At 45.4% G+C, this 72,089-nt stretch overlaps 2 protein-coding genes across 2 annotated transcripts; one reads left to right on the top strand and one right to left on the bottom strand.

Moving 5' to 3' along the window:
- Positions 1-39,377: 39,377 nt before the first annotated feature.
- On the bottom strand, positions 39,378-44,191 carry LOC119187904 (complement inhibitor CirpT1-like). The gene is made up of 3 exons (XM_075881383.1): positions 44,010-44,191; positions 40,996-41,107; positions 39,378-39,581 (listed from the first exon to the last, which is right to left on the bottom strand). The coding sequence occupies exons 1-3, from the start codon at positions 44,110-44,112 to the stop codon at positions 39,458-39,460; spliced, it is 339 nt and encodes a 112-aa protein (XP_075737498.1). The 5' UTR covers positions 44,113-44,191; the 3' UTR covers positions 39,378-39,457.
- Positions 44,192-51,875: 7,684 nt separating this feature from the next.
- Positions 51,876-71,625, top strand: LOC119187903 (gamma-aminobutyric acid receptor-associated protein-like 2). Its single transcript, XM_037436010.2, has 4 exons — positions 51,876-52,229; positions 60,431-60,486; positions 63,240-63,412; positions 70,523-71,625. The coding sequence occupies exons 1-4, from the start codon at positions 52,163-52,165 to the stop codon at positions 70,644-70,646; spliced, it is 420 nt and encodes a 139-aa protein (XP_037291907.1). The 5' UTR covers positions 51,876-52,162; the 3' UTR covers positions 70,647-71,625.
- The last annotated feature ends 464 nt before the right edge of the window (positions 71,626-72,089 follow it).

Below are 72,089 nucleotides of genomic sequence, written 5' to 3'. Positions count from 1 at the left end.
TCAGAGCTCCAAAATTCATTTCTGGGTAATATATGTACATTACTCCGTACATCGTTATGAGCATTTCTTTTATCTCTTAGTATAATCTCCTGTGCCAATGGGTGGTCCTTGTGTTGCGTCTGTAAGCTAAAAAAATGGCGGCATGTTTCAATTGTTCTCATGACTGGAAAGGGTGGTTGTCAAGTCTCTGCTATGACAAGGCTGCTGGAAGTCGCTCGTGGAACACCTATGCAGACGCGCAGTCCCCTAGCTAATAGTCTTTAAAGTCGCTGCTCTGAAGTTCGGGAAAGGCCGTGTAAGACTGCTGCAGAATATGCAACTTTTTGTCGTAATAAAGCATTGTGAACAGCGAGAATGGATGATACAGAACCGCCCCTTCATGTACCAGCAATTCTGCGGAGTATATTCACTAGCGTATTCACCTCGTTTTCGAGTTTCTTTATGTGAGGTGCCCATGATAGCTGCCTATCAAGTATTACTCCGAGAAACCGATGCTGTGTTAGAATCATTAGTGGTTTTCCTTCTAAATTGAAATTGAAGTTCTTTAACTTCTTACGGGTGAAGGGCAATACAGCTGTCTTTGCGTGCGATAGAATCATTGCTCTTTCTTTTAAAAAGTTGTTGATACTATTTATTCCGTCTTGCAATGCAATCTTAATTAACCGTATGTCCGTGCCAGATGCTCAAATGCACACACCATCTGCATATAAGGAGTATTTCAACCTGAAAGGCAGTCTTTTAGCTAAATCAGCCATAACGCAGTTGAAAAGAAAAGGACTGAGTACGCTTCCTTGCGGCCCTCCCTGACTGACGTCGTGTTCTGCACTTTTTCCTTCGCTCGTCTGAATGAATATTTGGCGACCTGATAAAAATTTAGATACCCACCACAAAGACCTGCCGGACAGTCCGAGTTCCAACATACTCAGCAGAACATGAGTGTGATTGACTGTGTCAAATGCCCTTTTGATGTCTAAGAACACTGCGACCATCAAACTACCACAGGCGCATTCATGCTCCACATACGTTACTAAGTCTAGTATATCATCTATTGTGCATCTCTGTTTCCTAAAACCTGTTAAGTAGTTGGAGAATACACCAGTTCTGTTGCACCACAATTGAAGTCGCGCATCAATCATTTTTTCTATTACCTTACATAGACAGCTTGTCAGACTGATTGGACGGAAGGATTCAAGGTTCAAGGGCGTCTTAGCCGGTTTTAAGATGGGAATGATGCGAGCAGACTTCCAAGGCTCGGGTACAATTTCTTTCATTCATAGATTATTGTAAATATCTAAGAGAATAGTTGTGCCTGTGGGCCCAAGGTTCTTTAGCATATTGTACGTAATGCCGTCCGATCCAGAGGCCGATTTTTGACGACATGATGCTATAGCACAATGCAGCTCCCTTAACGTAAAACAGGATCTAGTTGAAGATGCTGGGCCCAAAAGCAAGCATTGATTTTCTGGCTGGCTAACGCGGCAGAATTATCAAATAAGGCACATTGTGATGCGACGGGCCAACTGATAAGTTGACAAAATTCATCTGCTACCACAGCTTCAGGTTTGTCCAAGGCTACAACAAGAGCACGAAATGGGAAGCTCTGTGATACAGGGTTACTAAATGCTCGAATTACAAGCCAAATTTTTGGAACAGGTGTGTGGGGAGAGAGCGTGCCACAAAAATCACGCCAGCGTCGTTTAACTAATTTTTCTAGTCGTCTGCGCATTACACTGTGGATTTTCTGTGCATTTTTGTGTGCTTCCAAACTTCCGCTGCGTCGATATGCCCTTTCTGAACGTCGTCTGATGGCTCTTAGATGTTCATACTCTCAATCGACAGCAGCATAGTTTTTTTGGAATCGGGACTTTCTTAGTACATTTATTCGCATTATCTTGCAGAAATTTCGTAAAGCTTTCAACTGTCGTGAGTTCCCGATTTTGGTTTGTTAGGCGGTACCAAAAAGCTTTCCAGTTCGTCAGTTTGCTGTAGCATCTGATGTCATCATTTCGCAAGTAGGGGTGATTTATTAGAATGGGAAAATGGTCACTCCCACGTGTTTCTACATCCATTGTCCATACCACACCATTCACTAGATCTTGGGAACACATGGTTACATCGATGCAACTCGAGTAATTATGCCCTCGGAGAAAAGTTGGGGAGCCGTCATTTAAAATTGTCAAATGGCATTTGTCTGCGGCCCACTCAACAATGTTCCCACGTGCATCACATCAATCACTACCCCAGATTATGTTGTGCGCATTAAAGTCTCCCCATATAAACGTATATGAATTAGAAATATTGAAGATATTTGTTAGCTCTTCCACTGAAATGCGGCTTGAAGGTTGTAGGTTAAAATTGATCACTGTTACGCACTGCTCACCAAAGGATACTTTGCAAGCGACGAATTCCGGGAAGTCCGAATCACTTGAGTGAAGTTGGTGAGAAGGTAGGTCCTTTCTGACGCACAAATGCACTCTGCTAGGACCACTTCAACGAGATGACTTATATATCACGTAGTTGGAGAGGCGGAAATCATCATTCATTCCTGCCTCTTGGATGCAAATTATTGGAAAGTTTTACTGCAAAAGGAGTTTACGGAAGTCAGCACACTTCCTTCGAAGACTATTGGCATTCCACTGGTATATGGAGACATCTTTGTAGCGCTTATTCATATGTTACTTGTCGCAGGTTTGACCCGGATTGTTTTGGCCAGTAAGATATAGTTCATCTTTACGACGTAAACGTGCTTTAGAGATAAATATGTACTAAAAATTAGGTTGCGAACGCCCACGTGACCTCAGCCGGAAGTAGCAGGACACAACATCGAAACCTAATTGTTAGTACATATCTATCTCTAAGCGTGTTGACGTCGTAAAGACAAACTATGTCTTACTGGCCAAAACATTTGACTTATCGAGCGTCAATTAATTACCTGTAGTCCGCGGCAGTGGTGCAGCGGTCACGGTGCTCCATAGAGTTTCCTACAATACTTACTAGAGGGAACTCTGGCGCTATGGGAACTCTAGTGTCTATGGGAGTTGCAACACACGGCGCTTCAGCGAGCATGGGCATGATGGGTAGTACACACATTTGTCTAATTTTCGTACTTCTGGCCTGCTTCTGGCTTCATGTGTGGTCGTGTGGCTTGGAGCTGTTTTTTCACGAAAACATGAATTAGCAAATGTTCACCGTTTGCATTTCACCACCTTATTCTTTTAAGCTTACTATTTCGAATCAAGTCCCTAAGTTCAAAAGGTTCATTCTTTCTTCCAAAGCAAAACCGTGACCAGTAATAAACAAAACCGCAAGTACGATTCGCCGCCAGCAAGTACGAAGACTAGGCAAATGTGTGTACTACCCATCATTCCCATGGTCGCTGAACGATCGCAGCGCCAGAGTGCACTCTAGTTAATTTTGGGGAACTCTATGCGGTTCTCGGCTGCTGACCCGAAGGTTGTGGGTTCAATCCCAACCACAACGGTCGTATTTCAGTATAGGCGAAATTCTGTAAGCTTGCGTACAGTGGAGATGGCGCTGCGATCAGCGCGGAGTGCGGGCGTGTTCGCGTCTGCTCCGGTTTTCTCGAATGTTTTCGTGGTTTTGTTTGTGACTAGCTACTCAAACTTTTTACCAAATGATTTGCGAAGTTCTCCGGACACAGGGGACATCTCGTTTGCAGGTGGTACTTTTCATTTACCAGAAAACCACCCCGTACTGCACACCCACCACGCCCCTGCCGTGTTAAGCCTAGGCGTGCTCGCCGGTCGTCTTGCCTACGACTGCGCCGGCCGCGCCTCGGCGCGTGTCATCAGCATCTCTCACCAGCGTGAACCCGCACCTTCGTCTTCGCTATGGAGATCTAGGTGGCCGGCCAGGATATTTCACCGGGAGACGTGACCACCGAGTCTGGCTGGCTCACTGCTAGATCGCACCACTCACCATGCGGCACTGACAACTCGACCCCGACCGATGAATCATCTCAAGCCCCAAGTAACAAGCTCTGGTTTCAAGCGAGACAGCGTGTGAAAGCTCAAGTTTTAAAGGCGGGCCGCATGCCACCACTTCCAACGGAGGACATCAAGATTGTTATTCGCTCCAAGGGGGCCCTTCATATAGCCAAGGTAGGCAGTCCCGTGGTGACTGCAGCCATTGTCCAAGCAGACGAACTCACCGATAACGAAAGCATAAAAGATACCGTCTGCCCGAATATACAACAAAACATTGTTGTCGTCAGCACACCTGACCCGGGCCATGCAGACCGGTACGTCCGCATTCGTTCCCTCCATGTGAATGGCGTCACCCACAACGCGAATGCCTGCGAAATCGCAGCTGAACACACGACCAAGGGGGTCATCCGTGAGATCCCCCTCATGGAGACCCCCCAGAAGATCCACAACAATATCGTCACTGCTCAAAACCCGACGGCCCTGGCAGCCAAGCGTATCGCCTCAACTACAAGGGTGGTTATCGCCTTGGCGGTCAGGACGGGCCTTATCAGTTCCGCTATCGGCGCACGTTACTCCAATGTTAGCTCTATCGGAAGCAAATTGACGTTTTCTACCAGTGTGGCCGTCTGGCACACCACATGGGCGTTTGTTCCTACCCAAAGAACAAGATTTGCCGAGGCTGTGGGGCCCACAACCCTCCCGTCGAACTGTGATCCTAAGTGCTCTCTCTGTGGCGGCCCTCAATTTACTGCCGAAAAAAGCTGCCCTGCTCGTTATGAAACCCCATACGTTATTCGTAAGCGCATTGGGGAACGACGGGCCAACAGCCAAGGAATCGACCAAGACGCTGGTCTCTCCACCCTCGACACCAAAGCCACATCCCGTTCCCGCAACCAGAACAAAGAAAAACGATCCCGCTCCAGAACTCCACCTTCGGTCCAGGCAACAATGCTCAAGATCCCGGTCCGCATCAGGATTAGGCAAGAAATCTACCAACAATACCAAGATGAGCTTCGCAGAGACCCTCAAGGGCACCTCGCGAAAGGGTCGTAACGCAAACAACACAATTAAGCTACCACCCCTCCTCCTTTTGCCAGACAACCCGAAAATAGCTCAACGCAAGCGCAAGAACGCGAACCTACGCGATCTCTTAACCGAACTGACGCAGGAGGTTAAAGCCCTCAAACAAACTCAGACGCCAACTCCAACTCCTACCACTCAGGACACCCCTGCCCATAGTAAAGAGGCCTCCTTGGCCCCCAAAAGGCGAGCTCTGCAAGATGGATCCACGGGCCAAGTCCAACCTGAAGTTAAGGACATGCTCACCGTGCTCCAAACGACTATGAGTACTTTCTAACAGGCGCTCGACACCATCTAGCACGCTCTCACGGGCATTGTTAAAGGAGTGACGAACTTAGAAAATTATATTGTTACGCCTTCTAGCCAAGCTGCGTTCGTCTGTGACCCTTCTGGGACGCCGATGGCGACATCTTCTGTTTTCTACCATGGCCCACACTAACCAAGTCACCCTGTTTGGCAGTGAAACTGCCGAGGATTTTACCAGAAACGATCGGTCTTTAATCAATACCTACGTCAACATAGCTGCCACCTTGATGCTATTCTACTCCAAGAAACGAACAACGCCCCTACCACACTCCCCGGTTATCAAACATTCCAAACAGCTCACCCACGTCGCCGGGTTTCTACCCTAGTATGGCGTCGCATCCCCGTTATTGAGCATGATCTCTATAGCCCTCACATCGAACGCCTGTTCCTCAAATTAATTCCCAACCGTAAACGGAAATAATGTATCTTTCTTTTATACGTTTACAATAGCCCCAAACAAAGCAAAGTGTCGTTTCCTCACTTTTTTAAGAAGGCCCTCCATGCTGCTGGAACGCACCCTCTCCTTATCGGCGGCGACTTTAACCTTGCCCCTACTGGTTGGGGCCATGTTCGCACGGAAGCTGCAACTCGCAAGCTCTGGCAAGATTACCATGACTCAGGCACCACGCTTATCACAGATCCATCTTTTCCCACACACCTTGGTACCTTCACTACCCGGGACTCTACTCCAGACCTCACAATTACCTACCATATCAGCAATGCACACTGGACTAATACCCAACAGGACCTAGGGAGTGACCATTACCACATCACTATCTCTTACCTCATTTCGTGGCTGCGCCTGCCTCCACCAAAGAGTTCCCCCATACCGACTGGGATGCATTTTGTAAGCTACGCAGCGGCGCCACCTCAGCGGAGTGCATCACCAATATTGACATTTGGACGCAAGCGCTACGCACTGACGTCCAGACGGCCACTCGGGTGATAACCACAGGTGCCCCGTTTGAACGCATGGATAGCCGCCTAGCCCACCTTTTGGAGGCTAAGGCCTCTATCGTAGATTGGTGGAAGGGGCAGTGCCTAAACCGTCGCCTCAGATGCAAGATCTCTAAACTCAACACAGCCACAGAGAAGCACTGTCAAACCGTCAGCCGTCAACAATGGACTGAGCTGTGTAACACGATGGACGGGCAACTTCACCGTCCATTCTCGTGGAACCTCTTGAAACACCTTTCGACACTACCAACACCCGCACTTGCCAAGAATATCGGCTGCAGAAACTCCTTTATACGGAGACCCTTAAGCAAGGCCAGCAAAATATGCTTGACTATCTCTGCACCAGGTAAATTTCCAGAGGACAAGTCAGTCCACACAACAATTTAATCGGTAACCGCAACCCCACACTGGATGCAGAATTTAGCAAATCCGAAATACATGCTGCCCTCTGTAAGCTAAATGGTCGCTCTGCTCCAGGCCCGTACGGGATCACAAACAAAACCCTTCGTAATCTAGATGACCAATCCGTGTCCTATCTGACTGACTACATCAACGATTGCTGGCGCAATGGCTCCCTTCCGCCTGCCTGTAAAACTGTGACAGTCATCTTAATTCCAAAGCCCAGCAAACCATCTAGCCTCAACTACCTAAGACTCATTTCTCTCACTTCATGCATCGGCAAGGTCATGGAACATGCCTTCCTGGCACGTGTCAACACTTACCTCGAAGACAGCTTTATCTATCCCAACAACATCATTGGATTCAGACCTCACCTGTCAGCACAAGACGCAATGCTGCAACTTAAGCACCAAGTTCTAAACGATCGTTCCCGTAACACCAAAGCTATTCTCGGACTCGACCTTAGTCAAGCTTTTGACAACATTTCCCATACTGCTATTCTCGAACAAGTTTGTCTCCTCCACCTGGGAGAGCGAGCCTACAATTATTTATTTATTTATTTACTAATTTATTTATTTATTCATGATACCTTACAGGGCCCGATAGGGCATTGAGTAAGGGGGGGGGCAAGTATGAAACAAAAAATATCAGAGAAAAATGCATCAATAAATACAGGAAAACAATATTGAATATTTATTCATTACATTCGTGACTTTCTCTCCAACCGCACGTCCACCCTTTCGGCCGGATATCAAGAGGCCCATCTCCAAAGAACTGGACTGCTCTGTTCACTGACTAAATCGGAGCTACTTCTTTACAAGCCCGTTCAGCGAAGACGTCCCCCCAAACACCTACATGAGCAAAAACCCTGTGACACCATCACCCTTCACCTTCAAGATGGCAGCCCTATCCCGCACGTTCCTAGTATCCTGGTCCTCAGTCTCACTATATCAGCCAATGGCTCTAACGGCTTGGCTCTCAGCAAGATCTCCACTCAATCTCACAACACCTTACGTCTTCTCAAACGCATATCCAACGGAAGAAGTGGTCTCAAAGAAGAGAGCCTTCTCCGCTTCGTGCAGTCTTTTGTCCTGTGTCATATCACCAACGTTGCTGCTTATCTGAACTGGTATCGTGCAGAACAAAACAAGCTCGATGCCCTCATACGAAAGGTCTACAAGCAAGCACTTGGCCTCCCGCACTACACCAGCACTGAACTTTTCATTGAACTGGGAGTTAACAACACCCTCGCAGAACTCATCAAAGCTTAACAACGCAGTCAGCTAGAACGGCTCACACTCACTGAAACGGGACGTTCTATTCTCTCCACGCTTGGCTTCACGTATCATCAGCAACAGGGCCCCAAACAGTGAATTCCGTATAACAACCGCAGCTGGATCCACGTGGATCCCATCCCAAGAAACATGCATCCTGAGTACAACAGAGCCCGGCGCCAAGCTCGCGCTGCAGCCATCACAAAAGCCTTTGCCCTAGAACCTGGCGCCACATTTGTTGACGCAGCTCAGTATCCTCAAGGCACACGTTTTGTAGCTTTCACCACACGCAATGAAGTCCTACACCATGCAACCAGCGTCACTACTTCCTCTGCCGAGACGGCTGAAGAGGTGGCCATCGCCCTAGCCACTCTGGATCCCACCTGTGACACCATCGTATGCGACTCTCGCTATGTTGTCACTATCTACAGCAAAGGCCCCATTTCTCCGCAAGCGCTTCGCATCCTCTGCCAGACACTACAATCCAAAGAAAACATGATCACCCTGACATGGATCCCCGCTCACGCGGGCCCAGTCCACCCACGCCTCCCCAACCTCAACGAGGTCACCCACTCCCTTGCGCGAGGCCTTCTTAACCGCACTAGAGCTACTGGAGACGAGTAGGACACCAGGGACAACCTGACTACCTGCAATGATCTGGTTAAAAACATTTACCTCAGATGCCGAGCCTTTCCCCTACCTCACCCCAAGCTCAACCGGGCACAAGCCACTACTTCGCGTCTACTTCAAACAAACACGTATACCTCACCTGCCCGCTTTCACCTCATATTTCCGGACGTGTACACAACCTCCCACTGCTGGTGCTGCGGCACTCACCCGGTTGCACTTCCACGCATGCTGTGGGAGTGCTCGGAACAGTACAGACACACTAACGCCACGACCCTTTCGCCGAAGCTCCATGAGGCTCTGCGGAGCCCCGCTCTTTAAGACCAAATCTGGGCGACCCAGCACGCCCATGAGGCGGCGTTGAGGCAAGCCCTTGACGTCCCCTCATGGGAGGCTTAGGCCATCACTACCCCTTGTAACCCACAGAGTGGGGTCATCTGCATAGAGTGTGTGATGCATATTTGGTATTTCGGTCAGAATTTTGGGAAGTCCTAACAATGCAACATTGAAGAGGAGTGATATAGCTGGAACCTTGGGGTGTCCCATGGCTGCCGGGGGTGATGATGAAAAGCTCTCCTTCACCGATGTCAAATTAAAATTCTCAATTGGTTAGGAAATCCCCGACGTATGCATACGTCCTGTTCTCCACTCCCAAAGCCTGTAAATTCTGCGGGACGGTAGTGTGCTCCACATTATCAAAGTATTTGGAAACATCAAGACCAACAATAACTTGGTTGTCTATAGTGCGGTTGTAGAGCACCTGGTGTTTACTAATATCCGGTACCGCAGATGTGGGCGGAACCCGAACATGGTATCGGGAAGTAGATGATGATCACCTAAGTAGCGGATAAGACGGGTCTGGACAACATACTCCATCAATATCCCTACACAGGATGTGAGGAAGATAAGACGCAAGTTTGCTAGCGAGGGCTTTTTGCCGGTTTGGGATTCAGGATGAGGTTGGCAAGTTTCCGGCTCTGGGGTACGATGCTTTACTCCCAACATCACTGCATATAGCCCGTGAGAGCTTGGATAAAAAAATCGTCCAGGTTTCGAAGCATGCGATTGGTGACTCAATCTGGACCAGCTGCAGAATTCGTCTTGAGATGGTTCAGTTCCGCCCGCACTTCTGCTATAGTTATGGGGGCATCAAGGAGCGCGTTATCATCCCTTTCATATGTAGGGAGAGGAATTACGGGTTCAGGACAGATGTAGGTGTTAATGAGCTTTTGACGTAGTGAAGCGGATGAGCCAGAAAATTCACAGAATATACGTTCAAGTTAATATTTAGCTTGCCGTTTGCCACTATCAGGATCCAGCAAGTGACGCAGGAGTTGCCTTGTGTCCTTAGAGTTAGGAGCCTTATTCATTTGAGAACAGATTTCATTCCACTTCTGACGGGTGCGTTTCATCATCATCATCATCATCAGCCTGACTACGTCCACTGCAGGACAAAGGCCTCTCCCATGTTCCGCCAGTTAACCCGGTCCTGTGCTTGCTCCTGCCAATTTACACCCGCAAACTTCTTGATCTCATCTGCCCACCTAACCTTCTGTCTCCCCCTAACCCGCTTTCCTTTTCTGGGAATCCAGTTAGTTACCCTTAACGACCAGCGGTTATCCTGTCTACGCGCTACATGCCCGGCCCATGTCCATTTCTTCTTCTTGATTTCAGCTATGATATCCTTAACCCCAGTTTGTTCCCTAATCCACTCTGCCCTCTTCTTGTCTCTTAAGGTTACACCTACCATTTTTCTTTCCGTTGCTCGCTGCGTCCTCCTTAATTTAAGCTGAACCCTCTTTGTAAGTCTCCAGGTTTCTGCTCCGTAGCTAAGTACCGGCAAGATACAGCTGTTATATACCTTTCTCTTGAGGGCTAGTGGCAATCTACCTGTCATAATTTGAGAGTGCTTGCCAAATGTGCTCCACCCCAATCTTATTCTTCTAGTTACTTCAATCTCGTGGTTCGGCTCCGCGGTTATTACCTGCCCTAAGTATACATAGTCTTTTACAACTTGAAGTGTCTGGGTGTGTTTCATGGCATAGTTTTCAATGTTTGTGTGCACTCGATCCAACCGGCGGCGGATGTCTTTATCCTATTTTCGGGCCTGCAGAAGGGTCTCAAGTTTGCGTTTCCATGCCCAATGTGTGGCGTAGTATCTGTCACAGCTAGGCACCGACTCCTCGGCTTCGACATCAGTTGTGGCGTCCGTGACGTGCTCGAGGAGGGTAGTGGACCATGTGGAAATACCACTGTTTCGCTGTGAGGTTCCAGATTACTGGCGTTAGGTGCGATAGCGGTCCCAGTTAATAAGTCTGGCTGAACCAAAACGCTCACGTGTGGGCTCCTGGATGACTTTTTCCAGAACATATTGGTCACTGCCGAAAGTTTCTTGTATATTGCACCAGGTGGCATTTACTCCAGGCCCCACAAACGTGGGATCTGGTGTGGTGTCACGCGCCATTCGTCCCCCTCTACACGTGGAATGTGCTGGGTAAGTAAAAAGATTCAAGTGTAGCGAGTGCCACTCGTCTCATAGAGAACGGCCTTTTGGGGAAGTGTGGCAGCTTGGGCTATTTGGTATGGCATGACGATAGTTATAGCGCGAGAACAGAACGACGACACAGAGACAAGAAGGACACGAAGGACACGCTCGTGTCTCTGTGACGTCGTTCTGTTCTCGCGCTATAACTATCGTCTTTGGGGGAAGTCTTAGTGGTAACCCCATGATGAGTGGGGAGCGTTGAAGTCCCCCACTATAATATGCGGCTGGTGCTGGGCTCATTGTTGAACGTGGAGAAATAGGGGGGGGGGAGTGAATTCGACACGGTGGTCCCGGAGAGGGCTATAGTCATTAATCACAAAAAGACAGGCACCAGGTTTACGAGAAGGGTGGGGCAGAATTTCTAAAATTACGTGATCAGGAAAATTAGAGCCAATATCATGGGGGATGACATTCATGCTGCGTTTCACTAGAGTTTCCACTTGAGAGTTGGTGCACCCAAACGTGTATGTCTTGTATCTGGCTTATTGAGCGTGCTTGCCACCCTCCTGAAGCGCTATGATTTTTGGACGATCGCGGGTGGCAATAAACTGCTGGAGCACGGGACGCTTACGTGGGAAGCCCCGACCCTTCCACTTCCAGATGGTGGTGTTACGCGAGCGGCCCGCCATGGTTAGGATGAGAGTTTGTGCCGCCTGGGACCGAAGAAGCTGGGCCTAGGGCAGTGTCGGAAGATATGCAGCGAGCGTCTGATGCTTCCCTCGACGAGTCGAGTTGCCGGGTGTACGCGCTGTGATTCTTTGAAAATATTACTTCATAATGGTTTCCAGAGCAGCGAAACGTTGGTCTTTGGGTGTTTCACTCATTGTCAGAGCTGACGTAAGGCACCCAATTTGGGTCTGCGTGTCACCCGGTTGTGCCCCGCCCACCTCGTAGGCCCTTCGCTTTGTGGCTGTGCTCGCCGATGGGTCAGTGTCCATGGGGAGATGTGGGTGTTTCTGTCATGGAAGGTGGATGTGAAAAAGCACCAGATCCTATGCGTTGTTCTATTGTGGTAACTCTGTGCACAAGCTGTGTGACTACAGCAGTTAGGTCAGTAATGGCTTTTTCAAGTGTAGTGTTAGTAGTCCCTTCCTGCGTACTTACTGGCACCACCGCAGGAGTTCCGCAAACTGCAGATCCACGTAGCTTCCCTGCCAGTATACCTGGTAGAGTAGTAGCAGGGGTAGGCGCCCTCGAGCTGGACGATGGCCGTGGTGACTTGTGAGAAGAGTCTTCCCCGAGTGGTGGGAACGAGAAAGAGCGGTCCCTATGCTTGCGCTGGGTACCACCAGACTGGTGATGGTCCCAGCGACTGGAGCGTTTAAGGGTGACCCGCCGTTGAGTCACTTGATCTTGTTGCTTGGAGTCTTCCTCCCACTGGAGGGCTTCCCATTGGCGCTGCTTTCTGATATACGAGATTTTCTAGATTTTTTTACAACGGCTGTCTCTGGTAATATGCCTTTTTCCGCAAAGGTAGTAAGTCGGAACGCATTTGTGATCACTAGAGGCCGGATTTTTAGGCACTAAAAAAGTGTGTTTTAGGCGCCAAAGACAGGCAGGTAAAACACCATTTAGGCTCTCAAAATCATAATTATAAGCACAATAAATTTCTACAAAAATTGAAATATCCAAAAACGACGACGTCGGTTACTTGTATCTCCAGCAGGAAGAAAAATTGATATTTAACATAGTAGAAAGGCACCAACGGTTGAACATAGGCATGCATTTCTCGTTCGATTTGCAGTATGTGGTCTTTCGTTTTATTGTCTAGCATTATGCGTCAAGTGTCCGCCATTCAATTAACACTCTCACGAGTCCCTTCCGTTTCGTTGTGGCTTGGAAAGGCAGCGCAGGAGCAAATAATCAGACCGCTTATACCCCAGAAGAGGGCATGCTGGGTCTATTCGCATAGGACCAATTTCTCCACTATCGTTGAACACCTTAAAGGGCCCCTCACTAGGTTTGAGCTTTTTGAGCTGACAAGCGTATTAGTTCAATGGCACTCCGGATCAGTTCTATTAAGATTTGCAAAATTACATGTCGTGGAAAAACGCTCAATTTCTAATGAATGCCACTTGCCCTTCTCACGGGCGTGCGCCCCAAGATCTAGGGAGTGACGTACAGCAAGGAATGGTCCTGTTTTTACATCGCTTCTTTACGTTGACATCGTGGGCTGACGTCGCATACTGTACGCTCTTCATCAGAACTTTGTTAAATGCTAGTGGTTTCTATAAAAACAGACGAGAAATGTTCCGTCTCCTGTTTATATCCTGCATTTTAAACAGTACCCCATTAGGAGTGTTGCACGTGACATTCGTCTACTTGGCATGTGCAATTTGTGTGCTCTGTTGTGTAGCATGAATGAAGAGTGCTTTGATTTAGGCTAGCTGCTTCATATCATTTTGAAAGGGAAGCGCAAAGACAAAGGGAAAAGAACAACAGCACTCCTTGTCTCTATGTCTTTCTTTTCCCCGCGTCTTTGCACTGCCCTTTCAAAATCATTGTGATGAATGAACGCTGAGAAAAATAACAAAACACGCAAACGGAATCTCAGCTTGTTCTGTTTTTTTTTTATTTTTGTTTTGAATAGCCTGGAGATGCTATTCACTAATCGGCCCTTATTTAGTGTCCGCTTCGGTGGACAGTCGCTAGAGGGTGCTCCGCTGCTGACCCGAATGCCGCGGCTCGATTGTGGCCACGGCGGTCACACCTAGATGGATGCGAACAAGTAGATGCCCGTGTACTGTGCAATGTCAGTGCACGTTAAAGAAGACCAGTTGGTCAAAATTTGCGGAGACCTACACTACGGCATCTCTCATATTCAAGTCGTCTTTTTTATGTAAAACCACACATACTACCACTGCTACTACTACTATATACTACTACTACTACTACTACTACTCACTTCACTTTCGTTCGTCTTCTCGTCGTTCCTGCATCGTGCCTTCGCCAACCCTGCCAACGCTTAGCTTGTGTTTGGTGCGTCGTTTCTGACCGCAGTTTCAGTGCATGGAGCGACGTGGTGTCAAAATACATGATCCTTGCCAGCCTTTTCTAAAGTACACGCACTGACTGATACATCCTACAGAAACTGGTATAATACACCACAGAGAGCGCCAAATTGACACAACATCGATGGCGTACGCGCACGAGTAGCCTGGGGCGCGTCATGCGCGTGTCACCTTGCTTCCGCATGATGTTCTTGGTGCCTATGCATCATGTGATCTTCCAGCCCCGATACCGCAGAAAACATGGAAGTAATAAGGTTCACGATGACTACATGGAACGAAAATCAAGAGATTCAAGCTTGCATGTTCACATAATGATGTAGTGGCTCGTGGCGAACTAATTTGGAAAATTCCCGTGGTAGAACGCTTTTCATTTGGCACGCAAGAACTTCTAGTGTTTAACTACAACTTATTGTGTCACCTAGAGAGAGACGCTTGAAAAGTAAAATACAAACAATACAAAAGCTTCATGCTCATCACATTTTTTTACCTGAAGGTGCTGCAGCAGATGGGTGACAATGTCAAAGAAAACACGCCTTCATTGTTTGTTTGTTTGTTTGTTTCCCTGGACTGGACTCATGGTTCACACCCACTCAGGGGGATCGGCCAAGAAAGCGTGGTGCATTTTTTCTGTGAGCATTATACCTATGTGTAATTAATTCGTATTATAATATGACTAATGTAAGAAAAACCACATATAAAGAGAGAAAACGAAAAAAAGAAAAAATAGAAAAGTCAAGCTAAGGAATTTTGAGATTTAAAGAGTTATGATTACCACTCAGCTGCGTTTACTTTACCTCACCATTTGCAATTTTTTTGGATACTAAATAATAACTGTTTCATTGAAGATCACAAAGGGATACGTTTGAATGCCTGAATATAATCGCAAACGGCATTGAAAGCATCTCTGTGGCAATGTCCCAAAACTGAGGCACCAAAGCTTAGTGCAGTTTCCGCCGTCAATGTAACGCCTACTTTCAGAAATGGAATAACTAGAAGCCTTTTTTCTAAGTATAGCGTATCGGCGACAATACAAACAATAATGTTCAATTGATTCCATTTCTCCGCAAAATGCGCAGAGGGGAATCAATCAGACAAACCATGTGAAGGAAGCCATGTCTCTTGTAATGCAATAATATCAGGAGCTAATTTAGAAGTCAAGTATACTAAATTCATAGATGCAGAGTAAATTGATCGGCAATTCCAATGGAGAATCTTAAGCGACCCTATGGTTTCGAAAGAACTGCTTCTGCTACAGATTTATCTAGAATGTTTTCTTTCAAAAATCTCTTTTTGAAAGGCTCTCCTTTTCCTTCAGATACTTTTTGTCCTTTGTCTGTTTTGGTGAATTAGTTTTCCTTGACAGAGGGGATCTAGATCGCTTCAGTGACCTAGGGTCTAGATCCATGTCATCTGAATCTGTTGTATCTGCATCTTTATCCTCACTTTGGCTCTGGATATCTACTGCAGAGAGTGCTGCAGACGGAGAGTCCAAAAGTGCGGTTTCAAATTCCTCATTGTGGCTCTGGACGCCTACTGCAGAGGGTCCTGCAGACGGATAATACGATGGCGCATTTTCAGATGCAACGTCATTTATTGGTCGTGAATTCTCAACATGTTGGAATACTAGGCCCGACTCTCCTGGTGTACCAAATATGCGAGTCATCTGGTTAGCCAGAATTTGAGATAGAGAATCGCAAAGGTTAGAAGCCAGTCGTTCCATGGCCTTTTCTACGACCTCCGCGATCTTCAGGGAAATCGACCCATTTATTTCCGAGATATGTCGTGCTGCAACACTGGCATACCCCTGAGTTCTGGCCTGTATTTCCTTGATGGCTTCTCGTCGCGAACAGTGCCTACACCTTATAATTTCAAAAAATTGTATTTCTCGAGCCTTAGCTGAGCAATTAGAACTATCTGCACAGTGTTGTTTGTTGCAGAGACAACATTTCTCTTCTTTACCATTGCAGTCATTCGCTTTGTGGTTGTCATCACACACCCCCGGCATTTGAGTGCTGACCTGCATCCTTTAATAGTGTGACTACATCGCCAGCACTTCGTACACTGGAGTGGTCGTAGTGATAGCGGTTCCACTCTGTATATTAGTGGCCACGCCTTGATTTCGCTTAGGAGATTTGCTCCAGCAAAGGTTACAATTACGGACTCAGACGGGATCTTCGGCTTCTCTACCATTCGTGCACACCTATAAACGGAGATTGCACCAGTCACGGCAAACATCTCTAATACCTCAGATGGGGTCAAGTTAACATCGACGCCGCGAACAATGCCTTTCACACATGCCAGATGTGGGTAAAAAAAGACGCTCACCGGATTCGTCGTGAAAGTCGAGCACTTTAGTAGGCCTTGGACCCAGAGCTGATCCGACGAAAAACATAGAATATCGCATCTGCCGAACTGGTGGACCTCTGTGATGCTGTGGAAGTGAGACGTCGCAGCTCTAAGCTCCGCCTGGACAACTTTCCGATTCTTCATCTGAATGAAGCTGTCATTGCATGAGACGAGGGCCACAGGTACTGTGGGGATGCCGTTGCGCAGAAACTGATTCACTGGTATCTCCTGTGGCGGAAGAGAAACAGACCAGAGGAAAGCCCCTGGTCCAGGGGAAGAAAACTGCATCTGAGGGCTCTTTCTATAGCGCTAAAAGCGCTTACTTAACTGTAAAAGCACTATAAGAACACCTAACAAAGGCAAATAAACATCAGCAACTACACAAACTTAGGCCTAAACCCTAGAGCAAGCACGGCCAGCTACTTGCACCACGTAGCGTGCCTCAGACACAACACACTTTCTTCTTGAAATATTCCTTATATGCAGACGATCTGTGCACTTGGGCATCAGGCACGAGCATTCAGGCAATTCAGCAATAACTTCAAGATGGGCTGACAATAATCAATGACTTTTTTTTAAAAGTAGAGGCGTGATTCTTTCTCATGAGAAAACATCGGTACTTCCATTCACAAGGAAATGCCTTATGAAATTCGAACTTCAGATGGATTCTCAGCGCTTACAACTTGTGCGATAGCACAAATTTTGAGGGGTTATTTTAGACATACGTCTGTCTTGGGCACCACAGATAAAAGCATTAGAGGACAAAGTCAACTCCCTAATAAATATAATACGTCAACTGACAGGAGTGAGATGGGGTAGTTCATGTTCTTCTTTATGGCGTGTACATTCAGCAATAATTCGACAAAGAACAGCTTACACTGCCCCGGTTTTACATGGGATATCACGTAACTTATAGGAGAAGATTCAAAGATTGTTGACCAGAAGCCTTCGTATATGTCTTGGTGTACCGCGAGCGTCTGCCAGTGCTTTAGTAATTGTGGAGTCTCGTCAACCGACTTTCCATGCTATGAGATTTACGAAAACTTGCCGGCATTATCTTCGGTTAGCAACTCAACACGCTATTCATCCCCTATACCGCGCTATTCAGGAGAGATCAGCTGCAAGAATACATATAACTATATTAGAATTCAAGAGTTTACTGCCTACGCATGAATATTGGCCTCCATGTGCATCCCACCCACCATGGCGACTCTCTATCTCAGATATTACAACTTCAATTCCGGGAATAAATTGTAAGAATGTTATACCCATAATTGTAATAAAGCAATTAACTTTAACACACCTTTATGCCAATTATGAAGACTATATTCACGTCTACACCGACGGATCATGTCTGAATCAAAGCTCTACGTCGGCATTCTTTGTACCTGCATACCAAGCGAGAAAAGCTTTTAAACTCGGCCATTTCACAACATCCACAACAGCAGAACTCTATGCAATACTCTGTGTTTTACGCTTCATATGTTTACAGTCAGGTCCACTTAGATGGGTAGTTATCAGTGACTCACAGTCCTCATTAGTTTCTTCAAAAGGAATCTGCTTGGGCAACAAAGCTAGTGAGCTCGCATATGAAATACAGAGGACGTACGCTATAGCAAAAGATTTAAACCACACCATAATGTTCCAGTGGCTGCCAAGCCACTGTGCAATCACAGGAAACGACATAGCTGATCACATTGCACAGCACATCAAGAAAATAATTTATCACTGCTACCTCTATCGATGAGCGATGCACGGTGTCTAATAAATAAGCTGAGCTGTCAACTGTCTAAGGAAACCTGGTTCGAAGCTGGTGCGCAAAACTCTCTGTTGTATACTGTTGCATAACATTGATCCCGGTATAGAATTTAATATTCCGTTAAAGGTTAACCGATCGGTAGAAACAGTCATCCATAGGCTTCGACTTGGTACAGCCTACACGAAGGCTTTCCTGTATAGAATAAGGAAAACTGGCAGTCCTACCTGCTCATGTGGAGAAGCTCAAGAAGACGTGGAGCACATTCTTCTGCATTGTAAAAATCATGACGTACCTCGAAAGAACCTTTTTCAAAAACTCAATTCTTTGGATAAGCGACCTCCATCAATTGCAAAAATCTTGGATCCATGGCCAAAAGGAAAGCTAAAAGTCACTGCAGCGCGTGCAATCGTTCACATTCTGGAGGAATGAATCAGAAATAGCTCAAAAGTACTAAACAAAAAGACAAATGTACTTCACTGTTAACCGCGGTATGTTTCAAAACAGTATTTTCATGTTTCACTACGATATTTTTGGGAAAACCTTTCTGAAAACAGTTCAGTATTTAGGCGACAAAATTTCTTAGACATTTCAATGAACTTTCACGTGTTTGTGTGAACACTTAAATTGACGTGATTACTTGTGTTTTTTTTACAAACTCAGTGTAGTTTGGACACATTTCTATGCAGTGTGGACGCATTTCTGTGTGGTGTGGACACTCAGTGTTAAAAAACGTGAACTCATTGTGTAAGTGTTTTGCTATGTCTATATGTATAGCCTTGTGTTTCCTACAAAATGTGCGATGTTGACTTTTGTGCAAGAGAAGAGGAGTAGCCGGCGCCACGCATTGGCACCAACCTCTCCTTACATAAATTTAATTAAAAAAACACTTTCTTCTCTTTACAAGACATCTCATTCTGTCATGAAACTAACAAAAAACGAATTATTAGAAAAATTTTATTTGATACGACATTCTAAAATCTTAACTACCGATGCGCGAAGACGACTGTTTAGGTACAATCATTTTCGAATGTGAGCTTAGCATGAGGTGCTTGACATAGAAGCTTTAACTGCAGTTTAATTCGATGCGATTATATTAATTCCCATCATAGTTAATTTTTTATATTTTTACAGCTGTCATTTTTGAGCAATGGCTTAGGACAAGCCTTGAAGCGCTGTTCTGTATTTTTTTAATGTTTGTCACTTGAAGACATATGACAAGGGATCTCATACGGAACAAGCATATTCAAGCATACGGTGAATGTACAGTGCTCAACTCGGCTGTCTATAACGACGAAGCCTCGTACGCGAAACAGCACAGGCGACATCTGCAGTCGCAAATACGCCACATCTGAGCATGCGTGGTGCCAGTGATGTGCCTGCCTCGCAATACTGATCCTTGTTTATCGCCGCGAATGCAACAACCGCTTTGGCCGTCGAAAGTACTCTGAACGCTTTCGCGAAAAAACAAAAAAAGAAAAAAAGACAAAGTAAAACCTTGTCGCTTTGATATGATATCACGAAGCGAGAATATTTCTTTTTTGTTGTTGTTGCATTTCGATTTTGTAATGTTGACAGCGCTTCGACGGCCAAAGCAGGCATCGCGGCCGCGGGATAAAAAAGGGTGGAAACTGCAGGGCAGGCACATCATTGACGCCGCGTATACTCATATGCCGCGTATTTGCGACTGCATATGTGGATTATGCTGTTCCATGCGTGACGCTCCGTCGTTATAGACAGCCGAGTTGAGCATTGTACGCTAAATACACCGTTGATTATAAGCATGTCAGTGCCTGTCTCAGGCTTCGCTGTATAAAGTATAACAATTTGGCGACCTTCGCCACCACTGCATCAACAAGAGCATTCCATGAGTGGTCCTCCATGGTTTTTCACCTGCTCTTCCTTTCCCACCGCAACACGCAGGTTTTCAGGGGGTTCTTCAGATCTTTCAGGGCACTGCGTGGACAGCTACTTGTAGAAGATTGTCGCCACGTTCTCGGCCATAGACGTCACTTTTATTTTCTTACGCCATCGTTAAATCACTCTACTCCTTCTCCTGCAGACGCTGAGACATTCTTCCACTTAGGGCTGCAGATATGGCGTTTTTTGCACTCCTCATGCTCTTCCTCCAATCACACGCAGCATGTCAGCTTTGTCTTCGTTGAACTTTATAGTCTTTGGAAATATCAATGCTGCCTTTTTTACATTAATAACATTGATTGATCGATATGTGGGGTTTAACGTTCCAAAACCACCATATGATTATGAGAGACGCCGTAGTGGAGGGCTCCGGAAATTTCGACCACCTGGGTTTTTTTAACGTGCAGCCAAATCTGAGCACACGGGCCTACAACGTTTCCGTCTCCATCTACATGAATAACAGTTTCACACCACGCTCAAAAACAAAGTTTGGGCTTGAGTAGCGCTCATATACGTGCTTATTTGGAAAATAGGCATTTATAGACACTTATAGGCATTTAGGCACGAACTCTCAAAATAGGCACTTATAGGCACTATAAAAACACTATAAAAGCTTTTCTTAGCCTCTAACTTTTGCTCATATATCTAAATAACATGATAGAAACGGAAGGAACAAAATAGGCATTTTCCTATAATTCGGTCTTTAGTGATCACTGGTTGGGTTGGCGATGGGGCAGCCCCGACACTTGACCACTGTACTGGTACACACGTCAGCTCTGTGGCCTAGTTCACTGCACTGGTAACACTCTTCGAACTTCTTCTTGTACATGTTGCAATGGTGACGGGCATTACAGAGGTAGATCCACGTAAAGACATGAGGTTCCTGTAAGCTCAACAACACGATGGTGGTGTTACCCTGACGGCGAAAGTCGGCGATGGGAGGGTTACGAGTATCTTGTAATTCTTCTTGGATACTTTGGCGGTCTAGGCGGAGATCAGCGCCTCGGATCTCACCACGTCCTTGACTTTCATCGGGTGCACAGTACACAAAAATTTCGTGTTGGCAGGTGTCAATCACCAATTTCTTAAGTCGCAGTACCCGTTCGGCTCATTCGATGGTTGGGGTGCAATGGGCGAATGTGTTCTGTTTGGGGTTTGCTTGAATAAGGTCTTTACCGTGAATTGAGGCCTTGGGGAAGTTTGCTGCAGCGAAAACCACTTCAAACAGTTGAAAGTTGGCAATCTTGGAGAGTAGGAGTCTTCCCCCGGGGCGGGCGATGAGCTTGAGGGCATCGCTGGGCAGCCGAGGCTGCTTAGAAGCCACCGAATTGAGGGCTAGTCGCCGCCCATGTTGGCGTGGTGCGAGCGAACGATCGGTCGCTGCGGTATCATCATTCGTGGCATTTCAGGTTTTATGGGACGAAGATAGTACAGCCTGAGTGTCGGAAGCCGGGATGATGGTGGTCCCTGTTGATGTACGGGCTTCACGGCTTTTGTTCACTTGCGTAAGCTATTCGCTGGCTTCAAATTCATTCGGGGTAATTTCTGTGCCCACGACGATCACTTTCATGGTACACCGGCAGCGCGCGAGCGCGCTTGACGCCCAGCGAAGCGGGCGGCGAGAGATAACGAGCGCAACACGGCTTAACTGGCCGGGGGCGTGATTAATACCCGTGTGCCTATGTTTGGATTATTGGCGAAAAAATCACAGCATATCCCCGGAGTGAATGAAGATGAGTGAGCCAAAGCGCTGGAGGGTTTCATCGCTGAACAGTGAACCATCCGCGAATATCACCCACTATTTTATCGAAGACGCGACAATTAGCACTGTGTATATTTATACAAGAAATTTCATTATTCGTAAGTGGTAGCTTTACGTCGCTTCCATTCCCCCTTCATTATAACGGCTTTGTGGTTGGTGCAGTTGTGTATCAGTGATGGGGCATAGTGAAATGTTTGCAAGGACAAAGTAGTGGGCAGTTTGCAAAGTTGGAACTGTTGGTGGTCACGTACAAACAGAAGAATGGACACAGTCCATGGGACAATTTATGGCTCTTTAACGTGCACCTGAATACAAGTACACGACCATTTTGCATTTCATATTGGCTACATCTCAACGGTACTTCCTTTATGGTCGGGGAAGTGGTGGATCGGTAATGGGGTGTAGTGGGATGTCTGCAAAGACGAAGTAGTGAGCAGTTGGCAAAGATGGAACTATAGGCGGTCACGTACAAACAAGTAATGGACACAATCTATGGGACAATCTATGGCTCTTTAACGCGCACCTGGATACAAGTACACGACCGTCTTGCATTGCATATTGACTACATCTCAACAGTATTTCCTTTATGGTCGGTGAAGTGGTGGATCGGTAATGGGGCGTAGTAGGATGTCTGCAAGGACGAAGTAGTGGGCAGTTGGCAAAGGTGGAACAATAGGCGGTCACGTACATACATACAAGGGATGAACAGACGAACACCTTCAGGAGCTTCGCCCCTAAAAACTTCAGTGGGTCAAAATTCATCCGCCGACCCCCACGACGGCGTGCCTGATAATCGTATGGTGGTTGCGGCACGTATAACTCCAGCAATTGTGCATGATAGAGCTTTCACGCATGTACCGGGCAGTTGTATCACGTTTTCTAGAATGTTGAAAAATTAACTGTTATGTTTTTTATGCGCCTCGTTGAATTGATGAGTGCTATAGATGCCGTGCGAAACTAAAAATGTGTATGCTTATCAACTATGACGACACCGAAAAAAATCTATTGATCTAAAGTAATCAATAAAGCAAGACTGTTTGGGGAAGCAGAGCTCCTTGTATTAGTGACAAATTCGTAGTATAGCGGAAATGTTGTAGGCCCGTGTGTTCAGATTTGGGTCCACGTTAAAGAACCCCAGGTGGTCGAAATTTCCGAAGCCCTCCACTACGGCGTCTCTCATAATCATATGGTGGTTTTGGGTCGTTGAATCCCACATATCAGATTCGTAGTATAAAACAACATGAGACACACACGGAAGTTTGGGGAGCATCGTGTCACTGCATGGCGATAAAAAAAGAAGGCTTTTACTGTACACCAATAAAACAAAAGAATAAACGTCACTCCTGCATTGCTTCTATCAATCGTAGGTAAAAGTAATCGCACGTGACTGGCCGCGGCTGGCTAAGCTCGGCGTGCGCAAGCGCTTGTTCAAGACCCCCGTGGTTGAGGAGAAAGTTTAACACTGTAGCAGACACTTTGCTCCTTTGGTCCTCGCCGCGAGAGGGTTTGACGGGTAAGGTGCCCGAAAGGGAGAAAGTCACTGCGCCGAAAGAGAAACGGAGCCTGTTTCTCCATTCTCGCTCTTTTTTTAGAGTTCTGAAGGCTTGGAGAAACGCCATGGTTCCATTCAGTATCGGTGGAACTGTAACGGTAACGCGTTACGTCTACGATGGAACAGCAGACGGCACGGGAAACGGCGTTTCTTCGGGAAACGTACGTTCCTCGACACACAACAACAGACGCGCGCACGCACGTAGCACATCATGCAGCAGTGGCGTAGCCAAGGAGGGAAAGGGGGGGGTCGAACTTTTCTCCTGAACTTTTTCGTCAACACCCCCCCCCCCCCTCTCACCACTTACCCACCTTTTTTTTTGTTGCTTCGCGCTGACATGGTGTAGAAACTAAGCGCTGCTACCATCACAATATCATTCCTGGGCGCTTTTAAAAGAAAATGTCTGCATACGGAAAGACGCGTCGTGGTGTTTCTCAAGGCTTTGGCACTCTGTGAGATTTTGGGCAGGAATCTCGGCCGCGAGTGTTTTAAGTTGGCTCGGCAACGGAGTTAATCCTTCCGCGGTGGTCATACTTCTACCCGCCCAAACAGATCTCGCCGGAGTCGATCACTACGATAATTTTCAATAGGCCGTGGTTAGCTTTCGTGCAAAGAGCCATACATAGTTCTATGGTCAGACAGGCTAGTTAAAGATATTTACAGGGTGACTCTTCGTACGTGTTATAAGATATACACAGGCCAGAGAATAACATTTCTATTGAACCTTCGCACGTTCTGCTAGTATGTAAACGCGCTAACACACACACAATCATACACACACATACACACACACATACACACACATACACGAAGCACACACACACACACATGCACGCGACAGGATATTTGGTACATAACCTTACTTTGCTGGTGTGCGAGCGCACAATATATTTTTACGTATCTTTACTATGCCCTAACGGCTAAAGACACTCCGAAGTGTTGTCCAGTGACGAAGGCGCAACACAGGCAAATGTGCAGGCCCATCAAAGCCTTAGAAAGGCCTACTGAAATACTCATCATGTAAGTTAGGCTGATAAATAAGAAGATGGTGCTCATGAAGCTAAATCAGCGTAATGAGAAATGCAGTGTGGGCAGCTGTAGTGAGCACAAGCGGTATTGTTTGGCGGTGTGGCAAACAGTGCAAGAATAAGTAACACAAAGATGAAAAAATATACTACAAATTATATCTATCTAACTCCTCTTTCTCTCTCTCTCTCTCTCTCTCTCTCTCTCTATATATATATATATATATATATATATATATATATATATATATATATATATATATATATATATATATATATATATATATATATATGCAATAACAATGTAACCTAACAGACAATAATGCCAAGGAAAGTGTAGGGGAGGTTATTAAACCGAATTGTAAGGTAAATATGAAGAAAGAAAAGTGGGTGAAACGATAACTTGCCGTAGACAGGAACCAAACCTGCGACCTTCGAGTGACGCGTTCGATGCTGTAACACTGAGCTACCACGGCCGCTATCCCCCCAGCCACTTTATTGGGTATATGTGTGAATTTAAACGTGGAAGTGTCAGTCAGCGCCACATGTAGCCATGGCGCTCTTTTATGAGCCTGTGTGGCGTCGCGTAACACGTGAACTTATGACGAGCTGGCAGCTGACCACTGGTCCCTCGTATACAACCTAAGGCACCAAGTTTGCCAGTACGAGACCCTCGGTAATGAATAAGGGAAAGAAGTGTATACCTAAGGGCTCGTTTTTCCGTGTTTTACCACAATAATAATGAAATCAAACAGACAATAATGCCACGGTAAGTACAGGTGAGGTTATTATTACGAATTGTAAGGTAAATATGAAGAAAGAAAAGTGGGTGAAAGATAACTTGCCATGGGCAGGAATTGTCTGCATATTTACCTTACAATTCAGTTTAATAACCTCCAATATACTTTCATTGGCATTATTGTCTGTTCGATATCAATACTATTGTTACTATTGTGTTAAAACACGGAAAAACGAGCCCTTAAATATACACTTCTTTCCTATATATATATATATATATATATATATATATATATATATATATATATATGAGATATAACAGACAGTAATGCCAAGGAATGTACAGGGGAAGTTATTAAAACCAATGGAATGTAAATAAGAAGAAAGAAAAGTGGATGAAAAAATTACCAACTGTGAGCAGGAATCGAACCTACGACCTTCGAATTACGCGTTCGATCCACTTTTCTTTCTTCTTATTTATATTCCATTGGTTTTAATAACTTTCCCTGTACATTCCTTGGCATTACTGTCTGTTATATCTCATTAATATTGTGTTAAAACACGGAAAAACGAGCCCTTAGGTATACACTTCTTTCCCTTATATATATATATATATATATATATATATATATATATATATATATATATATATATATATATATATATATATATATATATATATATATATATATATATATATATATATATATATATATTGTAAGATGGCGTCGAGTACGCTCAAAACTCTCTTTTATTGACCCGAGTATGAGCCCCACAACCTAAACTTGACTGGTGATGATGAGTATGTACAGATGAAAAGATGGGACGCATAAATAATGCTCACACTTATTTTCCCCGCGCACTTGAGCGGCCGGCCCGGCCGAGACTTATGCGGGAAAGGTACGGCGCACAAAGGGTTTAAGACGTGAAACGTGGACTATCTCGGAGGCACGGTAAGGACGGTCCGAGGAACCCTCGACGGGAGTGACAAGGTAATTGACAGGAGATGTTCGTTCACAAACAACGTAAGGTCCTAGAAAGCGAGACTGAAACTTTTCACACAATCCGGGTGTGCGAACAGGCGTCCAAAGTAGTACTTCATCTCCAGGACGGAAGGTGACGTCTCGACGAAAGCTGTCATAGCGTTGCTTGCGGTCTTGTTGACTGGCCTCCGTGTTGAGTTGAGCGCGTGGCCGGGCCTCAGCAAGCCTGGAGACGAAATGTTCTGGCGTAGTCGTCGACGTTTTTGTCATTCCATTGAAGAAAGAGGCGTCAATGGTGAATGTTGGCGCACGACCATAGACGAGGAAGAAAGGTGAATACCCGGTGGTTCGTTGAACAGCGGTGTTGTGTGCAAATGTTCCGAACGGCAAGATATTGTCCCAATTATCGTGGTTCGGTCCGATGTACATGGATATCATGTCAATTAGAGTCCGGTGGAATCGCTCTGTCAGCCCATTTGTCTGCGGGTGGTAAGCAGATGTGGTCTTATGAACTGTGCCACAAGTTTTTAGAATTTCGTCCAGAATTGTCGACATGAAGGCCTTTCCTCGGTCACTCAACAACGTGCGAGGTGCACCATGACGCAACACAATGGCTTTTAAAAAGAAGGCGGCAACGTCTGAGGCGGAGCTAGTGCGTAGAGGAGCGGTCTCCGCGTATCGTGTGAGGTGGTCGACGGCTGTGACGATCCAGCGGTGGCCCGCTGGCGTTACGGGAAGTGGCCCGACGAGGTCTATTCCGACAACGGCAAAAGGTGTGTCGGGACATGAAAGGGGTTGTAATAAGCCAGCAGGAGCTGAAGTTGGTCGTTTCCGGCGTTGACAAAGTGCGCAAGAAGCGATATAATTAGCCACAAAGGTAGAAAGACCAGGCCAGAAGAAACGGCTCCTAACGCGGTTGTAGGTCTTTTGAAATCCCAAGTGTCCAGCTGATGGTTCGTCGTGCAATGCTTCGAGAACTTGTTTTCGCAGCGAACGGGGAAGTACTGGCACCCACCGATGCCCATCCGCATTGTAAGTATAGTGCTGCAGGACATTGTTCTCTAGCTTGAACAGCCATAGCTGACGACGTAGTCTGGCATTAGGTGGAGAAGGCGAGCCATTCAAGTATCCGATGATGCGGTTACAGTAGGGGTCGTCACGTTGGTACGCGGCAAACTGGGCGCTGTTGTTTAAAGGTAGCGACCCAGCAACTGCCAGGGGTGATAACGTGAGTGAAGAGGAAGCCGCTTGATCACCTGAGGGGCATTCAGGATGCGTGGTTGGAGGTGAAAGTGGCAGAGGGCAGCGAGAGAGAGCGTCAGCATCCTGATGCTGTTTGCCGGATCTGTACACAACGTCAAAAGTGTACTCTTGCAAACGCAGTATCCAGCGACCGAGGCGCCCAGACAAATTCTTCAGCGAGGACAACCAGCATAGGGCATGGTGGTCGGTAACCACAGTGAAGTGGCGTCCATACAGATAAGGTCGAAATTTCTGGATGGCCCAAACGACAGCGAGACATTCCTGCTCTGTTATTGAGTAGTTCTGCTCTGCAGGTGTTAGTGCGCGGCTGGCATACGCAACTACTCTCTCACGTGAAGTGTCGTCGCGCTGGAGGAGGACAGCACCGATTCCGTGGCCGCTGGCATCTGTGTGCAGGAAAGTGGGTGCACTCTCATCGAAGTGACGGAGGACGGGGTCTGATGTCAAAGCACGCTTAAGGGCTTGGAAAGCACACTCGCACTCGTCAGTCCACGTGAAATCCGTCCCTGACGTCAGAAGCTTGTGTAACGGCCCCGCAATGGCAGCAAAGTGACGGATGAAGCGGCGGAAGTAAGACGCCAGGCCCATGAAACTTCGCAATTGTTTTTGATTGCGCGGACATGGAAAACTAATTACGGCAGCAACCTTGTCGGGGTCGGGTCGAACGCCGTCTTTGCTCACAAGGTGACCCAATACTTTGATGCTTGTGCTGGCGAAGTGGCACTTTTTTGTATTGAGCTGTAGGCCAGCGTTCGAAATGCACGTTAGAACTTCGTCCAATCGCTTATGGTGCTGAGAAAAAGTAGATGAATAAATGACGATGTCGTCTAAATAACATAAACAGGTTTTCCATTTGAGACCACGTAAGACGGTATCTATCATGCGCTCGAATGTTGCTGGAGCGTTGCATAAGCCAAAGGGCATGACGTTAAATTCGTAAAGCCCGTCAGGCGTCGCAAACGCTGTTTTCTCTTTGTCTGCTTCGCGCATAGGTATTTGCCAATACCCGCATCGGAGGTCGAGGCTGGAGAAATATTCTGCGCCTTGTAGGGAGTCCAGGGCATCATCTATGCGTGGCAACGGATATACGTCTTTTTTCGTGATCTTATTGAGCGCTCTGTAATCAACACAAAAGCGGACAGAGCCACCCAGCACCTCCACCACTTGTAAGATGGCGTCGAGTACGCTCAAGACTCTCTTTTATTGACCCGAGTATGAGCCCCATAACCTAAACTTGACTGGTGATGATGAGTATGTACAGATGAAAAGATGGGACGCATAAATAATGCTCACTATATATATATATATATATATATATATATATATATATATATATATATATATATATATATATATATATATATATATATATATATATATACCGAGCATTTTCTTCAACTAGCGACATGACGCACGTCAACAAGTGCACAGAATTAAGAAACATGGGTGAGCATGTTATCATGTAAATTACGTGCAATATACATAGTAACCATAATTTCTTACAAGAAATCAAAAAGACTCTGTGTAAGCAATGTCTCACACAGCAGACAGACACATTACATAGCGTAGTCTGTTGATGATGCTTTTCAATTGACACTAAGATTATCCTGCGCATTACGTGTCATACTATATGCCCCATATGTTACCCGAGTTTGCGAAAATTGCCATATGCAAATTTGGGTTGTTGCATTGCCGTTCACACTTTTAGTATCCGTGAACTGCGTCGGCAAGTGAAAGGTGCCACTGAAAAGCAAGGAGTTGGCAACGAGACAGAACGTAATCACTCTGCCATGCTGTGAAAGTGATTTTCAGCAATATGGCTCATACAGCTGAGCCTGCTTCTGTGCAGCTGGACGAAAAGTTGCACATACTAATTTTACCAAAACCTTATTTTTTTACTACCCACCACAGTAGTCCAGTGGTTATGATGCTGTATTGTTGACCCGCGGGTAGCGGGATGGAATTCCTGTCGTATTTTTATGCAGGCGAAAATGCTTGAGGCCCATTCTCTTTGATTTAGGGGTATGTTGAAGAACCAAAGAGGTGAAATTTACGTAGCTTTCCACTACGGCATCTCTTGTAATCATATCGTGATTGTGAGATGTTCAACCCAATCAGTTGATCATTAACGACTATGTTTTTACTGTTGTTCAAAAAATCTCTATTGAAGAATTACTTCTGTTAAATCTCTTCCTTGAACTCTCTTCCCTGCTGACTCTCTTCCTAACAGGCGCCTGTGGTTGATACTGCACACAAGGTCAGCTGAAGCCATCTACGTTTCCGGTAAAGAACAGAAATAATGTCTTTCGGGTGGACTTGTATTTCACGGCGAACATTCAGAAAAGTGGTGCCAACTAATCTTTCATTTGTCGCTGTAGCTCTCAGGAACATCTTTAGGCGTCTCAGCGATGAAAATCGTTCCGCTTCACCTGTGCTCACGGGCAGAGTTGCCAGAATCTTAAGAAGACGGTGCACGTTTGGGACCGTTTGCATCACAGTAGACATGCCTAGCGTTTCTTGCTTCTCTTGCTTCCATTTTGCAGATTACACTGCTAACTCCCCTTGCAATGGCGAAGTTGAGATAATGGTTGAGTACACGTCAGCAAAGTTCTGGGCAGTGGGAAGAGTGGCAGATTCGGAAATATTCAGCGACAGAAGGGAAGAAAGCATATCCAAGGTGTGCCAATGTCTTTTAAAGCGCTCATTGAGCTGCCCGATTAAATAGTCGAGAAAAGTCCAGAAATACTGAAAGCCTAAACCGCCTTCAACGCTAGCCACTGGCACGTTACTTCGATGAAGCTGCCTACCTGTGACAAGTGGTATCCTCATTTTTGCTAGTTAATTGTCAAGTGTGCACTGGAAGCAGCGTCTCTTTCGGGTAATAATCATCAAACGTTATACAGTACGGCATTTCGGTGTGACCATCGAGTCTCATAGACGAGTGCTGATCGACCCAGGACACGAACAGTAATACGTGTAAGCAGCGTATTTCAAGGGAGTGACTTCGCATTGCTAGGAAGCAACGCGCCCAGCAAAGTTCGGCAAGTGACCCTGAATACATCAAAGTAAAGTTCCGCCCTAAACACTAGCGCTCGTTTCTCGCCTGGCGGAAAGATTCGTGGGTATACATTTCCTCCGCTTCCCTTCAGGCGCCAGTAAGGTCACGCTTGCCAGGTATTTTACTCTGCGTGCGAGACGTCTCGCATTTGTGATTGCGCCCATACGGAACGCTAGTAGTTTCTGTTGCGTTGTGATGAAATACGACAAGCGTGGAAGAACGCGAATGAGCTGATGGCAGCAGTGAAATTCCCGCGACTCGCATCAGAATGCCTGAAACAGAAACAGGCCGGCATGGACGGTGCACAGCATAGAGCGTAAGTAATCTCGTGTTGCACGCGCCGGCAGCTCTCGCTGGTGTTCAAGCGTTCTGAGAAATGTATTATGTTTCACTATGCTCTGAAAAACTCCGGAGTTCATTCCTTCATCACTGGTGAACCGATCACTGAAGATTTTATGTGGTCGAGACTGCTCCTGTTCACGCAGGCGTAAGTGCTGGAAACAAGAACGCACGTACTATGCTGCGCAGTGAAATATTCTGTACAGCTCTGAATCTGTTGAAGTAAAGGTAAATGTCGGCTGCACGCTTGCAAACAACAGAAGACACCTTGCGGCAACGCTACCATTTCAGGGAGGCGGCTGATGAAAGCTACAAAAAAAGCAATAACATTACGCGTTTTTTTGCACGTATTTAAGTTTTTTAGCTCACATATGCAGCGAAGAAGCTAGTTTTATGCGAGTAGGTATAGTCCGGTCACACGTGCACTTTCTATTGAGACCAAGTGAACATTTCTCCTCAATGATTACCTCGCCCTCTCGATTGCACAATAAAACCTCTACGATAGTAGTACTTCATTGCTACCAAAAGTCACAGTGCAACTAAATGTCTGCCCGAAAAATAACGTGTGCAAAATTGTGTTGCCAACGTGCAGCATACCTTACAGTAAAAAAAAAATACTTGTTGCCTATCGCAAGCATGTTTGAATGCATGTAGAAAAGTGAAAAAATGTTGAATAAGAGCTATACCACTGCGTCAGGGCTGGTTGACATATAAAGCTTAACATAAAAATTATTCCCATAGGCATGCAGTCACAGACATGGACAGTAAGAAATTCGCTAAGCAAAGTAGGCAAAATCGAAATGTAATTAATAATGTACAAAAACATGCTGAGTATACCTCTCATTCTTCGTTGTAAGCGGAACCATCCTTGACTTGTGAAACGAACATCGCCCCGACGAGCACTACGCGATCTACGCTTGACAGACATTAACGATGTCTTCTCCGATTGGGTGGGTTACCGCAATAATGCGTTTTCGAAGACTAGTCTCTTCAATTGTGCGATGAGAGGCAGTTGCTCGAAACGGGCACTCTGCCTGTCGTTTAGTGTAGTTTATATTACTTCTTACAGTACTACCCTGCCGTGGTGGTCTACGGTGGCTAAGGTATACTTTGCTGCTGACCCGCAGGTCGCGGGATTGAATCCCGTCTGCGGCGGCTGCATTTTTGATGGAGGTAAAAAGGCTGTAGGCTCGTGTGCTCAAATGTAGGTGCACGTCAAAGAACCCCAATTTCCTGAGCCCTCCAGGACGGCATCTCTCATAATCATATGCTGGTTTTGGGATGTCAAACCCCACATATCAATCAATCATTCTTACAGTACTTTTTCTATCTTCACAACCATATGCATGAGGAGAGGGGAAGTCTCATGACTTGATATACATGTACATCAACTGTTTAAACTACCACCGATTGTGACGGCACAGGAAAAAGCTGATGCCTATACCCCCCCCCCCTTCAGCTGGTCGGTGTGAACCCCCCCCCCCCTTCCCCCGAAAAACGTTTCTGGCTACGCCTCTTTCATGCAGGACAGGGCAAATGGCCGACCCCGTCAGGCACGTAACTACGCTGCATCCTGGTTTTCACTTCAATGCACCCACCAGAGGCGCGGGGAAGCGCGCCATGCTGAAACTGACCGCGCGCGGAAAGGGCAGTAGATTTTTTTAGCACAGCTGCCATCCTCGAGGTTTGCCGTCCGTCGTAGAACACAAAAAATTACGATCATCATGAACCAGCACATGCTCTCTTCGTAGTCTTCCTCTTCCGCCTCGCTGTGAAAACACGTACACAGATTGGTCCGGAGTGGGATGCAATAACTCTAATGGGTGAGAGAACGAGTAAAGAGAAAGCAAATGAACTGGATATGTAGAAAGAGAACGGAAAAGTTAATGGCTAAAAAAAATTTGGTGAGGCAAGATTTAAAGCCGTCTATCCACGATACGAAGGTGAGCAATGTAACCACTGGGCTATCCAATTTGTTTGTTTTCTTGCATGGTATTCATTTATCCAAGTAATGACACTTTGAAGGAATGTAATACAGATGGAAAACTGATACGTTCATTCTGCTCATCAAGTGGCCTAGGGACGAACACATAGCACTGGTAATCAGCATGCATCTCCAGAGCAAATATATTAAGTAACGGCATTTTCTAAACATACACTAGAACGGCGGTAAAAATGTATAAGCACCGGCGATGCACATACCATTCTGTTCGACTTTCCAATCGGCTGCACATATCTTTTAGCTGAGGGACCATCCTGTTGAAGTGGGATGTTGAGAAAATTATTGCCTATGCGTTTCTTTGCAATATGCGCGCACGCTAGCAGGACATAGCAGAGACAGTATAGCAAAAGATTGGGAAAGGGTAGTGAGGCTGAAGAGAAGGGAAAAGAGGGAAAGAACGAGTATAAAAAGAGACAGAGAGAGAGTGAGAAAGTAAGAGAGAAATAGAATGAGGGAAAGGAAGGGAAAGAAAGAAAGGAAGAAAGAAAGAAAGAGAAAAAGAAAAAAAGAAAGAACAAAGAAAGAAAGAAAGAACAAAGAAAGAAAGAAAGAAAAAAGAAAGAAAGAAAGAAAGAAAGAAAGAAAGAAAGAAAGAAAGAAAGAAAGAAAGAAAGAAAGAAAGAAAGAAAGAAAGAAAGAAAGAAAGAAAGAAAGGCAAGAATACAGAAAAACAAAGAGGCAAATACTCAGAGATATGTTGGCCGACTGTGAACTTAGTTACACGTGCATTTCCTGGACATTAATTTCTACTCACACTGATATATTACATCGGCAGTCATTTAACATCGAAGTACTGTCCTTTTCAATGTGGTTTCCCGTGCAAGAAATTTACTTACTTTTGTGTATGAGTGGAGATTCCTATTTTAAGACCTAAACGCAGTAATCTAATTGTTCCCTTAAAGACGACTTTGAAAGTGCCACATGTGTGGGACTTGAAACTGACGATCACGCAGACTGCAGTTTGATATGCTTGTAGTATGGCTGGTAGTCTCTAAAATATTTGAGTCGGAGCATTTATTTGGACTCTCTTTACCTATACGTATCACCTGCTGTCGGCGATGTCAAATTCGTATAATACATTACGTTTGATGTGAGCTTTAGGTAGCTACTTTATTTCGCTTCAAGATTAACCAACACTATATTCCTGTATAAAAGAAAAGTCAAATGTAACGTTAATGTAACAACACGTTCCAATTTTCTAAACGTCACTATAAAGCGTTCCTTTCGCATTACAGGAACGTGTAACAGGATAATTCGTTATCGTTAAAAAATTGGAAAGGAACAAGGAACAAGCTTTCGTTCCTGTTGTAGAGGAACGTGTACAATACTGCCGGGATGGTTAGGCACCACCATGACACAGGAGCAATAAGGAAACTTAACATGCAGCCACATGTGCATACTTAGTAATATATCGGTACACCTGGCAATACCATGATCTACAAGAACCTTACGTCATCTTCGTCATGGCGACGCCACCGCGCAGACATTTAAACGTAGCTAGATTTAGAGATGTAAGTTTCGCTTAGCTTGTGGGCAGGGTAGAGCGTTAACATAATAATTAGGCGGGATGGAAGTTGTGACGTTTGTGGTAGATAAACATAAAGACTGCTTGAAATTACACTGTGAAAGTAAGCACAGCTGTAAGAAATGTGACCAGTCGCACATTACTCATAAATTACTTGTTTCAGTTTGTTTTTGTTTTGTCTGTTTCTTTCGTCATTTGTTGGTCCAGTTGGTCGGTCATTAGGATGAGATCGTTAGTTCAGAATCATTTCTGGATGTTACATGCTAAAACCACGGTATGATTATGAGGTACGCCGTAGGCTCCATAAATGTCAATTACCTGGAGTTATTTGACCTACGCTACCGTAGCATGTAATATTTCGCTTCTAGGGAAATGCGACTGCCGCATCAAACCCGTGTTTTTGTGCCAACAGCCAAGCATACATCGTTCGCTACCTGCATAACTACTTAGACGCTCATCATCATCATCATCATCATCATCATCATCATCATCATCAGCCTGGCTACGTCCACTGCAGCACATAGGCCTCTCCCATGTTCTGCCAGTTAACCCGGTCCTGTGCTTGCTGCTGCCAATTTATTCCCGCAAACTTCTTAATTTCATCTGCCCACCTAACCTTCTCTCCCCCCTAACCCGCTTTCCTTCTCTGGGAATCCAGTTAATTACTCTTAATGACCAGCGGTTATCCTGTCTAGGCGCTACATGCCCGGCCCATGTCCATTTCCTCTTCTTTATTTCAACTATGATATCCTTAACCCCCGATTGTCCCCTAATCCACTCCGCTCTCTTCTTGTCTCTCAAGGTTCCACCTACCATTTTTCTTTCCATTGCTCGCTGCGTCGTCCTCAATTTAAGCTGAACCCTCTTTGTGAGTCTCCAGGTTTCTGCTCCGTAGCTAAGTACCGGCAAGATACAGCTGTTATATACCTTCCTCTTAAGGGATAATGGCAATCTACCTGTCATAATTTGAGAGTGCTTGCCGAATGCGCTCCACCCCATTCTTATTCTTCTAGTTACTTCAATCTCGTGGTTAGGCTCTGCGGTTATTACCTGCCCTAAGTAGACATAGTCTTTTACAACTTCAAGTGCACTATGACCTATCTCGAATCGCTGCTCTTTTCCGAGGTTGTTGTATGTACATTACTTTCGTTTTCTGCAGATCAATTTTAAGAGCCACCTTTCTGCTCCCCTTCTCTAACTTCATAATGATGAGTTGCAATTCGTCCCCTGAGTTACTCAGCAATGCAATGTCATCGGCGAAGCGCAGGTTACTAAGGTATTCTTCATTAACTCTTATCCCTAACTGTTCCCATTCTAGGCTTCGGAAAACCTCCTGTAAGCACGCGGTAAATAGCATTGGGGAGATTGTGTCCCCCTGCCTCACACCCTTCTTGATTGGTATTCTGTTGCTTTCTTTATGAAGCACTATAGAAGCAGTTGATCCCCTGTAGATTTCTTCCAGAATGTTTATATATACTTCATCTACGCCCTGATTCCGAAGTGTCTGCATGACGGCTGATATTTCTACTGAATCAAACGCCTTCTCGTAATCTATGAAGGCTATGTATAGTGGTTGGTTATACTCCGAGCATTTCTCTATTACCTGATTGATAGTATGAATGTGGTCAATTGTTGAGTAGCCTGTTCGAAATCCTGCTTGTTTCTTTGGTTGATTGAATTCTAATGTTTTCTTTACTCTGTTAGCAATTACCTTTGTAAATAGCTTGTACACTACACAGAGCAAGCTGATCGGCCTGTAATTCTTCAAGTCCTTGTCATCTCCTTTCTTATGTATTAAGATGATGTTAGCGTTCTCCCAAGACTCTGGTACCCTTCCCGTCAGGAGACATCTCGTAAACAGGGTGGCTAGTTTTTCTAACACAATCTGTCCTCCATCTTTCAGCAAATCTGATGTTACCTGATCCTCACCAGCAGCTTTGCCTCTTTGCATGCTCTCCAAAGCTTTTCTGACTTCTTCTATCATTACTGGTGTGGTGTCGTCTGGGTTACTGCTAGTTCTTATAGTATTAAAGTTGTGGTTGTCTCGGCTACTGTACAGATCTCTGTAAAACTCCTCCGCTATTTTAACTATCCTATCCATATTGGTAGTTATCTTGCCTTCTTTATCCCTTAGTGCATACATCCTACTTTTGCGTATCCCAAGTTTCCTCTTCACTGCTTTGAAGCTTCCTCCGTTTTTCAGAGCGTGTTCAATTCTCTCCATGTTATACCTTCTTACATCGCATACTTTACGTCTATTAATCAACTTCAAAAGCTCTGCCAGTTCTATTTCGTCTGTGGTACTTGACACTTTCATGGTTTGACGCTTCTTAATTAGGTTCTTCGTTTTCTGGGAAAGCTTGCCAGTGTCCTGTCTAACTACCTTGCCTCCAACTTCCACTGCACATTCCGTAATGGTACTCGTCAGATTATCATTCATTGTATCTATGCTAAGGTTGGTTTCCTCACTAAGAGCCGAGTACATGTTCTGCAGCGATACTCTGAATTCCTGTACTTTCCCTCTCAGTGCTAGCTCATGGATTGGCTTCTTGCGTATCAGTTTCTGTCGTTCTTTTTTCAAGTCTAGGCGAATTCGAGATCGTACCATTCTATGGTCACTGCATCGTACCTTGCCAACCACTTCCACATCCTGCACGATTCCTGGGTGTGCGGTCATTATAAAGCCTATTTCGTTCTTATTTTCGCCATTAGGGCTCCTCCATGTCCACTTGCGGTTTTCTCGTTTTCGGTAGAAGGTATTCAAAATCCGCAAATTATTGCGTTCTGCGAATTCTACTAGTAGCTCTCCTCTGGCGTTTCTAGTGCCGATGCCATAATCTCCTACTGCCTGGTCTCCAGCCTGCTTCTTCCCTACCTTTGCATTAAAGTCGCCCATCATTATAGTATACTGTGTTTTTACCTTACTCATTGCCGATTCCACGTCTTCATAGAAGCTTTCAACTGAAGCGTCATCATGGCTGGATGTAGGCGCGTAAGCCTGTACTACCTTCATCTTGTATCTTTTATTCAGTTTAAATACAATACCTACCACCCTTTCATTAATGCTATAATATTCCTCTATGTTGCCAGCTATGTTTCTGTGAATTAGGAACCCCACTCCCAGTTCTCTTCTGTCTGCCAAGCCCCGATAGCAAAGGACGTGCCCATTCTGTAACACCGTATAGGCCTCATCTGTCCTCCTAACCTCACTGAGCCCTACTATATCCCATTTAACACCCTCTAGCTCCTCGAATAGTACAGCTAGACTTCCCTCACTAGATAAGGTTCTAGCGTTAAACGTTGCCAAGTTCAGGTTCCAATGGCGGCCTGTCCAGATCCAGAGATTCTTAGCACCCTCTGCTGCATTGCCACCGCGGTCAGTTGCTTCGCAGCTGCTGGGGACTGAGGGCCGTGAGTTATTTGGCGTATCCATGTGGGAGGTAGTGGCCAGATACTGCACCAGGGTGGCCAATCCTTCTCTGGTGAGGGAGTGCGTTCCCGGCGGTGGTTACCGGTGAGGCCGCACCTCAGGCCTCTTATTGTAGTTCCATCAACACGTGATTTTTTTTTCGGTTGGGAACTGCGCAGCACCGGGCAGACGCTGGTGTACCCTAAATAATAAAAATAACCATATCACCACCCAAGCACTACGCACAAGTGAATACCCTCCGAAAGCTAAAACCTGTGTTCCCAGTGTTTGGCAGCGGGTTCAACCCGACGCTGTACAGAAGAATTTTACAATTATAGGTTACAGGTTTATGCTTCTTAATGATGTTAGGCACACGTTTGGCTTGGGTTAACCACAGTGTTTATTTCCCATGCCGCACGTTGTGCGTCGCATGATCACGGCCATAGAAGAGTGTAATGAGCAGTTAGGTGTGCTTCGCAATGCCTTAATCACAGTTGTTCTCGAAGCGCAGGTGGCCATGGACGTCGCAACCGAAGACAATGCACCGCTAGAGAAAGTGCCGCCAAATGCAGGCGTTCCCCCCAGCGAACGCGCTCCCGCCATCATCCCGTTGAAGCAGTAGTTTCTGCAACAGCGTGGCGTTGTTGCAAGCGTTTGACATCGCGAGCTAACTCGGCGGCGTGGCTTGCAGGACCCGCCCGTCACCGGCGCTTGTGTTCCCGTTCGCGATTTAGCGCAGCTTGGAAGGCTGCCGGATCATCGGTAAGACTTTGATGGTGGAACGCACCCTCCCGGGCTTGTTTTTGTGCTCGGACTGCACGATCGGCCCAGTGAATGAGAGCACTCTCACGTTTTCACTGTCGGCGTTCTTCTAGAGTTGTCAATGGCTTACGTACCCACATGGAAGTTCACTGATGCGCGCGCGCTCGGCGCCACTGCGGCGACGAGATGTACGACGTCAATCACAACGCAGCCAATGGTAAGCGTGCTTCGGTACGACGCTGAGAACGACGCAATACTGATAGCACAGCCAATGGAGACCACTCGTGACACCCATGCCGAACGGTTTTTTTTTGTTTCTCCTAGTCATATACAGCGTTTGTGCTAAAAAAGGAATTGATTGATTTGATTGATTGATTTGTGGGGTTTAACGTCCCAAAACCACCATATGATTATGAGAGACGCCGTACTGGAGGGCTCCAGAAATTTCGACCACCTGGGGTTCTTTAACGTGCACCCAAATCTGAGCACACGGGCCTACAACATTTCCACCTCCACCGGAAATGCGCTAAAAAAAGGGAAAGTCATGACAACCTTGTTGTGCGGTGTTTTTTTTTCAAATTTTGCTGCAATCGCCACGCCCAGTACACAAAATCTCATCATTAAAGTGACATTACACCACCATATCTCCAGTTTTAAGTCATTTTGATATATTTATGTAAATGCAAGGAAAAAATGCACAGACAGCTCTTTACATTATTGTTAGCTTTATTGTAAAGAACAATATACACTGTGAATGTTTCACTACCTACGACATCAGTGCTGTGCTTATAAAGAAAAGACCGAGGGTTTCCTTTCTCCGCATTAGCGCAAAAAGGGTAGAAGGGCCTCGAGTCCCTCCTCGAGGCGGCAGTCACGTTAGCTTGAAGGCGCGGTGCGTATCGCAGACGACCTGCTCGCAGCAGTTCGGATAAGAGCCCTTCAGTTTCACGACGTGACAGAGGCTGTCGCAGTGAGGACAGATCACCTTGGGGCACCTGCGCACCAAAGGTTTATTCGCTGTTGCACTAGGATGATGACGCAGGCGTGCATAGCACTAAGGCAGCATTATTGCGTACCGCCTACTTTGATAGCCCTGGTAGCGGAAAGGATAGCAAGGATCATTCGGCAAAATAAGCATGTCATCCGAGGCTTTTTCGCGACCTTGACGAAGGTGTCACGCGGAGCGTCGTAGTTGTATTCACGTCGTTATTGACGTATCCCTGACCATGTTAAGGATATATTTTCCTACTTTTCTGACGTATTTACATAACTAACGTTCAACGCTACAGATAAATTGCCTCGAGTGTAATCTGGTTCAAATCTCATTTTGAAGACCAAGTTTTCCTGAGCTATTTCCAGCCATCTATACGTTCTGCCACGGGTTATGATGACGTCAACGATAATTTCCACGAAAGTTCAACTACCTTTCCTTCTCGCATATTGCTATAGTACTAAGTAATGTTGGCTGAGTTACGGCTCATGTCAGCTAATATTGGCTATCCGCTGTTATAACTGCAGCATTGTCTTCATGCAACTTCCCGCCAATAATTGAGTTGTCTACCAATTTATTTTCTACTCCAGATACCACATAACATTCCATATATGAAGGATATACACTAACATAGGAAGTAGTAACGACAAAAGCGTGCGACAGCCAACTCATTCATGTCTACATTGTCACTACTGTGCAAATCGGAGCACATATTTGTCATATATTTCCTTTCTGAATGCCCCGCCAAGAGCCTGCATAATTTCAACTATAAACATTAAAACAATACAGCTGCAATATATGCAAAATATGGGATTTCTCCACATTTATTTTTGAATCTATAAGTAGTAAGTTCACCTCTATACGAAGCCCCGCCGCGGTGGTCTAGTGGCTAAGGTACTCGGCTGCTGACCCGCAGGGCGCGGGTTCGAATCCCGGCTGCGGCGGCTGCATTTCCGATGGAGGCGGAAATGTTGTAGGCCCGTGTGCTCAGATTTTGGTGCACGTTAAAGAACCCCAGGTGGTCAAAATTTCCGGAGCCCTCCACTACGGCGTCTCTCATAATCATATCGTGGTTTTGGGACGTTAAACCCCACAAATCAATCAATCACCTCTATACGAAACCGAAGGCTCAACCTTGCGATCATCAGTTGCTAACACAGTTGTGTTAATAAACGTACTAAGTTGAAGCTATTTCGCACGTCTGGATTAATTCAAATAAGCTTTCTCAGCATGGCTAGTCAGGATTGAAAATTGCACACGTGGAATATGTGAGCTTTTCTCCTTTTGTTTACTGTATATATATTCTCAGAAACTCGGCAAAAAATGGAATACGCCAGTTTTTAATTATGCTCGATCGTTCGTTCGATCGATGCCCAGCCGACCAAAAAAATTTTTGGACGTATGGCAATTCAACTGACCGCTTGAAGTAGACCATACGTTTGCGTGCGTTGCAAATGACCATCTCGCAGGGGTTGAGGAACGTGAAGTTGGATCCATTGGGAAACAACAGGTGGCGGTAGACGCAGGCTCCTGCATGACACACAGTTCAAGTGAATACATGGTGAGCAGCGGTGGTAACAAAGACCGACACCACGGGATATACTTGGCTGCCCTTAAAACATGACGCACCCATGAATGCTAACTACACCTCGAGACGGCCAGAGCACACGCTGGCAGTGATTGTGTATTCCTTAGTTTATCTTTTGCTGAAACCGCGGTGTCATGTATTGCCCGAGTCGGCAAATAATTAATGCGTGTAGCGTCGTCGTGCGTTTGGGCTCTCTGCCGTTCTCCACCTTTCCACACCCAGGAACGGCATAAAGCAATGCAACAAAACTATATCGCTGAACTACCTCAGATAACGCGAGCACGAACAGACTGCTAACATCCACGAAGCTTTGATAACTCTGCTTTCTGGTAAAAACTTCAGCGAGTTCTAAAAAGGAAAATGACTCGCCATCTCGACTCGGAGGAAGTGAATATCCATTGAACCTGTCGAAAACTACCTCTATAACTGCTTAGGTGGAGTGGGCAGTGTTGTGCGTCCAGACCCGTAGCCAGGAATTTTTTTCGGGGTAAGGGGAGGGGGGGTAGGTGGGCACTTGTTGAAGGCCTTGAAAGACACGTCTATGCATTATTTTTCTTGATAAAGCTACCCCCCCCTCCATCCGAATTTGGGCCTGGCTACGGGCGTGAATGCGTCATTGCTTTCAAGTAATTTATTTTACAAATATTTATTTACAAATACTGCATCTTGCACAGCAAGATATAGCAGGAGTGAGTACAACACAAGACAAAATACAATACATTAGGTCACACTAAATCACATTTAGTCGCATTAACTACAACACAAATAAAGTATACACATTGAGTATACACACTGAAGTATACACACTGAATGGGCAGAACATCAGGAAAGTATACTAGTGCAGAACATCAGGAAAGTAATAATAGTGATGATCACTTTATGGTCGCTGTGGCACAACGTCATGAGCTCAGCGAGCACTTTCGCTACATTCGTGTAGCCCAGAAAAATCTAAACGCCATCTGTACCTAGTGGCTGGTTGGTTAGGTTCGTTGTAGCACGTGAACTCTGAAGTTGTCCGTGACCAACGGTAGGAACCAATTCTTCTCATCGAGATTCAACATTTATCCCTGAAGGTAACCACCAGTGTTTTAATATTTAGGTTGGTTCATTGGCATGCGAAAGGCTCAGGCCCGTAACCGGGATGTTTGTTTTTTTTTTTTGGGGGGGGGGGGGGAGAAGGGGGCCCACTTGTTGAAAAACTTGAAAAGTATCCTATTTTTTATCACTTTTTTTTCAGTAAAACACCACCTTCTCTGAATTTCGAATGGGAGGGGCAAGGCCGGGCCCCTAGCTACCCCCCTCCCTCCACCGCCTTGGATGTGGACCTGGAAAGGCTAGTGACGTCATTCCCCAGGTCTCAAGCTGACGTCTATGTGCTAGTTTGTGCCACAGAAATCCTCGCCAGTAAACGGGGGCGGGGAGCACTAAGACTTCGGGCGCTTCTTTGTGCCTGTTCTTTACTGAGACGCATGCTCGGCTCTATGGTCGTATGAGTGATATCGACGAAAGTGCGCACTTCTCGTTTCAGTAACTGCTGACTCCGTTTAGTTCTTTTCTTTTTTTTTTGTATGTGTGAGGTCGGTATTGGGAGAAATACACTGCCACTAAGGCCTTCGCTGTAACAGCGCTGTTATTAGTGTCTCGTGAGCATCAGCTTTGCGGCAAAGGCGCATGCACACCACGGGGCATAGCAAGCATCTCCTATCATTTTGCGGGCAAGATAGTGTTGTCGCTAACTGTACAAGCAGGCACTACAGCGCCGCCTATCGCTGCTTTACGCACAAGGAGATAAATGTAGAATACGACGCCACTACATCGCCTCCAAGTCCCTGCTGCTTTTTCTGACTCGACTGCTCGAAATGAAACAGACTTGCGCAGTGCAAGGCGAAACAACGTAGAAATAAATGTCCTTGAAGCCTGTAGAAAATGGGATACTTGGGATTCCTATAGAAAATAGACAAGCAGGAACACTGGCCTGCTTCAATGTCATATACCCACAAAAAACTAAGTTACAATCAGATGGTTCATTATCCATTTACACATTTTGGCTTGCCGTGCAAGCCATGCGAAAGGCTTAATATAATTCAGCTCTTGAGAAAAATTGCGCTGTCTTCCGCTGGTTATTTAAAAATATTGGCTGGCTTGGTTGTTTTTTTTCTTCCTGTCCCGAAAATAGGCAGGCTGTTTCAAAGTACAATTATATGGTGTTGACCCATAGTCACCTGTTTTAACTGAAGCAAGCATACCATAAACCCAGCTGGAAAATACGTCGCAGGTCCTCGGTATATTAAAAGCACTGCCCATTTAAGGCACGTGTCGTTTTGAGATCTGCCAAGCGGAACTGATTGATGATTGATATGTGGGGTTTAACGTCCCTAAACCACCATATGATTATGAAGACGCCGTAGTGGAGGGCTCCGGAAATTTCGACCACCTGGGGTTCTTTAACATGCACCTAAGTGTGGTCACATGGGCATGCAGCATTTTCGCCTCCATCAAAAATACAACCACCGCAACCGGGATTCGATCCCGCGACCTGCAGGTCAGAAGCCGAGTACCTTAGCCACTAAACCACCGTGGTGGGTCCTTCCAAGCGGAACTACCTGCACATGCCAAGTAATAAGTAGATTGTATGTTGTTGTAGTAACCTAATTCAAAGCAAATAATTTTTTTACGTTAAAGTAAAAAACTCGAAGTGAAAACAGCCTGTGTGCATCTGCACGAGTGTGGCCGCTTCAGTAAAGTGTACATGGTCAAGCTAAGAGAGCAGTAAAGGCGGCACACTGAAGCCCTCCCACTGGAGACCCGCGACAGCCCACATGAGCGGAGTCAATGCAGGGGCACCTTTGACGAAGGTCCACTCGGACTGCTCACTGGCCGCGGCCGACTGCGCTCCTCCGCCCACGACCACCAACAGGGAGACGCAGGCAGTGAACCACGCAGACATCTTCCGCTTCGTCGTCTTCTTGCTGCCTCCACCAGTGTCGCGATGTGAAGACAGAGGTCGTATTTGAAGGCGCTGAGAAAGTAGCAGCGGGTCAGTCTTTTTATTAACCACGCGCCAGAAAGTTCCTCGTCTTTCTCGTTGTTGCGTTATGCATAAAAGCCTGCAGATGCGCGTATGCGCTGTCGCCTTCGTCTTTTTCGCGGGACGTACGTGACAATGTAAGCAACTAGGTGTCTTTTCAGTAGCATCCTGAAAAATGGCTTCACAATTTCGTCAAAATAGACAGACACTATGAGCGTGCAATGTACTCTTCGAATGATAGGGATGCGTAACAATTTGAAGTGCCGTTACAAATTATTTTATGTCAAAAATGGTTCAGCTAAGCCATAAATAAACGTCAATATCTTCGGAGAATGTGCGCCAGACGCCACTCTCATGCTTAAAAAAAGGTATAAAGAACTTTTAAGATTTAAAGAAAAATGCGACATATTCACGAAGTGAGTGATGACGAGAAGACGAAGCAATGGGACCGTTCTGTGTTACCATTATTCACCCGTAACGTTGACCACCCACGCATGTAAATCAGCGACAAAGCGGTGGGCAGTTAGATACATTCTTTATTGGTTATAGCTGGTTTGTTGTGTCGAGTTGTGAATTTAGTTTTACCTTGATTGATATGTGGGATTTAACGTCCCAAAACCACTATATGATTATGAGAGACGCCGTAGTGGAGGGCTCCGGAAATTTAGACCACCTGGGGTTCTTTAACGTGCACCCAAATCTGAGCACACGGGCCTACAACAAATTTAGTTTTACCTTAATTTTTTCTCCTTTGTGGAGTCGAATCTAGCCTGAAGTTGGCAAAGGCGAGGTCCAGGTGCGTTCCCCTGGTGGTCGTTTCCAGTCATACGAAATGCATCGTAGAGCACATAGACACGTCACTTACTGCACAAGCTAGTCGTTATCCGTGATCGTCATCGTCTTCATCGTCACCAGCGTCATCATTGCTACGGCTCACGCCAACGCCGCCAACGGACGAGCCTAAATGACACAGCCTCGACCTTAAGGAGCTTGGCCCCTAAATGAGACGGAGATACAGGCACATTCGGCGAAAGCGCCAAATGACGTGAAACAAAATTTGTGAGTGCCACGTTTGTCGCCTTTTTCGGTAGCAGGTGTTGAAGTACGCGAAGTTTGCATGGCTATGCGATAATGCGAGTAAAGCTTTGCCACGCGATGGAGGTAAACATACAGTGGGCCCATGTGATCACATTTGGGTGCGCCTTAAAGAACCCCACGTGGTCAAAATTTCTGGAGCCCTCCGCTACGGCGTCTCTCATAATGATATGGTGGTTTTAGGACGTTTAACCCCACTATCAATCAATCAGCTTGGCCGCACGAGAAACCGTTCTGACGAGGGCGCCTTTATCTCTGTTCGTATCACTGCATAAGGCGAGGTTGAGACAGATCTTTGCGAAAGTCGGCGAAGATGAGAAGAAAGTGGTCATTTGCGATTAGTGTTGATGGTGAGAAAGGGCGGCACCAGTGAGGGAACCTAATAAACAATAAAAAATTAATAACAGTAAGCGCTTGTATCTTTTCTCTCGTATTCTCGTGTCAAAGTTGTGTGCTTCCTATACCAAGATACTGAAATAAGAGGCGATTCTATTATGCCATCGTCGCAGTGGCGTAGCCATAAATTCGTTTCAGGAGGGAGGGGGGCACGTTTTTTTTTTATTTGAAAGGGTGGGGGGGGGGGGCACTGTCGTTTAGAGCTGCGTATTCCACGGCAGAAAGAAATATTGGGAAGGGCATGCGCCCGGAGTTTCATTTCCTGGCTATGCCCCTGCATTGTCTCTTATCTCCGAGATAAATATCTTAGAGGAGGTGTTTATGACGTCAAAAAAATATTTTTAAAAAGATCATCTGTTTTTTTTTCATATGCCGTTTTGCAGTTACCACCTTGCTCTCAACCCAGTGCTTTCTCGTGTCCGTGTGACATGAAATTTTCCACGTGTAGTGCTAAAGCATCCTAAAGACACAGGTGTAGACAAAGAATCAAACCGGTGCTGCTAGTACTGAAATCTACCCTAAAAGCACGAAAGAAGTTCGCCAGGCAACGTTATACTAAGTCAGTAGTAATAGCCTTTTAGAGTTAAATAATGGAATGCAAAATGGAGGGACATGCTCACATGCGGGTGATAAGGAATAGCTCGTAGTTATGAAAGTAGAAAAGTTAATACAGGATGAAGAGATCTCAAGCGAAAAAAGGATAATTATGAGATCGAGGAAAGATTATTTAGACCCCCAATTTCTCACTCTCTATTTCCCCCGCCTTTAGCGTAAAACAAATTTCAGGAAGGCTTGCAGTGCATTTGTATACAGCATGTGGTTTCATAAGAGCATATATGTTTCGATAAATGGCACTAGCGGACAAGAACGGAAGATTGCATGTAATCGGCGGAAGTGATAGCGAGACATGCGTGTTTGCACAGCTTCAGATGCGATACACGGTAGCGCGTCAGCTTTGACTTGCTCTTATGCAAGTGTGATATTGGAGCCTTGATTTCTTGCTTTGTCGTGCACGAAAGAACGCCAAGAGAGGGTGGAACAAAGCTTTTTCATTCGTAAATGTTGTATGCCATTGGTCGAGTCGACTCGCTTTTTTTTTTTATAGTACAGATGCCTCATTGTTACTTGTGTAGATATATATTACTTTTGTCCATGTGCTTTAGTATGATGAATTCGCCCTTGCGCTGCCAATAGCAAGCTTCCTGGTTATGTCAATTGGTAGAGTGACCACCCCGGAAAGGCGTTTGGTCCTGGACCAGGGAAATTTTTCGGCAACTAAGAAGCTTGTCTTTCTAAGAAACCAGTACGGGTTTCCTGTGACTTCGTGCCACAAACGGGTAGTTGTCTATTTTTTCTTTCCTAACCCTTTCCGTGACCTTGCGGGTCTCCGCACAATTCATTTGCAATATTCATTGTTCTGCGATAGGCTGTAACTTACATGCTCCTACGAACAGTTCTAGCACCCCGCCATGGTGGTCTAGTGGTTAAGGTACTCTGCTGTTGACCCGCAGGTCACGGGATCAAATCCCGGCTACGGCGGCTGCATTTCCGATGGAGGTAACAATGCTGTAGCCCCATGTGCTCAGATCTGGGTGCACGTTAAATAACCCCAGGTGGTCGAAATTCCCGGAGCCCTCCACTACGGCGTCTCTCATAATAATATATTGGTTTTTTGGGGGACATTGAGCCCTACATATCAATCAACGAACAGTTCTAGCGTAAAGCGTTTGTACTGTTCTAGGTTTTTTTATATATTTTTTGCGAGTAGAGTTTTTATGGTTTGATGTCATTCCAGCCAAAGCGTGTGGTTATTTTGAAATAGGAAAAATCAGGCTTTTTTTAATGACAAGTTGTTTTGTCCTAAATTCTAAGAACCAGAACAAGCGACACAGGAAATGAGGTAAAGAATATTAGGTACCGTATTGTTCTCACGCAAAATAGCTCATGTCTATACGCCAGCTAAATATATAACATAAGTAGGTAAGATGGATTTGTCAGCCATAATCGCTGACAAATCAATGTTCCTACTCAGTAGAGCTAATAAGACACCAACTAGAATAAGTAAGTGGGCCACTCGAAGTTACCTGAAATTTTACATTGATAGGACCAAAGCTATTATGTTTCCTGCAAACCATACCACGGGGGTGTCATTTAAATGTAGGTAACACGCTGGAAGCCCTTTTATATACTTTGCGACGCCAGTGGACGTGGTCGAGGTTATGCGGTGCCCTCCACTGCAGCGCATCTCATAAACTTTACATGCCACGCTCATAATGCACTCGCGGACGCTTCGCTAGCTTCACATACACCAAATATCGTATAACGTGGCGTGAACAGTTGGTGAAAGTAAATGACTGGTGCAAGCGTGATAACCATTACATGCGTATTTTGTAAGAACATGACTACATACCATGCTCATAATGTGCTCGCGGACGTTTCACTGGCTTCACATATACCAAATTGGTATCACATGACGTGAACGGACAATGAAGGTAAATGACACGTTCAAAAATGAGAATCATGATATGCGTGTCATGTAAAACATGACGACATGCTACGCTCACAACGCGCTCGCGGCCATTTCGCTAGCTACACATATAGCAAGTTTGGTATTATGTGGCGTGAATGGACGATGAACACAAATGCCAGAATAAAACAAAAGGAAATGTTCCGCAGTGAGGCGCGTCGTACCAGAGACCACGCGCTCCTCAGCGTGTCACGCTGACCACTATGCCACAAAACTACCCTTGTCCGTCGTGTTAACGTAGAGCCATTTATGTACAGTGACAATTTTTAATGAAAGGGAACATGCGAACGCGTGGCCCGCGCGCTCCAGTGGCTGCTTGCAGCGCATTCCAGAGGGAGTGATAGCAACCACCGACTCTATTCCCGCCATCTGGTGGCGAGCAGAACAACCGGTCATTGGTGATATGAAACGTGTGACAAGATAGCAACCCCCTTCCCCCTTAAGGCAATTTTGCCCGGCCTCTCGCGTAATCGCCTTGAAGAGGGAGGTGGTTGCTACTTTGTCACAGATTTCATATCACTAATGAACGGTTGTTTTTCTCGCCACCGAATGACTGGAACATAAGATGTGGTTGCTATCGCCCCCGCTTGAATGCACTGCAAGCACCGCCGGAGCGCGCGGGCCACGCGTTCGCGTGTTCCCTTTCTCAAAAATTGACACCGTACACCATGTACTGCTGCCGGTCCTCAGAGCTCGGCCACTTCAGCATGCTTTTATTATTAGTAGCGAGATGGCACGACGCGCATGCTCTGAAGGTCGTCGTGATGCGCCCCCTCGCACGTCACCGTGCACACGCGCCTCCACATGGCGTGGTCAAATTAGGTATAGATGTTCTCTATATTTATAGCGTGGTGGCTCACTCGCGCGTGAGCTTATCTCGAGGTTCGGGTGCTTTGTGCTTCTTGTGCTTCCACCACAAGTTTGCTTGAATGTTGCAGTAGTTAAAGAGAGCACGAACGTCATTTCGCTCACTGCTTCCACCTCGTTTACGAAAGGAGCGCGCTGCTCACACACGAAAAAGAGTTGCGGCTATTGTTCGTATTTCTTTCTGCTTCAGCAGCGTGCTTTGTGCGTCGAGCTGTGATAGTTGTTTGTCCGCGCTCGTCCTGTGAGTGCTCGTTTTGTGCGTGCTTTGTGCTTGAGGTGTGCGCTGCAAGTTTAGAGCTGCTTGCCGTTCCTTGCGTGGCATTGCAATTTGTTCTGCAGCATTCATTCCTTCGCCCTTATGGTGAAACAATACACAATGAATGCTCAGCTACCTCTGCGAGGACACGTTCAACTTTCATGTTATACCGATTCCTAAAAACTTAAATCAACCACCTATTTTTTTCAAAACAAAACAGACTCTTTAATAAAATACTATGACAGCCAGGCTCCCGACGTTTTCACACACTAACTCTGCGACGAGGCAGAAATATTTTGCCGCAGCTAAACCATCATTGAGTGTCTAATTAATTAAAAGCCATTAACTTTTCAAATAGATGACTCTAGAGCAGTTGTTTGTATTAGCAAGTTGTAGTCATTGACAATTGACGGCACACCCATTTTTTTTTAGAAATCACCAGAAACTCATCATAGAATTTTCAAGGCGATATCGAAAGATATGGTCACGACGCTTTTCACGAAAAGATACGGCCACGACGCGCCTTCAATCAAACTTCGTTACTTCCTCTTCATAGGAAGTTCTGGTGTGACGTAACAGAGCGGCCGCGTTTCCGGCGCGCTGGGTATGGCGACACCCCCGCAAAACTCAGTTTCAATATCACCTTAAAATTCGGTGGGGAATACTTCAACTTACGGGCAGCTTTTGTGATTTTTTAACTCTTTTTGTAGCCACTGTCGCATAAAGTATATTCCATCCAATCAACGAATAGAACCATGTAAATGGCTTACACTGACGTGCCTGAAACAGCCACACTGGCTCCCCACCATGATAGGACCCGAACGTTGCGATGTAACGTGAATGTTACCAGTACATCGCGTGCTGGTTCTTTAACTAATTTTGCGCAAAGGTCTAATAACGTTCCGGCGACATCGTTATCACGCTAAAGCTGGTTAATCACAGCGTGATTGTGCTGCCTCGACGTCATCTAAGCCGCCATGTTGCCCGTTCATGACGTCATGCGCTGCGGGAAAACATCAAACAAAATTACAATAAGCTAACAGCATAAACTCTTTAACCTTTTTTTAAACTCCAAGAATCAAACTCTGTCATCAGCATAGAGTATGTTTACCAAACTTTGCGATCAATGACAATTAATCGTTTTATCACGCTGAATGCTTAGTCTTGAAACTGTCACGAAGTGACCATTCACGCCCCATCGCATTAGAGGAAGACCGAATCGCAAGATGTTTTTCTCCAGCCATAAAAACAGGCCTGAATTCACGCTTGATAAATCTACAAGTTATTGTTTCTGAGTGCGTACAAAAATCTACTGCATGTGATTTAGTATAATGTACTCAATCGCGGTGCATCTAAGTTGCCATGCGTCCTGCGTGTGCAGATTGGGCAAACTTTTCATGAGCAAACTTGCCTAATAATAGGGTTAGCATATACATGAGTACATAGAGGAGCTTTACTTGCAGATCGTAAGGTGCATTTGAAGTTACTCGCTCCGGAGCTTTGTAGGAGTGCCTCGAGAGAAATACGCCACAGCGTTGTATTTGCCGCAGGCGACGTAGCTTGGACGGCTTTCACAAAAGCTACATCCGAGTTTTACGTAAGATTTTACGTTGGACATACGGGGAACACCACTATCTTGAGCTGTTAAACTAATATTTTCTGATTTTTTGTATATCGCGATGTGAATTCATAACATCATAAAGCATCTAATGCACCAACCCGACCATTTTCATGCTTATACGTCCTCCACTATAGCACAGTTTGTTTACTTGTTAAAGCTACAATATGGTAAGGTAAACAGCCCAGTATGGTGGCACCGAAACGCCGTCGTAAAATAGTCTATAGGCTGCTGCTAGAGACTGTGAGCAAATAAAACTAAACAAGGGGCTCAGTGGTAAGCGAATTCCCGAAGAAGATTGCACCGACGAAAATTGTATCCAGCACGGTCCTGACGGGCGACCGCAAATAATCATAGCTCCCTTCACCCGCAGAGAAAGCATCGGGTCAACGCACTCTGTTTCCAGAACCTTGCGTCGCTACAATTTGCCCGAATACCGCTAGTTCTAGTTCGAGAGCATCAAAGTAATTTCAAGCTACCGAGGCCAACAGCCTTCATGCTAAGTCAGCGCAAGATTACCACAACCACGTAGAATGGCAAAGCCGAGCACGAGAAAAAAAATGCGCGTATGATGCAACATTTCATTTTGACATAAAGGTGACAAATATTTTATGGGTGCATGTACGAAAAAAGAGCATGCAATCATTCAGTGCACGCTTACTTGCTGTTAGGAGCTAAAGATGTTTTGAGTGTGCATTTCGTCACCCATCTGCTGCCAGTCAAATAAAAAGTCAGTGAATCAGCTCAGATTATCTTAAGTTTATGATTTTAAATATTTAAGAAACGTCACAAGTTATTGTTGTTTGTGTGTGTTTCTTGAAAAAGCAAATCAGCTAACGTCGCCCCTTCTTTTTTCTTTTCTTCTAAAACCATAAGGCTAACAGGCTGGGGGAGGAGGTAGGGGCAAGATTCACCGCCAGGCATATGAAGCACAAATGAGAGCTGTTCGCGCCGATGACGAGGCCAACTGCCAAAGTATACGCCACAAGCGAGCGCTCTCGTGGGGCTCGTTCCGTTTGCTCCCTTGTTTTGCTCGTTTTGCGATTCGGCCACTGGTCGGCGTAAGAAGTTTCCAATCTGCGGGTGGTGAGAAACAAAGCCACTATCAGCGGTCGGCGCGGCCGGGACGAACAATACGGGCGATCGTCGGCAGATAACCCTGCGTGTCCACGACGGCGGTGGACGTGAGCCGCTCACTGAGCGTACAGCAATGCGACGGGCGGGAGCCAGCGCTGAAGACGGCATACGGTTCCGCTTCAAGCAGCAGTACACGCCAGGTGAGATCGCGCGCCGCGGGCGCTGACCGTGGACGTGCAAAGCAGTGCTCGCCGGCGCCGCTTCGCAACGTCTCAGGCTTGGGACATGCCGCGTTTTTGTGGGGCGTGAGCCAGATGTCAGCCCCGCCGGTCCTGCTCTTCACATGCGTATAGTGTCCTGTCGATTAAGCTCACGTTTGTCGTCCTTAGTTCTGCAACATGCCTCAACGCAGCCATGCTTCGTGCGCTCGTTGCCACGGTTTCTTTAGCCGCGGCTACCTTGAGCTAGATGGCTACAGTGGCGTCGAGTTTGTCAAACTTTAAAAGGGCAGCTGGTTATGTCTGTTCTTGCGGAAAAACACACATTGCGCAATTTCTGAAAAGGTGGCGTTACCCTTCATAGCGCCTATGTTATTCAGCATCCTACAACGTTGCCAGAAGCAACTAATCAATTGTACGTGTGCTTCACAGTTATGGGATCAGCACATATTACTAAGCCGCCGACCGCGCTGTCAATCATATCTTCCAGACACTTCCTGGGTAGGAGGTGCGGCCGCATAGATGCTGCCCAAGACAAAAGAACCGCCCACGCCCCATGGTTAGCCCCATGGTTACGTACAGACGATCATGTGCACTCTGAAGTATAAGTAATTCACTGCTAAGCAGTGTAGGCCCGTGTGCTCAGATTTGGGAGTCCGTTAAAAAACCCCGAGTTGAAATTTTGGGAGCCCTCCGCTACGGCGTCTCTCATAATCATATGGTAATTTTGAGACGTTGCACCCCATATATCAATCAATCATCCCTGCTAAGCAGTAAACTCCGTTTTTCTCAATAACGCTTATGTACGCACGAAAAGAAAATAGACCTATAGGCTCCTTTTGTCATTTTTTGTCATTGCTTGTCGTGCGCTACGCACACAGATCTAGAAAAGCGTTCAAACCACTGCACTTGTAAACAATATTTTTTTTCTAACTTCTTGCTACCAGGCATAATTCTAGAGCAGCGGTATTTGACATGGTAACGACATCTTAATTCCCTGTTACCTTAAGTGGAATGCAAATACTATGTTGCCCTTTTTATGCAGCACACTGTTGGTGTGCTCTATGCAGAAGTGTGAACACCTGCACCAACTATCGTGACTGCTCCAAATTAGTGGCTCAAGTGGACGTGGTTGCATATGAGTACACAGCTAGGGAACAGCTTTGCTCCAAAGATGAACTATAATCTCGCTGTAGTACGTGTGAGACAAGCGACGAAGATATCTGTTTGTTTTTGTCTGCTTCGTTCCCTCTCCTTCAAATAATCCACTTTTTCATTATCAAAGCACTCGACTTGGCCTATTAAAAACCATACCGTGGTCGATTCGATTATAGCGCCTTCGTGCTTCCCAGTGTTGTGCTGACCTCTTCCAAGCAACCAGATGTGAACCGAAGTGCAGTTCGCTCATAAACAAAAACTAAATAATGTACCCATCATTTCCGCAGTTTGTCGGTAATTCCTAGTGCTGTAAAAAAGGCAAAAAAAAAGCCTTTAGAAGCTTGTCTTTCCCGCGAACAAGCTCCAAGAAGTACCGTGTATGATCATTGATAAGCTATAGCGAATTACGTGAAATGCAGTTCATTCTGATGTTACCACGGTGATCGTATAGCGTTTTGCAGTTTATAACAAATATGCAAGTTATATTGCCAGTTACAGCGGCTGCATTTTGTGCGGGTGGACCCACCCATCGCTTCGCCAAAAACTAAAGTAGTTATTTGTTCAGTTTGCTCTATTCAATCAAACTGTCCGTGAGAACACCAGGCACTGTAAATTGGGTTTTCATACCTACGCTTGCCGTCTCTCATAATGGGCAGTTTCGGGGCATGTATACCACGTACACGGTTTAAAGGAACCGACGACCAATTTTTTCTTCAACGCAACGGAAAGCTCGTCACTCAGTCTAATCACGGAATGTTAACGTGGAAAACGCCGTGAGACATTTGTAATCGAAATTTTATCTGCGGCGAATATGAGTTCGTATACACGCGCAACAAAGTATGCTGTAAACAGTGAGCACGAGAGATTCGTGTTCGAGTACGCTGGTTTACTGCGCAAGGGCCACTGCTCGACATTGTCCCCTGATGGCCGCGGAGGCAGCGCCGCTTCTCACTGTGCAACTCATTTTAGTTAGTCAGCATCACAGCATCGGACGACGTGACTACGTCCAGCAAAGTATTCGACTCCATAGTGAAGCTTCAAGGCTCTTTCCGCTCGGCCGCTTGACACACGGGTCATTGTCGTATAAACACAATTTAAAAACATAAATACTGCAGTACTTGATTGATATGTGGGGTTTAACGTCCCGAAACCACCATATGATTGAGAGACACCGTAGTAGAGGGCTACGGAAATTTCGACCACCTGGCGTTCTCTAACGTGTACTCAAATCTGAGCACACGTGCCTACAACATTTCCGCCTCCATCGGCAATGCAGCCGCCGCAGCCGGGATACGAACCCGCGACCTGCGGGGCAGCAGCCGAGTACCTTAGCTCCTAGACAACCATGGTGGGGCAATATATAAATCCTACAGTATTTAGTTCGCGAACAGAATGCTTCAGTCTGTCACCATAATTTATTTTTTTTAATTCAACCAGAATCTAATCGCGCATACGTTCAGTCCACTTGTCGTTCCTTTAACAGAACTTGAGTGTACACAGACGAATGCGAAAAAGACAAAAACGGGACAAGCGCTTCCTCGCCACCGAAGGGTTTATTGAACAGGTTAGCATATAAACACACACACACGCACGCACGCGCGCGCGCGAAAATAAAATTGACCGAATCATGCGTGCATTCACTTCGCCATCTAAATTACTTGCCCAACAGCCTCTGAAACAGATGCCAAACGGCACTGTAGTTTTAGGTTGCAGTGCGCTGAATCGCACTAGAGCATTTTAGAATTCTCATAGCACGCGCTAGCGCATGCCACAAGAATTCGTAAATGCTCTAGAGCCATTCAGACGACCCGCTAAGCAAGAGATGGGCGCGCTGGTTCCTGTACGGACTTGTGGTACTTGCTAGCACGCTGCAACCAGTTTCCCGCGAATTATGGAAACTGACAATTCACTGAAAGTGCTAGGTAATCGATAATTTTTCTGTGGTGTCATGTCATGGCGTTTTCAGTGGGAAACTAATGCAACTTATGGCGTTTTCAGTGGTGAACTAACGATCATCAACATAAGTTATTAGTTGACGATCAACATGGTTTCAGCAGGGGCCTGTCTTGCACAACACAGCAGATTGAGTTCTACCATGATTTAGTGTCCGAGGTTGATGACAGTGGTCAAACAGATTGTGTTTTGTTATATTTCAGAAAGGCGTTTGACACCGTGTGCCATCCCTTGCTTCTTCGCAAACTCGAAAGGGCAAATATTGATAAGAAAGTACTGAATTGGATAGCCTGTTATCTATCACAGCGTCGACATTGTCATTCTCAATGGTACTACTTCTTCTACAGTGGAAGTAACATCCGGTGTCCTCAAGGGTCCGTTTTAGGACCGCTACTGTTTTTAGTTTACATTAATGATATTCCTGATGGCATTACTTTTCGAATACGTTTATTCGCTGACGATTCAGTTGTGTACAGAAAAATAAAAAATGAACAGGATCGCATTGAATTGCAGGCTGACCTTACCCGAATTGTGCAATGGTGTGATAAGTGGGAAATGCAACTTAATGTGAAAAAGTGTGTGCACGTGTCTTTTACTAGAAAAAAAGAAAAAAAGATGAAGCGCGTTACTTTTTGAATGGTGGCGTCATTGATCATCAATCAATGTATAAATACTTGGCTGTAACACTTACGAGCGACTGTTCATGGAATGCACATGTGCATGCTGTAGTTGCAAAAGCTGCCAGAGCCCTAAATTTCATTCAACGAAATCTATGATCCTCCCCTGCTGTCCTAAAAAGTACTGCGTATATTTCATTTGTCCGCCCGATTTTGGAATATGCATGATGTGTGGTGGATCCGCGCAAAAAGTCCTTGATTGATCTGATCGAGAAAATACAGAACAGAGCGGCAAGGTTCGTTCTCAGTCGGTATAAGCGAGGTGACAGCTGTACTGAAATGAAAAACGAGCTGGGATGGGAAGCGCTCTCCTCTCGCAGAAGAAAATTGCGTTTGAAATTGTTATTCCAGATATACCATAAGAAGACTGGCATCAATAAAGACACTTACCTTAAACCACTGCGTTATCTGTCTAGCTCTGATAATGACCTTAAGATTCAAGAATACTGGACTGGAACGAAGCTTTATGCTAATTCTTTTTGGTTCATACTGTACAAGAGTGGAATCAATTGTATTGTGACCAAGTGTGCTGTCATAACGAAAACTTGTTTTTTTTCAAAGCTGCAACCCCCTCCCCCCCCCCCCGCTTACACGCCTTTGGGCAAAGCAGGGTATTTCTGAATAAATAAAAATAAACTCGCCACTGTTTACCGGCAAATTTCGGGTGTTCAAAAATGTTAAGGACATATTGTCCAAGAGGTCTGCTCCGAGGGAAATTTTTGACCGACTTCGCGGGAAAATTCGGTGTTTACTAAAAAGATCAGCTTGAGTCAGACTGCCGACCTTGCACATATAGGGCGAATAACAAGATAACTCGGAACTAAAGGCGATAATAACCATGACTGCAATTTTACTGGCAAGTGATTCATCGCCGTTAAAACAGAGCCCAGCGATCATGCCGGAACAAAATGTAAAAATGCGGCAACAGAATGTGGAAAATGCGAGACCTTTTTTGGCGCACGCCGCAGCCCCGTGAACTTTAAACTAGATACACCGGGCTTCTCTCAACTGCGCTCATTTCATCCCATGACCGTTGTTTCATGCATAAAACTGCTCATTAACTGTTCTACTATTGCGCCGTCGCAAATGTTGGGCAGGGCATTATAAAGGTTACTGACTGATTCGATTATAGCGTTTTGACCCGCAAACCGAGATATTGGAGCTGTTCAACAGGAAACATTGCAAAATCATATCTTTTTTTTTTACTTTGCATGATTTCTGCCGTGTCTCGTCCGACGATAAGCAGTGTTGATAACGTCATCGCATGTTTTCAATGCGTGTCGTCGTGCCTTAACTGAGTTCGCGGCGCCAGTGGAAAGCTAAGCGCCGTTCAGAGCTGTGTGCATTTGACTTTTTTTTAAATGATTGCACACCTAGGGGGCTGGATCTTGGTTCTCTAGTCGACGGTACGTTGAACCTACTTTCGTTATGACATACATGTAATGGAATGTTGTAATCGCGTGAAGGTAAAGGACAGTACAATTTGTATAACAGAATGAGGATATATGAATCGAAGGTCTTCGAATTTGAAGCAAATCACTTTTTCCTCAGTCTGATGTTATGTTAGGATGAATCGCTGTTCACTTTCAGTGTACGAAGAAAAACCATGTTAGCTTTGTGACGTAGGTGTTCGTCATGCTTCCGCTAGTTGCTGTGTTGCCCACAACGTTACGTCGTTTCGTTGCATCCAGTATCATAGCTATAGCCCATGTGTATGGGGGGGGGGGGGTATTTGAAGGGATATAATATTGCTGTGCACAAAATTTAATGCACCACCCCTTTGTGCTAATATTGAAGCCTTCATACATTCCTCTATTGCCTCAAATATTTGCCAGTCCCTCTAAATGTCGCGAATTGTTCGCAGGAAGAGCGATACCGCAGGCCAGTGTCGCCTGGAATCGGTGAGAGCCACAAATACTCGCTCGTATCTCCGAAAAAAAAATTCAGGAAATTGTGCGTTGTCGGAACGTGACACACAAGCTCACTATTTCGTTCCTGAAGTTGGTGTTTAAGATGTGCAATAATAGCGGTAAACGTGTTCATAGTTAACGTTCGTATTCGTTATTTTTCATGGCCGTATGCGTATAATCGAAGGAGACGCTCTTCAGTCTTGCATATCACCAAATTTAAATGACGCATTTAAGTTTTGTGGCCCTGTCGTGCAATTATACCTAATACGAGTCTCCGGAAACATCAACTAGATCACAAGTGTTATCGTATACCGATTCCGAAACCTTTTAGCAGGAAATAATCGTCAAATGTGCGATATCGCTGTGCCATTTGAACACTTTCCAAAGCCTGAACACTGGATAACGCGTCGCCCCGCCGCGGTGGTCTAGTGGCTAAGGTACTCGGCTGCTGACCCGCAGGTCGCGGGTTCAAATCCCGGCTGCGGCTGCTGCATTTCCGATGGAGGTGGAAATGTCATAGGCCCGGGTGCTCAGATTTGGGTGCATGTTAAAGCACCCCAGGTGGTCAAAATTTCCGGAGTCCTCCACTACGGCGTCTCTCATAATCATATGGTGGTTTTTTGACGTTAAACCCCACAAATCAATTAATCTGGATAACGCGTCGAACAAGAGTTGTGCAGATGAGCAATACTCTCGCGTTCATTTTTCTGGATTGTTAAGCACGTTCTCTCTGGCACATTAACTCGTTTCTCTTTGCGTTCTTTCTCTGCGACGTCACTGGATGCACAGCATACATTTTACCTAGATGCCCCAGGTTTATTGTTTTGCTTTTTTAGCTAAAAATATGCTCTGTAGTTCGGGCATATTTCTTCGGTGGATTTTCTTCAAAGTGATGAAACTTGCTGGCCTTCGTCTATCTTGAGAACTTTTGCACTAAAGGGTGTATTTTGTTGGTTCAGTCCACGCTTAAGGAACGAGTGACTTCTCATCGGTCTAGCCAAAGACAAATGTGAAGCCAGGGTGCTTGATAATCTTACATAATCAAGGTCACGGTGACAAATGGTTTGAGGAAAACTGCGTAAGTATCAATTGGTTACCCTGTGTGTACGAGGTGACCCGTCTGCACAGACGAAAGGGCAAGACAAAACCAAACGAAAAGGGCGCAGACAGAATTTTTTTGGAGGGGGGGGGGTGAGGTGGAAGGAAACAAGGATGAGGGAGTAGTAGCCCCACTTCAGTGTATTCGTGCGTATGTTTGCATGACTCGTGTATATATACGCTAGCGAGATTGAAAAATTTTCGGAGGATTTGAACGCTCACCCCACCACCTGACTACGCCAATGGAAAATCGTCATTCTTTCATCCTTTTAATCTCCATTCATAGACGGCCCACTGTTATTAGCCCAGCCCCGAAGTCTGCAAGTTTGTTATGCTGTTTTCTTCCGCAGAGCAATTGGGAATTCTTACGTACTTCCTAATATGAGTGTAGAAACGCAGTCGTTTCTACGAGACGCGTGAGTGCATATACACGATACACAACGCCGTATAATGTGCAGTGCCCGTGCCGAAGCGTGTTTACGTTTGTGTTCTCATTGATTATGCTTTGAGTACCAGCTTCGAAAGTTATCTTATGGAGAGCTGTTAGGCTAAACTTCGGCATCTAGACGAGTTTGTGCCGTCGCATGCAGCTGCCGAGAACGTGGGCGACGCGTTTCGTAAGCTGCCCTTTTGATATTGAGAATACCGATAAGGCCGATAAAGCGTATAATGCAGCGCGCTAGTGTCTATATAGATTTGAACGTGACGTCGAGCGTACGCCTGCTACCTCTGTCAACTGGAAACGGACCACTTCACCGGTAACATTTCGCCAATAATTTTCATTTCTTCCATGAGCGCTCCTTAGGTAGAGTTTTACATACCACGCACAACGTGATCGCTTGTTGTACGGCTACAGAGTTGCTCGTTCCGTTGACGATTCGCAGCCTCGCCCCTGAGTCTACTTCAGCAATGCATTCACTGCTCCGATATCGGGCGTGGCCCATTCGCGTATGGGTGGAGGTCAAGGGCTCTTCAGACCAACATACTGCAGACTAGGAATTAGCGTACATTGCTGTTTCATTTGTTGTTTCATTTGTTGCTTTTTTTTGTCATGTGCTTGAGTGCGTGTTTAGTCGAAACCTTAAACAAAATTATCGGAACGGGTCGCGAAGTCAAAACCCTCATTTAGGTTAAAGTGAATCGTTCAAGTTAAGTCTCTGAAAATACAACTTCCGAAATACACTGTGGGAATAATTTATTGATTCACTTTTTTTTTGTTTTTATTCAGTAGTCCATGTTTGCGTTATTTTTTTGTGTTATTGAATACCCTTGTGCTAGACAACCGCGAGTAACTAGCTCGTGGTTATCGAATTCATGCTGCTTGTATCATATTCACCTTCTTGTATCAATTACAATGTAACCACTGCTGTTATATTTCTGTATTTAGAGCAGAGGAAGCAAGAAGCGGACGCTATCCTCCAGAAGTACCCGCAACGTATTCCTGTAAGTACCACTGCAGTGGTAGACTGGACAGCCCACTATTGCACTGCCACTGAGCCTTTATATGTATCCAACAGAGGAAATAAGCATTATTAAAATGCCAATGATGGCCAAGAGCAGCCAAACAGGAACAGGGCTTGTCCTGTCTGGTTCTCATTCCCTTTCCTTCGTTCAGTTTGTATTCGTTGCTTTCATGTTTCCAATAGAATGAACCAACTTGCCCAGCAAGCCACGTTACTGATACATGTGTACGCGCAAGTTCTATGCTACGCGTACGAAACAGACGGAGTATGCGAAAGAGAAGCCGCAAATTGTTCTTGACGTGCTGAGCAGCGCGTAGTCATTTTGACCATGCACTCGTGGGTACAGAAATGTTTGGAGTCAACGGTATCCTGGTGCAACGTGATGAGCAGATCGCTTAGTTCAAAACAAGACTTCGCACTGAAGTTGTACGGAAGCCGTTCGAACGGTTGGTGTGACCTGAAATGTGCGATTTATTGCGACCCCTCCGTGTTTAGGTGAGAAAGTGAAAAATGAGTAAGCTGGTGTGTAAGTACGCCCCGTTTATTTCTAATTGACCCTTATTAACGAGTCTTATTCTAAATGGTGGTCGGTTCTTTCACTCGAACTGTTCTTCAGCTAATCGTGCGCTTGAAATAGCAATCATGTGCAGGCTTGCACACAACTTCGTTTCAAAAGCGTTTATAAAGGCTGATCTTGTCGACGTAAACGGGACAAAAATGAGATTTTAAATTCAACTCGCCTCACCCATTTTTCTTCTTTATATTATTTATTTTTTCGGCTCCACTTGGGATATCTCACTGCTTCTTGCAGTTCGAAGCGCTCACTGTTTCTTGCAGTTCGAAGTTTGCAGGACCTTCTGTATCTTCAGTATCTCGTACTGTACAGTTCAGTTCCAGTTTATTTCTTTTTTCGGCTCTACTTGGGATATCTCGCTGCTTCTCGCAGTTCGAAGCGCTCACTGTTTTTTGCAGTTCGAAGTTTGCAGGACCTTCTGTATCTTCAGTATCTCGTACTGTACCGTTCAGTTCCAGTTTATTTCTTTTTTCGGCTCTACTTGGGATATCTCACTGCTTCTTGCAGTTCGAAGCGCTCACTTTTTCTTGCAGATCGAAGTTTGCAGGACCTTCTGTATCTTCAGTATCTCGTACTGTACAGTTCAGTTACAGTTATTTCTTTTTTCGGCTCTACTTGGGATATCTCGCTGCTTCTTGCAGTTCGAAGCGCTCACTGTTTCTTGCAGCTCGAAGTTTGCAGGACCTTCTGTAACTTCAGTATCTCGTACTGTACCGTTCAGTTCCAGTTTATTTCTTTTTTCGGCTCTACTTGGGATATCTCACTGCTTCTTGCAGTTCGAAGTGCTCACTTTTTCTTGCAGTTCGAAGTTTGCAAGACCTTCTGTATCTTCAGTATTTCGTGCTGTACAGTTCAGTTCCAGTTTATTATTTCTTTTTTCGGCTCCACTTGGGATATCTCGCTGCTTCTTGCAGTTCGAAGTGCTCACTTTTTCTTGCAGTTCGAAGTTTGCAAGACCTTCTGTATCTTCAGTATCTCGTACTGTACAGTTCAGTTCCAGTTTATTATTTCTTTTTTCGGCTCCACTTGGGATATCTCGCTGCTTCTTGCAGTTCGAAGCGCTCACTGTTTCTTGCAGTTCGAAGTTTGCAGGACCTTCTGTATCTTCAGTATCTCGTAGCGTACAGTTCAGTTCCAGTTTGTTATTTCTTTTTTCGGCTCTACTTGGGATATCTCACTGCTTCTTGCATGCAGTTCGAAGCGCTCACTTTTTGTTGCAGTTCGAAGTTTGCAAGACCTTTTGTATCTTCAGTATCTCGTACTGTACAGTTCAGTTCCAACGCGATAGTTGACACAAACCACTACGAATGTGTAATAGTGATTGAGGTAAAAGACTTATTTGGGCAGCTTTGACTTATTTCTTCAGATTTAGTTGTGTAGAGATCGGTCATTTTAGAACTACACCTATTTTTATTTTCGATAATACACCCCTCTGTTGAAATTTCAAGGAAGGGGGACTTTGGGGATTCCCCCCCCCCCCCGCGGCTACGGGCCTTACAACGAATGCGTTTGCAACTGAAAAAATCTAGAAACATTTTTGCCATCATTCATGCAGATATAGCATCTTCAGTAGGATCAGAGTGTAAGTATTACCTAGTGGTCATTTTGTTTTCATTGCACCGTCTCGTAACTTTTGAAATGTGTCCCTCGTCGTTACTTTCAAACCGCTTGAGGGCTCCACCCTGCCGAAGGGTTGAGCTCTTTGTATACAATATATCTAAGGCCATCCCACATCACTCCTCCTGCAATCTAGGGTGAGATCGTTCGTGTATTATTTTATTGGCGCAAAACTCGTCTCAAGAAATTCCAAGGTGATAGAAACTAACCTAGCCTGTGCTATAATAAACGTGGCTAACTTGGTTTGTTCATGAGGTATATTGCACTACCATCAGCGATCTGCTTTCGAGTTACAGCTGCCCGGCCAAGCTAGGACTGGGTCTCGCTATATCATGCGTGATAATATTGTCAACTTACGGTATTGTGCTGTAGCTTTTTGAAGGCGGGCATCTATGCTGTCGTGGTTCCTGCAAATACTGTGAATTTAAGATTAAAGATTAAGATTAAAGACTCTAATCAACTGCATTATGGATCACAAGCCCTTTTGAGTACAGCTGCTCTACTTTTGCACGAAAGCAGAAACAACCTGTTCTCCGTCTCAGGTGATTGTGGAGCGAGCGCCCAACTCGCACGTTCCTTCCATTGACAAGCAGAAGTTCCTGGTGCCCAATGACATCACGGTGGCGCAGTTTATGTGGATCGTGCGGAAGCGCATTCATCTCTCGCCAGAGAAGGCACTCTTCGTCTTCGTTGGCCGCCTTATGCCCCAATCCAGGTGAGCGATTCACTCGTGTCAATTGAGCTTCGACTGTGGATGGTCTTCTATGGTGCTTGGAAATAGAACGCGGCTTCACAGCATTGTGACTGCAAGGTGTGTCAAACAGCATGTTGAACACATATCAAATGCAAGGCATGTGCCTTTGTACACTATGGACAAGTAGAAGTTGCGTAAAATTGAATTTGGGCTGACTTAAAGCTTCCATTCGATGACTTACTTGAAATATTGTACCGTTGCACCCTAAGCGTGAGCTTATGGCTATGAGAAGACTACACATTTTAGTGCGTTGTTGTAGTTCGTCGCTGCATCTGCGAGGACTACTACTGAACACACGCTGACTGAAGAGGACTGCTAGTGTGACACGTATACCTCGCCAAACCATACACAGGCTCTCGTTTAGAACTGTGGTAGAAGCTAACTCTATAGAGTAATTTTGTCAAAACATTCGTCTGTTATACTTACGGACGGTTGCAGAGATTCACGAGATTCAAATAATGTGATATCGTGTACTTTTCGCGCTTCCTCTCCCATCAGAGTTCATACGTCACTTCTTAAAAACAGAAACGCGTATACTAAGCAAGATCACGTAAATTTTCTCGTGGTGAACACTATAACCAATCATCCAGAAATCGCATACTCAATAAAGGCTGCGCTCAAGATGTGGCCGTATCTGTAGTAGTGTAGTCATCCCGAAGCCCAATTTAGCGAATTGTATGCATCCGGCCACCTGTTCCAAAACACATTGCTATAGTCTGTTGGCATTATCTGTCACTCTTTAAAAATATTAGTGTTTTCTAACTTCGAGGTCGTCGAGGCTTGTCCCAGCATTCACTATACCTAGCTAGCAATGCAGACAGTAAGTACAATGACATCACTTCTGGTTACTACTTACAAGGAAGTAACGTGTATTTAGTAACTTTACTATTATCAACAACTCACTACATTGCTTAATATGTACTGATGGGCTAGAATAGTTGGTTAGCCATGAAATTCGAAGCAGCACGCAGAAGCACACAAATCACGAACACATAAAAATACGCGAATCTAAGCGCTGCACAGAAACATAGTTGCTGTGAAGCACTTGTGTTTGCGTCTTTCTATGCGTGCTTTGTGCGCTTCTGTGCGCTGCCCATTCGAGAATGACTATTGTTAGTAGACTCTATAAAAAAATGGCTTGGCCTTTTTTTTACTCGTAAACTGTTGAGCGTACAAGACATAGACAGAAACATATACACACGGCACGTTGTGTGTGTGTGTGTGCCTGTGTTACAGTGTACGTCTTCTGCCCACAACAGATTACGAGTAATGGCAAACCAACAAGATCAAGCTGATTCCGTTGCAAAGGGCATTGTCTTGTTATAAGTAATAACATCTCGTTAGTGCATGCGATTACCCTATGGTACACCTAACAATGACTTTTTCAGACGACTAAGGCATGAACGAAGAACAAAACTCCCAAACTCACACAGAAACAGAAGTATTCTGCGTGACATTGCTCGAACAGCGCCGCAACTTTTAGACCATTTACGATCCTCTACTCCAGGGCAGCCTATGTTACAACGATGAGTAGCCACTGAAACATATAATCCATCACTTGGGCCAAGATTCTTGTAACTTCTTGTATGTACACGTGCCATAACGCAGCACAATACCATTAGTCAGACATAATTGTGAACATAAGCGTAAAATTTCCGCATCACTTCTACAATGGCAGCATAACATTAATAGAGATAGTAACGCGCTTACTAACTCTTCACGCACGCAAGTAGTAACGGTCACTAAACCTCTATTTTCTTGGGAGGTCAAGATGTGTTCTGTGAAGTGCTCTTAATTTGATGTTGGCTTAAACTGCGTTTCCTGCTTACGTGTGAGGCGTGGCCCCTAGGCCAGCGAACTCTCATAAGTCGACTCACTCGTACTCGCTCATACTCAAATCAAGCCGGGAGTTGAGTCTGAGTGAGTCCGGGTGAGTAAAACTTTGCTGAGTGAGTCCGACTGAGTGCAGTTCAAGAAAATTCTGGTGAGTGCGAGTTAGAGTGAGTTTGGCCCAGGAAAGTTTTGGTGGTTCTGAGCTCGAGTGTGTTTAAAGCGCAATATACATTTCTCGGGTGACTCTGAGTGAGTTTTACTTTCTTTGGCTGACCTATGGTTCTATCTACTATTCTGCAACATTGCTGTGACCCTTACTTGGATTGCTTACGTCTGTTCAAACGTATTCCAAAGAAGTTTTGTTCATATACACTATTTCAATGTTTATTGGTCAGAGGCGTGAATTACTCCCCACCATAGAGAAGGTTCTTGATAATTATATCTCATGTTGTCATCTTTTTCCAGAAAAATGCCCTTACTGCTTTGCGAGCTTTCGGTACCATATCAAATGATGTCAAAAAGAGCACCGATTACGTGAGATATTGTTTTTAAAGAGCATTGAGACCTTGGTCACGAAAGCTAATTCTAGGCTGGCAGACTCATGAGCTGACTCACTCGAACTCGGATCAAGTTATGAGTGCGAGTCCGACTGAGTCAAGCACACGAAAGTCCGAGTGAGTTCAAAGCGCCAAATGTATTTCATGAGTGACTCTGAGTGAGCTTCACAGGTTTTGCCGACCAATGGACTTGCGCTACACGTTTAGTTGTTTTTCTTCATGATTGCGGCGTCACGTGTGCTCTAAGCGAGCCATATAATGTGCTGTAGGATCGCATAGAATAAACAAAAGTTAGCAAGTTTAGTGCACCTCCTGTTGCCTGTCATTCCCTTCGTCGCTTTTGTTTCTTGCCTTGATAATAAAACTAAACTGCACTGTAGCATTATGGCATTACGAACCCAGACACGCCGAGTACTAATGATGTTTAATACCTCTCGCATATTTATATAGCAGTAAGACGTCAGTGACAAGTATACATATAGTGAAGCTGACAAGGGGGTGGTCAATGCTGCAGTTCCTTCGGTCCTTTAATTACCTTACATGCGTCAACATAACTTTCCTTCCACCAAAGGCGGCTGTGTCATCATCAAAGCTGTGCAGTGATTGCGTTTCAGTTCCCCTTCAGCAGCAGTAGTGTAGCGGTCAACTGCTCGGTGGCTGACCCAAAGGCCGCGAGTTATATTCCGGCCGCGGTGGTCTCATTTCGATGGAGGCCAAATGCTAGAGGCCCGTGGAGTGAGCGATGTCACTGCACGTTAAAGACCAGATGGTATAAATTTCAGGAGCCTTCCACTGCGAGGTCCCTCCCAATCATGTTGTGGTTTGGCACGTTAAAGCCCTGATATTGTTTGTTATCATCTTCGCTCCCCCAGTATGCCTTCAGGAGACTCGATGGTATACGCCTTTCATTTAATAAGACTCCGAGACAACCATACGAGCCATGTGGAGTTGTTGAAGGCAGCAAAATTGATTGACCCTCTAGGACGCAGTCTTCCCGCCTCCACACAATAAACTAAAACAAAGCTCAGGTCATTACACTCAGGCGATTACAAACATAAACCTATCCGAACCCACTATTAACAAGATTTATCCGGAGTTGTGTGTTTCTACAACATGCGATAAATGCCACGACACCGTAGATCTTGCTCATGTGATCTGGCGTTGCTCCGCGTGCACCGACAAGGAAAATAGTGAAGAACGATGGGACGCAGCTTTGCGCAGTACTACATTAGAGGGACAGTTATGGGCAGTCCAATGGGCCTACGAAGCGGCTGAAAGGCTAGGTCTTTCGGTCCCCACGCGGGAGTGGCCCGCTTCGGGCTAGGACACTGGCACGGCGTATTGGACCTTTATAAAGTTCTTACATCGGTACTCGTGTGTGTGTGTGTGTGTGTGTGTGTGTGTGTGTGTGTGTGTGTGTGTGTGTGTGTGTGTGTGTGTGTGTGTGTGTGTGTGTGTGTGTGTGTGTGTGTGTGTGTGTGTGTGTGTGTGTGTGTGTGTGTGTGTGTGTGTGTGTGTGTGTGTGTGTGTGTGTGTGTGTGTGTGTGTGTTTTGAAATGTATCTTTCACTCTTTATTCCTCTCATCATGTGCAAGGTAGCAAACCAGCCGTAGTCTAACCTCCCTGCCTTTTTGATGCGAAGCGTCTCGGGGCCGAGCTTGATCTGGTGTGCGGCGTGATCCCTTTTACTAGGCATGCGCATCCCCTCCCCTTCTCTCCTCTGCTACACTCCCCTCTCTCACCTCGCAACGCCATTGCATACAGCGTCTGCTAGTCAACGCTCTTTCCCCCTCTCTCTCCTCTAAGCATTGCTCCAAGCAGCGTTTACACCCCCATTGCGCATGCGTATCCCCTTCTCTCCTACGCTTACCTCTCTCGCCTCGCAACGCCGATGCAGGCATCGTCTACTGAGGGTTAATTGTTTGAGAAAATTCACTCCTCGCGCTGAACTGCTCACTCAGTGCTGCCAACCTGCGGAGCCACTTCTCCCTCTCTGGAGAGATAAAAATTCCCTAGATTTCTCATTGGAACACTAATGTGTTTTTGCTGTGGAGAACTATTTCAAGAGAGAAGGAAAATAGAAGGGAAAAGAACGGCAGGGAGGTTAACCAGCCTATAGGCAGCCGGTTTGATACCCTGTGCATGGGAGGAGGATGGGAGAGATGAAAGATAGAAAAGTTCACCTTTGTGATATATAGGTGCATTCGTGTGTGCATTGGTTTGAAAATATTCAGTATAATCACTGTGCTGAAGGTGAAAAAATGTCGCAGTACAAACTGCAAAGCATTTACCACCATTGTATTTCATGAAATCACAAAGGTAAAGCGCTCATCACATTTGGGGGGGGGGGGGGGGAAGCATGTGGTTTCGTAGTTTTTCATACAAATCAAGAAAGAAGGAATCATTCCGTCTACACACAATCGTACATTTCAAGAAACAGTACATATATTACAAAGCAGTGCATATAGGCCGAATTAGGGATAAATTATGAAAATAGTCAAGAACGCTGCTAGCTGTTCAATGCAAAAAACATGATCTTACACGACGATAGAGTACACTTGTAATCGCATGCATGTGACAATAATAATAATAATAATAATAATAATAATAGTAATAGTAGTGATAGTAGTGATAGTAGTGATAGTAATAGTAATAGTAATGATAATGATAGTAATAGTAATAATAATAATAGTAATAATATTAATAATAGTAATAATAATAAAATAGTCGGAACGAGCATACAAAGCGAAGTATATGTAATATTCCTGCGAGCAAGCTTAAATATTCATAAATTCTGTTATTTTGCAACTCTCCTGCGGAAAATGCTTGGTGGCGTCCATATAAAAGTCATGCACGCTTGCAAAACTTATAAACAGTGTCTTGAAAAATATACTTTTTAGCTTTTTTTTATGCTATATGTACAATACATTGTGACAAAAACTAGAACCATGAAAGCATATAATGCCAGTTGGCAGTTCATCCCTCGCAATTTGCTGAGTGGTTGAGAAAAGATATGTGTATTAGAAATGTTGACTGCCATACATTCGTTTGAAATATATCTTTGAGTTTTCCACCAGCCACTTTTTTTTTCAGCAGTGCAAATAACCGCATACATGCAGCTACTGCCCTGGCCGCGCTTTTCACAAAAACCTTGGGGACCTTGGCGGAGCCACGGCTCCACTAGGCAGCTCACTAGCAACATGACCGCATTCGCAAATGGAAACCGATAAAGAAAAACAGCAACAGCTCAAAGAAATAACGCCGCGGTTGAAGTGTGGCAGCTTGGGCTGGTTGGTATGGCATGACGATAGTTATAGCGCGAAAACAAAACGACGTTCGTGTCCTTCTTGTCTCTGTGTTGTCGTTTTGTTTTCGCGCTATAACTATCGTCATGCCGCTGTTGAAAGGCGAGAAAATAGAAGGTTGGTGTAATGAAAACGTATTTGGTGGGTTCAGAAGAGACAAGTTTTTGTTCATTGGTTCGAATTGGGATTCAGGCAATCGACGTCGAACACCGACGGCACAGAATGAACTGCATGCGATGAAGTAGGGGAGAGGAGAGCGCTGACACAGCGTTGGGGGCGTAGAGCAGCCCCGTCACCCCCTCGCATGGCATCGCACGGCGGCTTTAGGTGAGTGTAGAAAGTGTGTAAAAGAGAAAAGGTGGAAAAAGGAACGAAAAATAGGTTGTGGGTGGTAGGTTCCTTCGTCGATCTGCTTGTTTAACGTGGAAGTGAAAAATTTCCCTATAGATGTTGACAGATTTCTCTTTTCCCCTAAGTACATCCTAAATTCTCTAGGTCTAGAAAAATTTCCTTAGAATTGGCAGCACTGCGGCTCCCTGACCACCTCCTATATAGGCAATGGATTAACCTCCAAAATAGTGCTGGTGGGATATTTCTGCTATGCATTGTTCAACAATGAAAATTCACAGCGTGTGCGTTAAGTAAAGGTGGACTGTGGATCTCTGTCCAATCAAAGTGGATAATTGGACCAGTTGGCGATTCATGATCGGTACACACTGCGTGATAGAAAACTCGGACGAAAAGAAGACAAGGACTAGCGCAGACTGTTACCTGTAGGTTTACTTATCCCGCACTGCATAAATATATCATGAAATGCAGAATATACACGCTAGTGTGTCTTTTTCGGTCCTTGTTCTCTACGGTGCAGTATACATCGCTCGGTCCAATCAGTCTTCTCTCTCACTCTTCATTGGGAGCGATTGGCATGTTCCAGTAGGAAACACCGGTCCATCCCTGCGTGTTTTGCGCCTCCCCAGATTTCTCTCCTGCGCAACGCCGCGATGAGGGCCAGGGTCAACGCCACCGCCAGTGTAAACGTTAGCACCCGCTGCTTCACATCTACACAAGGTTCCTTTAAGAGAGAGATGGCGTAATTTTTCTTGTATTCCTTCTCTCTTTTCTGTCGGCCACTTCTGCACACCCCCGTGTGCTCAGATATGGGTGCACGTTAAAGAAGGTGGTCGAAATTTCCGGAGCACTCCACTACGGCTTCTCTCATAATCTTATGGTGGTTTTGGCACGTTAAACATCACATATCAATCAATCAAATCAACTTCTGCACACCCCTTTTATAGTAATTATAAACGTGATCAGTTCGCGAGTCTTTCTTGCAAAGTCTTCTCGACGCTGAGTGCAGTTCTTGTTTCACCTCGCAGCCTCAGCATGGGAGACCTATATGCCACGTACCACGACGACGATGGCTTCCTCTACCTCGCCTACAGTGGTGAAAACACGTTCGGCTACCTACGCTCCGGAACAAGTGTGCCCCTACAGACTTGAACTGTCGTGCCTGCGTGCCTCGTAGTGCGCCGTTCCTTCCTATGCTTCGCGGTGCAGCAAGCGGCCGCCTTCATTTTAAAACAATACTATCGCAAACTTTCCCGTGACGGCTTTTTTTTTTTCGTTTTAACTCGTGTGGTTGGAACCTCGTGCATCCTGTATGAAGTGGCGTAACATGTGGCAGCTTGTTACAAATAAAATTAGCTATTTAACAATATGTGATCACGGGTTTCGATCACCGTACGTCGCGCATGCATCAGGAAGGCAGTGACCACGAACTGTTTGTAACCGCGCCGCACGGCTCATTCATTGGTGTTTTCTGTGGAGTATTTAGGCTTTGCCCAGCATCATCGGTTCTCAAGTTTAAACGTCTAGGCCAACAGCTCACCTAAGGTCCTCAATCTGGAGCAAGCTGTGTGTCACAGTTCCATGCTTTTGGTTGCCATTCTTTTCAAAGCATCCGTGGCTTGGTGATTTATGTTCACCGACAGGAGAAAGTATGTGCTCCATGTTTCAGTGTCACATGCTCATTTGAAGCTTATGTCGTGTACGCGCAGCAACTGGTTGTTCGAAGAAAAGCATAGATTTACATCTTTTTTCTTTGCAAACAACTGTGCTGCAGACTTGAGTGTCCTACGCATCCTGCCTCTCGTCGACCGCTTTCTGCACCTCCTTTAAAACCAGCATTAAAGACTCGCAGGAAAGCGCTAAATGGATATTTGATAAGTGTGCTCAGAAGTGGCATGAACGATCTGGAAAAGGTATGGAGGTTTTCTCGACTGTATGAATAGAAATACGGCGTTCTATATCGCCTGCTCATATTTCTCTTTCGAACGCGTTGTCATTTATGCAAGGTTTTAATATGTGAATGTACGAGATTTCAACTCTTGTTCATTTTTATTATTTGTTCTAGATGTGAATGCTGAAAAAATGCGATCAACCAAAAATAAAGTTCACACGAAAAGCAAGTCAAGAACAATGGTCTTGTCTTATTTACTGAATATTTCATTTCACCGTTCCTATATGCCAACTTGCGCATACAGCGCCGAGCCAGTGATAAAGCACGGAAAAAAAGGAAAACTTTTTTCAGAGTGGGCAGTACGTTCCTCATAGACTGTACGAACTCGTGCCTCGAGATACTGTTCTTTCCCGAGTCCGAGCTACAAATTAGGATGGCTATATTCCATGTGCAAACGCTGGGTTTCATTTCGGTAACTCGTCATTGCTACCATGTTTCCGACATCACCTGTTTCTCGAGTGAAATCGGGCTCGGCATTAATGAAGTTTTCACTGACCTTCGTGAAAAGCGAGTTTAGTTTAGGAAGCTGTAAGTGCTTGTAGATTGCAATCCTGGCCGAAGAAGGTCGATATTCTCAGGAGTACCAAGATTCGAAAACGTCTGTATACTTTTGCTGCGTGGTCCAGACAACAGATAAGAAATTC

The sequence above is a fragment of the Rhipicephalus microplus genome, chromosome X (genome assembly GCF_043290135.1).
Source record: "Rhipicephalus microplus isolate Deutch F79 chromosome X, USDA_Rmic, whole genome shotgun sequence".
Classification (NCBI taxonomy): Eukaryota; Metazoa; Arthropoda; class Arachnida; order Ixodida; family Ixodidae; genus Rhipicephalus; species Rhipicephalus microplus.
The sequence above is the reverse complement of the archived record's forward strand: the minus strand, read 5'-3'. Positions and strand labels throughout refer to the sequence as shown.

Coding starts and splice junctions, on each gene's coding strand:
- LOC119187904 (XM_075881383.1), bottom strand. CDS start 44,112: ATGTCTGCGTGGTTCACTGCCTGCGTCTCCCTGTTGGTGGTCGTGGGC. Junction 41,108..44,009: donor CGAGTGGACCTTCGTCAAAG/GTGCCCCTGCAT, acceptor TGTGTCATGCAG/GAGCCTGCGTCTACCGCCAC. Junction 39,582..40,995: donor CGTATGGTCTACTTCAAGCG/GTCAGTTGAATT, acceptor TTTGGTGCGCAG/GTGCCCCAAGGTGATCTGTC.
- LOC119187903 (XM_037436010.2), top strand. CDS start 52,163: ATGCGACGGGCGGGAGCCAGCGCTGAAGACGGCATACGGTTCCGCTTC. Junction 52,230..60,430: donor CAAGCAGCAGTACACGCCAG/GTGAGATCGCGC, acceptor TTCTGTATTTAG/AGCAGAGGAAGCAAGAAGCG. Junction 60,487..63,239: donor AGTACCCGCAACGTATTCCT/GTAAGTACCACT, acceptor TCTCCGTCTCAG/GTGATTGTGGAGCGAGCGCC.